This window comes from Palaemon carinicauda, chromosome 14, assembly GCF_036898095.1.
Source record: "Palaemon carinicauda isolate YSFRI2023 chromosome 14, ASM3689809v2, whole genome shotgun sequence".
Classification (NCBI taxonomy): Eukaryota; Metazoa; Arthropoda; class Malacostraca; order Decapoda; family Palaemonidae; genus Palaemon; species Palaemon carinicauda.
In genome coordinates this window covers 11,057,992-11,120,491 of record NC_090738.1, presented here as the reverse complement: position 1 = coordinate 11,120,491, position 62,500 = coordinate 11,057,992, and the positions used below count along the sequence as shown (strand labels likewise).

At 40.9% G+C, this 62,500-nt stretch overlaps 1 protein-coding gene and 2 long non-coding RNA genes across 3 annotated transcripts in view; all 3 read left to right on the top strand.

Moving 5' to 3' along the window:
• Window positions 1-2,034, top strand: part of LOC137653098 (uncharacterized) — a 3,142-nt gene extending 1,108 nt beyond the window's left edge. The window contains exons 2-3 of the long non-coding RNA XR_011046391.1: window positions 294-349; window positions 1,901-2,034. This is a non-coding gene — a long non-coding RNA (uncharacterized lncRNA). The remainder of the gene's footprint in view (window positions 1-293; window positions 350-1,900) is intronic.
• A 2,077-nt stretch (window positions 2,035-4,111) lies between these two features.
• Window positions 4,112-17,082, top strand: LOC137653097 (uncharacterized). The gene is made up of 3 exons (XR_011046390.1): window positions 4,112-4,224; window positions 16,445-16,645; window positions 16,906-17,082. It is a non-coding gene; the product is annotated as an uncharacterized lncRNA (long non-coding RNA).
• Window positions 17,083-21,775: 4,693 nt separating this feature from the next.
• LOC137652678 (uncharacterized) lies at window positions 21,776-58,083 on the top strand. The gene is made up of 11 exons (XM_068386082.1): window positions 21,776-21,849; window positions 22,221-22,341; window positions 26,359-26,556; window positions 26,683-26,865; window positions 27,239-27,430; window positions 30,247-30,429; window positions 45,023-45,085; window positions 56,003-56,381; window positions 56,494-56,641; window positions 57,292-57,422; window positions 57,736-58,083. The coding sequence occupies exons 2-11, from the start codon at window positions 22,299-22,301 to the stop codon at window positions 57,773-57,775; spliced, it is 1,560 nt and encodes a 519-aa protein (XP_068242183.1). The 5' UTR covers window positions 21,776-21,849; window positions 22,221-22,298; the 3' UTR covers window positions 57,776-58,083.
• The last annotated feature ends 4,417 nt before the right edge of the window (window positions 58,084-62,500 follow it).

Genomic DNA, 62,500 nt, shown 5'->3' with positions numbered 1-62,500 from the left:
ATATATATTTATATATATATATATATAATGTGTGAGTGTATATATATATATATATATATATATACATACTCATATAGATAGGCCCTATATATATATATATATATATATATATTCATGAATATAAAACCCCAGACATGGATAAGGACATAGCTGAGGCCTTTGTTCTGCAGTGGACCAGAAACGGCTATATTTGTTGTTGCTTACGCTAATATAAACACACTCATTTATTTTTTTATATCATTACCTACAACCTGGAGTTCTTTAAATAATGTTCTTATTTCTTTGCACTTCAGGAGCAGATAGGCGTGAGCCATGGTGAGCAACACGTAATAATCGGTTTACAGAACAGGTAAATCACCAAGCAATTTGTTTATTCAGTTGTTGTTTGCGGATGATACTGTACTGGTTGCAGACACAGAAGAGAAGCTTGGCCGATTAGTAACAGAATTTGGAAGAGTTTGTGAGAGAAGGAAGTTGAGCGTTAATGTTGGTAAGAGTAAGGTTATGAGATGTACGAGAAGGGAAGGTGGTGCAAGGTTGAATGTCATGTTGAATGGAGAGTTACTTGAGGAGGTGAATCAGTTTAAGTACTTGGGGTCTGTTGTTGCAGCAAATGGTGGAGTGGAAGCAGATGTACGTCAGAGAGTGAATGAAGTATGCAAAGTGTTGGGGGCAGTTAAGGGAGTAGTAAAAAATAGAGGGTTGGGCATGAATGTAAAGAGAGTTCTATATGAGAAAGTGATGGTACCAACTGTGATGTATGGATCGGAGTTGTGGAGAATGAAAGTGATGGAGAGACAGAAATTGAATGTGTTTGAGATGAAGTGTCTAAGGAGTATGGCTGTTGTATCTCGAGTAGATAGGGTTAGGAACGAAGTGGTGAGAGTGAGAACGGGTGTAAGAAATGAGTTAGCAGCTAGAGTGGATATGAATGTGTTGAGGTGGTTTGGCCATGTTGAGAGAATGGAAAATGGCTGTCTGCTAAAGAAGGTGATGAATGCAAGAGTTGATGGGAGAAGTACAAGAGGAAGGCCAAGATTTGGGTGGATGGATGGAGTGAAGGAAGCTCTGGGTGATCGGAGGATAGATGTGAGAGAGGCAAGAGAGCATGCTAGAAATAGGAATGAATGGCGAGCGATTGTGACGCAGTTCCGGTAGGCCCTGCTGCTTCCTCCGGTGCCTTAGATGACCGCGGAGGTAGCAGCAGTAGGGGATTCAGCATTATGAAGCTTCATCTGTGGTGGATAATGTGGGAGGGTGGGCTGTGGCACCCTAGCAGTACCAGCCGAACTCGGTTGAGTCCCTTGTTAGGCTGGGAGGAACGTAGAGAGTAGAGGTCCCCTTTTATGTTTTGTTTCATTTGTTGAAGTCGGTTACCCCCCAAAATTGGGGGAAGTGCCTTTGTATATGTATGTATGTATGTATTATTGAAACACCTTGAAGGAAGAGCTTAGAACGAGAAAGCTCACGTAGAATATGAATTCTTGAATGACCGAAAGAAGTGTTATTATTATTATTATTATTATTATTATTATTATTATTATTATTATTATTGTTATTAACTAATCTACAACGCCTGGTTGGAAAAGTAGGTCACAAGCCCAAGGGCACTTTTCAACGGAGCCCAGCGAGGAAAGGAAATAAGGCAATAGCAAATAAACTTATATAAGTAATGATTAAGAAATATAAGATATTTTTAGAGCAGTGACAACGTATAGGGTGTGTTCATAATTATATGTATTTGTTTGTTTGTATATAGAAATCAGAGTGAGAAAAATACATTATATATATATATATATATATGTATATATATATATATATATATATATATATATATATATATATATATATATATATATCTAAGTATAAATGGAGCATTTTCTTTTGTCGATTTTAACAGAAATGGGTCCTTTTCTGGTTTAAACGGATACGCCCCTGATGCAGACATCATAGCTCTGGCATCCATGGTCTCAAGCAGATGGCTGAAGTTGACCGTTGGAAACAACAGCGCGTTTTCTTTGACGGAATCGTCCTTTGCGGGTGGAATTGCCATGTATGCCGCTTGCCAGTACAATGGGCCACTAGGTGCGTTAATTTTCGACTCTCGAAAGAAACAGGCTATATATTGAGGAAGGCTGTTTTAGAAAGTGGCACTTCTCTCGTTCTTCTGTAACTATTATTATCTCAAATTCTAACTTCTTTTATTAAGCATTCTATATATATATATATATATATATATATATATATATATATATATATATATATATATATATATATATATATATATATATATATATATATACATACAGTTTATACATACCGAGTTCACATGAATATCTAGTATGGCAAAGATTTTCCTGGTTGAAAGCTCACTCATGAATGGCAGAGACAAGTGACAGGCACAGGACATATAATCAGCGCCTATGCCTGTGTGAAGAATTTTCTTCACTACTCTTCTTCTTCACAGTTTTTACTTAGACTTTGTTATTGTTCGTGACGTCACGACAGGGAAAAATGTGAGTGATGATTCTTTCTTAAGCGAGTGTCTCAAGATTAATACTTTTGTGTTTATTTTGTATTTATCATTTTACCTTAAGTATTTAGGTTCTTTAAATCTCTTAAATAAAACTCAAGTCTACTAGTCCAGGAGGTATGGTTGTCCACACACGTAAGCCTGACTTGCTAAATTACATTTTAGTTTCATTTTTGTTTTGTATGGCAGATGTTTAGAGTTAGGATTATCTTTGTCCCCTGGAGTTGCAAGATTTCTCTTTGTATTCTAAATAAGTTTATTGCTTAAAACTCACAAGTCACAAGTATTTCAAGCCTGTCCTAAATGAGAGGTGGCACCTCAAAACCATTGGCCTACGCATCGAGATACGCTTTTTCGGGGGGAAGGAAGGAGGACACGGGTGACCTGAACCCGACCTCACAGCCTGTTCTCCATCAAAATAAAACCAGAAAGGGGTAGGAAATGGCTGCTGATGACTCATCAGGTAGAATTATAGGCTCCTGTGTTCATAAGGATGATTAGGTAATAGACACTACTAGAAACTATAGAGCTTGAGGGGGGCTTGAACACCCATATAATAGATTGCTAGTCAGGGACGCAGGGATGTTTCCAATAGGCTACTACAACTCTATTTTGATATAAAGAATATCTAATAATTGATTGCCTTCACTGTCTTTCGTTCTAGAATGCCAAAGTGATCCTCCGGCAGCTACTATCACAAGGACTTCAAATTGGGATGGTGTCAGTCGAGCCCTAGGAACCCAGGTTACTTACACGTGAGTTTTAATAAATCACGAAAGATGTTTGAATGAAGAATAGCGGAAGTACATAGGCACTTTAATAAAGTCATAGATATCTAATAAGTAAATATAACCATCATCATCATCATTTCCTGCTACGCCTATTGACGCAAAGGGCCTCGGATAGATTTCGACAGTCATATCTATCTTGAGCTTTTAAATCAACACTTCTCCACTCATCATCTCCTACTTCACGCTTCATAGACCTCAGCCATGTAGCCAGGGACTTCCAGCTCTTTTATTGCCTTCTGGAGCCCAATTGTACTCTCTTGGAGAGTACAAAGAGCATGACCAAACCATCTCCATCTACCCCTCATCATTTCTAGTCCTGTCCTACCATTTCACTCCCAATATTTTTCTAGGGGCTTTTTTCTCAAATCTACAAAATCTGTTGGAGATTGTTTCATTGTCATACCACGACTCGTGCCATACAGTATCACAGACCTCACTAAACTGATATATAGCCTGATTTTTATATATAATTTCAGTCGATTTTATTTCGAATTTTTACTTAACCTTGCCATCGTTTGATTTGCTTTTATCAGTCTTTCATTAAATTCCACTTCAAAAGATCCTGTATTATAGATCATAGTTCCTAAGTATTTAAATGATTCCACCTGATTAATTCTTTCTCCTTCCAATGATAGTTCATCTTCCATTGCATACTCCTTTCTCTTCATCTCTGTCTTTCTTCTGTTTATCTTGAGCCCAGTCGCTTGTGATATTTCAAGTGAATATATCAACAGATAATATGCATAGCGGCAGTGCTACCATATGATGATCAGTGAATTTAACCCTCCAGGTGTGTAAACGAAACTTACGTGGGAAGCTATCCCCTAGTGGAGCAGGTCTCAACGTGCCTTACCCAGCTTAAAGAGTGGACTCCTGTTTTTGCCTGCGAATCTCTTATTGGTAAGTATAAATATATATATATATATGTATATATATATATATATATATATATATATATATATATATATATATATATACACACACACACACAGTATATAATTCCCTTTTTGGGCTCAAGTCATGTCGTCCTGATGGAAGGTTCCTTCAGTAGCTTCCTAGGGTATATTTAACTACAGTGGATATTCCCAGAGAATTACAGTAAACTAAAGGTTATCACAGAATTCTAACTTCTGGTGCGAATACCCTAAAGGTTTCCCTCTAGGATATCGTATATCAACAGGGGATGCATGTATTAACACGCCACATAGCTATCTGCACCCCATATAGAGTTAACACTTCGATATGGAAAGGTGGCTGAGTAACTGAGGAGCCGTTCCAAAGTTACTCTCATCCGTGGCTACTTTTGGTACTCGAGATGTAAACAAACGGGCGCCATTGCTAAATGACGTCACGTCCGTCTTCATCCTTTCGCCTGTAGCTTCTACGCTAAGTCGGATTTTTCCCAAGTGACTCTTTTATCTGCTTACATCGCCGTAATGTCGCAGCCTTCAGCCTCGCCTTCTTCTGGAAAGTTGAGTACCAGGTCCTAGTATTGTTTAAATAAGCTCTGGCCGTAAAGTAACTTCTAATTTTCTTAAAATATCGTGTTTTGTGGCGGAGCTGTGCCGATACCGGACGCGCCATGACGGCGTCGTTGTTCACGTTGCATGCCTTATTTAGTTAGCCAGAACAGCCTTCTCCGGTCCTTTAACTAATTAATATTATTAGTTATTTAGTCTTCATAGCTAGGAAATCATTATATCGTGTTTTAGCGCTCATTAGACTACGGTCGCTGTTCGACCCCATACTAGATCGCTAGCTTAGCCCCTAGGCTTGACAGCCTAGTGCTCTTTTTCATGCATGATATATATTAGTGTTCCTAAGTTAAGTTATGAAGATTTTGGCATTATTAAACATACTAGTTACTGTGATGTAAGTGTTTTCGCCTTCGGGGACCATACAAGGGACTGAGTTGGTTGTGTACCAACCCCCTCCTAACCTAATGTAGGAACCCTTGTATGCTCCCTATTCCCCTTGCCTGCGGGTAATTCCCTCTGGGTAAATGTCCTAGATCTAGAATTTGTGAATGAGGTGAATTATGTTAAAGAAATAATAGTGTATAACACGGGAATTTCAGACCACAATGTCATAGAATTGAAAGTTCATTCCAAAGCAAGTGATCACAGAATCAATAAAAGCACAAAACTTTGGGAAGGATATGGAAAATATAATTTTTACAGTAAGAATATAAAATGGTCAGAAATAAATGAAGAACTGAATAAAGAATGGAAAAATGTATTTGTAAGTGATAATATACAGGTAAATACGGACATACTGTACAAAATACTGGAGAAAATTGTTGAAAAATATGTACCGAAAAAAAACAATAAACAAAAGACGTGCATACCAAGAGACAGAAGGATCTTATTTTAGAAAATTAGAAATTGGAAGAAAAATCTTGCAAAAGAAAAAAATGTATGGAAAATGAGGGAAATAAAATGTAAGATAGAAAATGCAGAACAAAAGATTATACAGTCGAAAGAAAATGAAAAAAGGGACTTAGAAGAAAGGACACTTCAAAATATAAAAAGAAACCCCAAAGTACTTTACTCCTATGCAAAAAAGATGAATAAAGGGAGAATAGAAATAGGCCCTCTAAGAATTGAAGGACGGCTAACGAATGAAAAAAAAGGAAATATGCAACATATTAGCAGAAAAATATAAGAGTGAGTTCACGCCAAGAATTGCGAATGAGAATAATGAAACAGAAATGAGAGAAGAAAATGTTGAATATCTAACGGATATAGATATTAATGAAGCAGATATTGTCATGGCTATAAACGAAATTAAAAATGGCTCGGCAGCCGGACCAGATGGAGTTCCAGCGATTTTGTTAAAAAAAACTGCAAACACTATCGCGAAGCCGCTTGCAATACTGCTAAGACAGAGTGTAGATATGAGCGAGATATATGTTAAACATAAATTAGCCTATATAACCCCTATCTTCAAAAGTGGATCAAGACTAGAGGCAAGCAATTATAGACCTGTTAGCCTAACATCACATATTATGAAAGTGTATGAGAGGGTAATAAAAAAGAAAATAATGAACCATTTGGTCAAAAATAATTTGTTTAATATGGGTCAACACGGTTTCGTGCCTGGAAAAAGTACACAGACCCAACTGATAGCACACTATGAAAACATATACAAAAATATGATAAATGAAAAAGACACAGATGTGATCTATCTAGATTTTGCAAAAGCCTTTGACAAGGTAGACCATAACATATTGGAGAAAAAAATAAGAAAGCATAATATTGTGGGAAAGATAGGAAAATGGGTAAAAGAATTCCTGCAAAACAGAAAACAGATAGTGGTTGCAAATGACGAGAAATCAGATGAAGCCCAGGTAATATCGGGTGTGCCACAAGGTACGGTACTAGCTGCACTGCTGTTTGTTATTATGATCTCAGACATAGACTGTGATGTTGAAAACTCCGTAGTGAGAAGTTTCGCCGATGACACAAGAATAAGTAGAGAAATTACTTGTGATGAAGATAGGAACTCACTACAAAGAGATCTAAACAAAATATATGAATGGGCGGAGATAAATAGGATGGTATTTAACTCCGATAAATTCGAATCAATAAATTATGGAAACAGAGAAGGAATGGTGTATGCATGCATACAAGGGACCTAATAATGAGACAATCACAAACAAGGAAGCAATTAAAGACCTTGGTGTAATTTTAAATAGGAATATGTTATGCAACGACCAAATAGCAACACTGTTGGCTAAATGTAAAGCAAAAATGGGAATGTTATTCAGACACTTTAAAACAAGAAAAGCTGAACACATGATTATGCTTTACAAAACTTATGTACGTAGTACACTCGAGTACTGCAATGTGATATGGTACCCACACTACCAAAAGGATATTGCGCAAATAGAGAGTGTACAAAGGTCCTATACTGCTAGAATAGAAGAAGTTAAGGACCTCGACTACTGGGAAAGACTGCAATTTTTAAAACTATACAGTCTAGAAAGGAGAAGAGAACGCTACATGATAATACAAGCATGGAAGCAAATAGAAGGAATTACTGAAAACATCATGGAGCTTAAAATATCAGAAAGAGCAAGCCGAGGTAGATTAATAGTGCCAAAAAATATTCCAGGTAAACTGAGAAAGGTGCACAGGACATTAATCCACTACTCACCAGCATCGATAATGCAGCGACTATTTAATGTGCTGCCAGCTCATCTAAGAAACATATCAGGAGTGAGCGTAGATGTGTTTAAGAATAAGCTCGATAAATACCTAAGATGCATCCCAGACCATCCAAGACTGGAAGATGCAAAATACACCGGAAGATGCATTAGCAACTCTCTGGTGGATATACTAGGTGCCTCACACTGAGGGACCTGGGGGAACCCAAACAAAAATTAAGGTAAGGGAGATCTTGTCTACACCCAGAGTATATATCGCTTCTCTGCCTACCCTAAGGGAATGAACCCCCCTTAGGGTCGCGCCTGAGACATTAGGAAGGGCTCTGCCCTTCCCCATTTGCACTTGGTTGGGTTACCCTTCCTCCCTGCAACTAGCGATGTGTCTTTCAGACTTTCCTAGCCTAGGAGTTGATCCTCCTACTCTAGGTTAAGCTCTGGGGGCAGACTCTGTCTTATTATAGATTGGGACAGTACATTAGTACTGTACTTGATCTGGGCAACCTATCCTAGGTTAGGGAGCGTTCTCCCTTGCCTTGGTGGCCGCTCTCATACAGAGTCTACCCATTTAGAAAGACCCCTACTTCTCCCTCCCCACTCTATCCCTTTGGTGTAGGCCTGCCTACACACCCCTGTCCTCGGTCCTACAACTCCTCCCTTGGGTGGAGTGGTAGGGCTAGCCTTGTTCTCCTGCTGAGCTGGCCGCTCTGGTACACATACCCTTCATAGCGTTCTATAAGGGTGGTTGCCGGCGGCGGTCCTGCCGGCGGGGGATTCCCCTTCTTTGAGTGCTCTCTATCCCTCCCTTGGGTTACCTCAGGCTCCCGGCCGTCTGCCGGCCCACTGCCGCCGGATGTTAGGAGTATCTACTCCTATCATGAGTGCACTCTCTCCGGGGGGATGCCGGAGGGGTATAGGATATTACCCCCCCATCCCTCCTTACCTTTTGCTCTCTCTATCTTGGTGCCGGTCCCTTGCCGTCTCTACTGCCGGCGATAACCGCCACTACCTCAGGTGACCTTTATTCATAAGATACCTTCCCCCTCTAAGACGTCAGCCTACCGAGTGCCGGAGGCTGCCGCCTTCCGTCGACATACCGCCGACGTCCCACCCCTTATATTTACCTAGCGACAGCCGGCCGACTTTCGGAGTCTGCCGCCCACATGCCGGCATTGATCGCCGGCAGTCTAGGTATCCACCCTTATATATATATCTTATGAATTGAACTAAGGTTCACCATGCCGTCAGCCTCCGGCTGCCGGAGCCTGCCGCCTCTGCCGGCGATCCGCCGCCTCTGCCGGTGATCCGCCGCTGTGCCGGCGATCCGCCGCTGTGCCGGCGCTGTGCCGGCGATCCGCCGCTGTGGTATTGTCCATCTCGGTTGCTCTGTGTGTCTTCCTTGATGTTTTCCACCCTGCAGGACCGGCCTTCGGCGTGCCGTTGGTCTGCTGGAGCCCCCTCATGAGACGCTAAGGGACATGTACCCCTTCCCTGGCTGTCGGCAACATGCCGGCAGTCAATATGATGCAGCCAGATAGCCTGGCCACCTCCATATAGGTATTGTTATACCAACTAAAATAGTGGCTATGCGGTTTGATTGCACATTACAACATTTCCAGCATATTCTGTGTATCTCAGTGCAGTTGATTGCCGGAACCTACATTTACTAAGGGGTTTATCCTATTTTCCCCTCTCCCCCAAGGCTCTGAGTGGTCTCAGATCCTTGTACACTCTGCGGACAATTCCTTTTAAAAAGCCTAGCTTGGCTCATCCATACGGATTTCCCTCATTTGAGACCCTCGGGTCCAAAGGAATTGTCTACGGATAAGGTTACGGTAACCGGCTGGGCGGGATTCACAAATATGTGTCTATCTAATTCCTTTCCCGCTCATCAATCTTGAACATTAATATGCTATTATAGATTAAGATATTCTTAATTCTAGAGTAATGTAAGTCATTCTTATGCCTTCCATGTACTCATGATCTCTTTCTTTTACAGGAGGAGTATATGAAGTGCGAAAGCAACTTCTGTGGAGTGAAGCGCCCGGACTTCTACGGACACAAGGCGTGCCGGACCCACGCCCCCTACGCCGCCAAGAAAGGCGACCTTAAATTTTAGGACCCGCAGAACTGTTCAGTCTGCAAGAGTCTTCTTGACGAGGCGTTCAACGATCCTCCTACCACTGAGGTAAGGGACATCGCTAGAGAGAAGCTACGCAAATGTGTGCGTGGCTTCCAAAAGAACGTCACTGGACCGTATCTTCCCAATGAAGACTTGAGGGCTTTGCTTTTTCCAAAAGCATCCAAGGACTCGGTGGTCCCTCGAGAACAAATTCCCACCGTCCAAATTGTGGTCGAACCCGACATCGTCATGGCACAGTCCATGCGTGAGTGCCATCTTGATTCCGACAACGTGGAACGTATGTCGGAGGTGTCTGAAGAGACGGAGAAGAACCTCATGGGCGAGGAGCTCGACTATGAGGAAGATCAGGTGGAATACTCTGACTCGGAGAACGAGGTCGCTCCAGCTCCCCCAGCAACTCCAGCACCGTCCGAGGAACCTGTTCCTTTGACTTCTGCCACCCCGGACCCTCTTCCATCGGCCACTCAAGAGGTCTTCAGAATGCTTGAAGCCCTCATGGACAAGAAGCTGCGCGAGACCCAGGAACAATTCCGGACGACTCTTGTCGGCTTCAAACAACCGAAGAAGATTTCGGTTAAGGACCTCCCCACCTGCTCGGAAGCTAACCCTTGGAGATACGCCGAGCATATGCGAATCACTACTGGCAAGATCTACATTAGTGAAAGGGTTGGCTCTATTCTGTTGGAAGAAGTGGAGTTCTTCCCGAACTTTGAGGCTTATCCGGACTGTTACGTCCGGCTCAGGTCCGAACCAGCCTCAAAAGAAGAGACCGAACCAAAGGAAGTGATAGTGTTCGATCTCGCGAAGGCCTAAGCTATGCTAGCTCAGGCAGTGAAGAGCCGGGGTTTCACAAACTCCAAGATGCCAGCGCTGAGCAAGAAGCATCCAACCTTCGTTGCTCCAGCTACTGCGACCTTCCCCTTCATTGAAAAGGCCTTCCAAGCGGTCATGAAGGCTGTGGAGGAAGGGAAGCCTTGCCCTGCACTAGAGGAGTGCAGACCCTTCTCCCTTACTCTTCCCCCCGATGATAGGTACTGGAAAGACGTCCAGTTGACCTTCACGGTAGGAAAGCTAGAACCTGATGTGGCCGGTCGTCAATTCAACGAGGACCTCCCACGGCTGAATGATCATCTCCTTCGTAGGGAACAGGATACGAAGGAGAGACTCGCTGCTTCACTGTCCCATCAGGTACAGCTAGAACTCATGGCCGGGGACACCAGAGTCCCGGACTTTTACATGGTCCTTGCTAAGTCGCAGGTGGCGACCGTGACCAAGGACCTATACAGTTTCGCTAGGGCTCATAGAGCCTGTAGGGAATTCGTATTCGCCAGTGCAACGGTGAAACATGAACCCCGGAGACTGATTTCCTCCAATATCTGGGGCAAACATCTCTTCCCGTCTACCTTGGTGAAAGAGATAGTGGACAGAGCTGCTACGGAGAACAGGAACCTTCTCCATAAGTGAGGCATGTCCCGAAAGAGGAAGTCCTCTCAGGACAATGGCCCTCAGCCTAAGAGGAAATCCTCAAAACCCAGACCCCAGCAACGTCAACCAAGACGACAGTTTCCGGGTCCCGCTACTCCCCAAGTGGCTACGCAGCCACAACAGACCTTTCAATTGGTCCCCCCGCCGGTGGTGTCGCAGTTACCGGTCTTCACCCCTGCCTATGAGCAACACTCGACTACCTTTCGTCCCCAAGGTAGGGGCTCAGGCAGAGGCTCCGGCAGAGATTCTTCTCGCCGTCCCTCCAGAGGCAGAGGAGGAAGGGGAGCTAGCGGCCGAGGTGGCAAACCCTCGGGACACCAGAAGCAATGAAGTGCTTCCGGTGGGAGGAAGACTCCGCCAATTCCAGGATCGTTGGACCTTCGATCCTTGGGCACACAGCATCGTCAAGAAAGGACTGGGCTGGAGCTGGATTCAACCACCCCCATCCTTCCAGAAATTCTTCCAACAGTCAACCCCCCTCCTGGAAGAATATGTCCTGGAACTCTTGAACAAGAAGGTGATCAGGAGGGTAAAGTCAACCAGGTTCCAAGGGAGACTCTTTCGTGTTCCCAAGAAAGACTCAGACAAACTCAGAGTCATTCTAGACTTGTCCCCCCTCAACAAGTTCATTGCGAACAACAAATTCAAGATGCTGACTCTGCAACAAATAAGGACCCTTCTGCCTCACAGGGCCTACACGGTCTCCATAGACCTGGCGGATGCCTACTGGCACATTCCAATGAATCACTACGCTTCCTCCTACCTAGGATTTCGACTCCAAAGGAAAAGTTACGCCTTCAGGGCCATGCCCTTCGGGCTCAACGTGGCTCCACGGATCTTCACCAAGCTGGCAGACGCAATCGTCCAACAGCTACGTCTTCAGGGTGTCCAAGTGATGGCCTACCTAGACGACTGGCTAGTCTGGTCGACTTCGCCCGAAGATTGTCTGAGAGCCTGCAACAAAGTCACTCAGTTCCTAGAGCATCTGGCTTCAAGATAAACGCAGAAAAATCTCGCCTCTCTCCAGCCCAGAAGTTCCAATGGTTGGGAATCCATTGGGACCTTCAATCACACCGCCTTTCCATTCCACAGAAGAAAAGGAAGGAAATAGCAGAGTCTGTCAGAAGGCTTCTAAAATCCAAACGGATCTCAAGACGAGAACAGGAACAAGTTCTCGGCTCTCTACAGTTCGCCTCTGTGACAAACCCAGTGCTTCGAGCACAGCTAAAGGATGCCGCGGGAGTCTGGAGACGATTCGCATCCATCGCTCGAAGAGACCTCAAGAGACGGCTTCCGAACAGACTTCGCTTACTTTTAAAGCCGTGGTCAGAAGCAAAGGCCCTGAAAAGGTACATCCCTCTTCAACACCCGCCTCCATCGATTAACATCCACACGGACGCTTCACTGGAGGGTTGGGGAGGTCACTCCCACCAACAGCAGGTTCAAGGAACATGGTCTCCCCTATTCAAGACGTTTCACATCAACATCTTGGAGGCCATGGCGGTTCTTCTCACCCTGAAGAAACTCTCCCCGCCTCCCTCGATCCACATCCGTCTGACTCTGGACAGCTCGGTGATAGTCAGATGTCTCAATCGTCAGGGCTCGAGATCGCCCCAAATAAATCAGGTGCTTCTCCCGATCTTTCGTTTGGCAGAAAGGAAGAAATGGCACCTGTCTGCAGTTCACCTACAAGGATTCCGCAATGTGACGGCGGACGCTCTATCGAGGACAAGCCCAATAGAGTCGGAATGGTCTCTAGACGCAAGATCATTCTCCTTCATCTCTCACCAAGTCCCGGAACTTCAGATCGATCTCTTCGCGACGAGCCACAACAATCAACTTCCTCGATATGTGGCCCTGTACGAGGACCCCAAGGCAGAAGCAGTGGATGCCATGTCCCTGGATTGGAACAGATGGTCCAGGATATACCTGTTCCCTCCTCCCAACCTTCTGCTGAAAGTCCTATCCAAACTGAGAACCTTCAAAGGGACAGTGGCCCTAGTGGCTCCTAAGTGGCCCCGGAGCAATTGGTATCCCCTGATCCTGGAGCTGCAGCCCACGCTGATCCCCCTACTGGGCCCAGATCTCTCTCAACAAGTACAGAAGTCGACTGTCTTCGCTTCATCACTGAAAGTCAGGGACCTTCATCTCATGATTTTCTCTCCTTAGCCGCAAAGAAAAGGTTTGGGATCTCGAAGAAAAGCTTAGACTTCCTCGAGGAGTACAAGACTGAGTCTACCAGACGGCAGTACGAATCTTCCTGGAAAAAGTGGGTCTCCTTCGTCAGGGCAAAAAATCCTACGGAAATCACCATTGATTTTTGCATGTCCTTCATTCACCTTCATGGACAAGGTTTAGCGGCCAACACGATTTCCACTTGTAAATCGGCCTTGACTAGACCACTCCTATACGCCTTCCAGATTGATCTGTCCAGCGATATCTTCAGTAAACTGCCAAAGGCATGCGCTAGACTACGCCCAGCACCCCCACCAAAACCTATCTCCTGGTCCCTGGACAAGGTGCTCCATTTTGCTTCTAGCCTGGACAACGATTCGTGCCCTCTGAAAGACCTGACTCAAAAAGTTATCTTCCTTTTTGCTCTCGCCTCGGGAGCCCGAGTCAGTGAAATAGTGGCATTATCAAGAGAGAGGGTCATATCCTGTTCGCCGAGACAGGAGATCTTACCCTCTTCCCCGATCCGACGTTTCTCGCCAAGAATGAACTACCCACCAAGAGATGGGGCCCTTGGAGAATCTGCCCCCTGAAGGAAGATGTCTCTCTATGCCCAGTGGAGAGTCTTAAGGTCTATCTTCGAAGAACTTCAGACTTCGGTGGAGGACAACTCTTCAAAGGAGAAACATCAGGTAGCGACCTGCCCTGTCACTGAAACAACTAAGAGCGAAAATCACCTACTTCATTCGCAGAGCGGTTCCTGACAGTACACCCGCAGGTCACGATCCTAGAAAAGTCGCTTCTTCTCTGAACTTCTTCCAGAGTATGGATTTCGAAAGCCTCAAGAGCTTTACAGGCTGGAAATCATCGCGCATTTTCTTCAAGCACTACGCAAAACAAGTGCACGAAGTGAAGCATTTCGTGGTAGCTGCAGGTAGTTTTATGAAACCTGCTGCTTAAATCTGCATGGAACAGTGAGTTACTTGGGACTCTAGCTCTACGGGTGCCTGTGTTGACCCTATTGTGATACATAGTGATTTAATGGACACTTAGTGTTTCTAATAGACTGTTCTTTATCAAGGTGAAATGTCATAGACTTTACATGAGTGCCACATGCCCTAGGGCATGGAGTGTTTTCTTTGAATTTTAAAAGACTGGCATTCCTCTGGGAACTTGTGTTTCTAAAAAGCAAACTTTTCTTTTCAGGATCAAGATTACCGTCTTTCATTTCTATGTACATTATTTTTTATTATTGTAAATAAATTCTATAATCATTATTGTAATTACTTCCATAATGATCTGCAATCCTAAAAATAAAATGTCTATTTTATTTCCATGTGTGTCTCCTTTCGCTCCTATTCCTTATCAAGAAATATACAATTGTTATAGTTTCATTTACCGCTTGATCAAAAAGAATAATATAAGTAATTATGTTATATACTCACTTATGCCTTAATAATATTCATACTCGAATATTAACCTTTGTCCTGTCTCCGAGACCAGCATGATCTCTCCTCCAGGTGAGTAGTAATTATGTTATATACTTACTTATGCTTGATAATATTCCTTTTCGAATATTAACCTTTGTCTTGTCTCCGAGTCCAGCAGGATCTCTCCACCGGGTGAGTAGTTCTTCAATGATCGCTTCGAGATGTTCCTATTGTCCACCAGGACTTCCCTGCCAGGGGGGCAGGAAGCCAGTTCATCATAGAATCTCTGGTAAGGACATGTTCTATAATACTGTTCGAAGCCCTTGGCACTTGGATTAAAGGGGAAAAAATCCACGATACATTAATTCTCTGGTACACTTCCATCAGGACGACATGGCTTGAGCCCAAAAAACGGATTTTGAGCGAAGCGAAAAATCTATTTTTGGGTGAGATAGCCATGACGTCCTGATGGACCCTCCCGTCTATTCTAGTTCAGCCTTTCAGCCCCCTCCCTGACCTACTGTATCGCGGAGATTGGTAGAAGCTGAGCTCAGGATGAGGACGGACGTGACGTCATTTAGCAATGGCGCCCGTTTGTTTACGTCTCGAGTACCAAAAGTATCCACGGATGAGAGTAACTTTGGAACGGCTCCTTAGTTACTCAGCCACCTTTCCATATCGAAGTGTTAACTCTATATGGGGTGCAGATAGCTATGGCGTGTTGATACATGCGTCCCCTGTTGATATACGATATCCTAGAGGGAAACCTTTAGGGTACTCGCACCAGAAGTTAGAATTCTTTGATAACCTTTAGTTTAATTCTCTCGGAATATCTAATGTAGTTAAATATACCCTAGGAAGCTACTGAAGGAACCTTCCATCAGGACGACATGGCTATCTCACCCAAAAATAGATTTTTCGCTTCGCTCAAAATCCGTTTTTTTAGTTGGGATAATCTAACTTGGTGAAAAGATTTGTGAATGGCCATGATTGTCAGCAAAGCTGTATTAGTCAGGGCCACCGATACAAAGTTGATTTGCTGTGAGCAATCAGATAAAAATCTTCCACCATCACTAATCTGTAGTGGCCAGCGTGCTAATGAAAATGGCCAAACACCAGACATGAATAAGAATATGTCTGAGACCTTTATCCTGCAGTGGACTAAAAATGGCTGCATTATGTTGTTATTGTATATATATATATATATATATATATATATATATATATGTTAAGGTAGATATATATAAAAGTAAAACCGTTGGTAGATATTTTGCCTTTTTATCATGACATTTCTTTCCCTCAGTATTTAGTGTTAACAGCTAATCTATCTTAATCTCCGAAGGCATGAAGCTATTTAGTTATTTAATCACGTAGCTAGTTTTACCTTCTAAATTTAGCCTTTACAGAGTTTACTGATGATGTTAGTATTTTTTCCAAATCAGGAACTCGTTTTTATAATTAACAAGATATTGTTGGGTGTGGAAGGTGAAGAAAAGAAGTTACTGCCACATTCAACCTCTATAGGCTCAAGTAAAATGAGAATTTACGGATTCAATTATTTTTTATAGAACTGTTAGAACCAGAAATCTTAACCCCAAATCATCCCAGAATTGAATAAAACGAAGGGAAATAAAAGCATCGGTCTAATTCAAAAGCAGATCATTGAAGAGAGAATGATACAGCCAAAGAAAAAGAATGTGTAAAAGGAAATGTTTTCTTCCGTAGTATGCACGTCGTTACCTTTGGCACCACCCAATGTTACAATGATGTGGAATAATACGTCGCAAATGCTGAACGGCACTGTCCAGTATGACTGCCTGCCCTGGATGAAGACTGTTGACAATCAAACTACGCAGATAGTGGAATGCCTTGAGGAGTCTCCTGATGTTTACGCGTTCCATCCTGGCTTCGTCTTGCCATGCAACGGTAGTATCTTTCTCTCTCTTTTTCTCTCAAAAACAAAGAAACATAGCTATGTTTGTTAATAATGAATTAGAATATAGACAGCTACTTCTTATCCTTTTGTATTATATAATCACTAATGTTGATAATTATCTTTGGAATTGGTAATTTTACTGTGTGTATATATATATATATATATATATATATATATATATATATATATATATATATATATATATATATTTGGTATTGTAAGTGAACAAGAAATCTCACTCTCCCAAAAGCTTGTGCAGAGGCAGTCAACATATCTTTCGTAACAACGAATTGGCACTCATCAGACATCTGGCAGATAGGTGAGCTAGTAGAGGCCTACTGTTCAGAGGGCTATCGAGTTGCTCTGGGTGACTCGAACTTTACAGTGGAGTGTACGGACGAAGGGTGGAATCCTTCACAGTCATGCTATGAAGGTAAGATATACACGTGAATATAGAAATAGTTATATGAGATTGCAGATATTTAGAGAAATGTTAGGATTAATGCTGTAGTGAATGACAAAGCATTAGAGGAAATTGAGGCTTGCAGTGAACATTTCACAGGTTTGTATGTGGTTTAAGAGATAAGAAAGGAGACACATGTGACAGGGTTAATGTACGTTTGAAGATGCTTGAGGATATGATTGTTAATGATGGACTATAGAAGAATGAAAACGTTCCATGAGTTGTGATTACAAGGGGCATGCTGTAGTATGGTAGCAAAATGGTAAGTTTTATTTGCTGACCAGGGCTTGTAAGGTATGTTTGGATAGGGAAATGGTATTAAAGTGAGGCATTAAGATGAATTTTTTCCTTTATATAATGAAAATATAACATAATTGTAAGATTTTTTTTAGCTACGTAACATTATTTGATACACTGTTAAAAATACCGTAATTTTAATCGGAAATTCTCTGGAAAATTATACTATTCTCAACCGTATTTCAGTAAAATACAAGCGACCGTAAATTTACCCTACTTTGTTATTATCTTAAACAGGTTGGTGACCGTAATGTCACTCGTTTACGTCAATATATCCGTTTTTAAAACGGTAAAAATTATGCAATAAATGTTGCCAGACATTTACCGTTTTTTTAATGCAAATTTTTAACAGTGTATACTTTCTAATGTTCATGATAGAAGCCTTAAGTGATAGAGGTAAGCATATATAGCATAGAGAATGAAAATACATGAACAGACTTCATTTAGACAAGAAACATTCTTTGTGGATAATCTGTTTTTATTTGTGTAAGGATATACAAGAAACGTGGATGTAAAATGAAAGAATTGATGTAGATGAAATGTAGATTGTTGAAGAATACATGTAACATATAATATCTCTTGAACGTTTAGAGGACTTTATGATAACTATCGTATCTTTTTCAGAAATATGAATAATGTGGAAGTCCGTTAGGATAAAAGTGGATATCTTATAAAAAATTTTCTGTCTTCATATTTGCTTAATTATTATTATTATTATTATTATTATTATTATTATTGTTGTTGTTGTTGTTGTTGTTGTTGCTATTATTATTATTATTATTATTATTATTATTATTATTATTATTAGCTAAGCTACAACCCTAGTTGGAAAAGCAGGTTGCTATAAGCCCAAGGGCTCCAACAGGAAAAAATAACCCAGTAAAGAAGGGAAATAAATAAACTGAATAAACTATGATATTGTTATGGGGTGAAAGATATTAGGAAATGGAGTGAAGGTAGAAGAGACGAAATATATTAGGGCGTATAGATGTCGATTAAATATTTTTATGGGTTGATTCAAGGTAGAAGATGCGTGGAGGGAGTTTTGGAGTTGCAAATTCAATCCATTTATATTCACCTAGTGCTTCTCTAATTCTCCAAAACCTCTTATGTTCTCTTCCAGCCTGCACAGACGCTCCTCCGGATCTTGGACCAAATGTAGTGATAGAAGGTTTTCCTTCGGATGCCCTCGGTGGTACGATAAACTACGCTTGTAATCCAGGGTTTTACCTTCCTCAGAAAACGGTGAGGAATAGCATTCTCCAAGGTTGGGATTATCTTTGTGGTTTTTGATATGTCAACATTTTGAGTTTCTCTCTCTCTCTCTCTCTCTCTCTCTCTCTCTCTCTCTCTCTCTCTCTCTCTCTCTCTCTCTCTCATAAAAGATAGTTGAGAGAAGAAACGATTTTTTAATCTATTACATTCTGTATTTGATGTTACCCATATTTTAGAGTAGCCCAATTCTCTCTCTCTCTCTCTCTCTCTCTCTCTCTCTCTCTCTCTCTCTCTCTCTCTCTCTCTCTCTCTCTCAGACGGAAATAACCTGTTATTTATTCCATCACCTGGAATAATTTAATAAGATTTTGAGCCTCACCTGAACTTTCTGACTAATCTTATGAATGGTTCCAGAGAAATACACGACCAAAGTCCCTTATTGCATCTCGGGAGAAAGCTCTGTACAGAAAACTTCCATATATTTTTTTTTCTTCTATTAACATAATGATGATGGACTTGTCAATGGTACATAAACCACCCGTAACATACTGCACCAGTTTCCTATGCAGTACAATGAATCTATTACAACTTTTTCCAAAGATTCCATTTCAATGCCTTTTCGAGCTTATTTAGCCAACCCTATATCAGTCTCACGTTTTCCCTCCAGCTAGTTTTAAGTTTTATAAAAACTTTCTATCAGTCTTTTCTTGTTTTGATTATGCTCATAACCAAGTCTAAAAAACAATTGATCTCTTCCTGTTTTCTCTCGTATTAAGCATCCACGTTTCACTTCATAAAGAAGACTACCCTTTTCTTCACCTTTTCTATGACTTGCCTCTTCTTTCCACTCTCCATTACCATTATTATTATACTTGCTAAGCTACAACCCTAGTTGGGAAAGTAGGATGCTATAAGCACAAGGGCTTCAGCAAGGAAAATAACCCAGTTAGGTAAGGAAATAAACTACAAGAGAAGTTCAAGAACAATAATATTAAAATAAATATTTTGTATACAAAATATAAAAACTTCAAAATAACTAGAGGAAGAGAAACAAGATAAAATAGTGTACCCTCAAGCAAGAGAACTCTACCCCAAGACAGTATAAGGCCATGGTACAGAGGCTATGGCACTACCTAAGACTAGAGAACAATGGTTTGATTTTGGCGTGTCCTCCTAGAAGAGCTGTTTACCATAGCCAAAGAGTCTTCAACCTCGATTCAGAATTCAGAGAGAGAGAGAGAGAGAGAGAGAGAGAGAGAGAGAGAGAGAGAGAGAGATTTCGCAAGTCACAGCCATCTCTTTCTTGAAAGCGCTGATACTAACTGAATGATTTCTTGTATGAAATGGACTTCTAGAAGATCTGCTTACCATAGCCAAAGTCTCTCTTCTACCCTTAGAAGAGGAAAGTAGTCACTGAACAATTACAGGACAGTAATTGACCTCTCGAGAGAAGAAAAATTGTTTGGTAATTGAAAGTTGTCATGTGTATGAGGAAAGACGAGAATATGTAAAGAATAGGCCAGTCTATTCTGTGCATGCGTCGGCAAAGATGAAATGAGCCAGTCAAAGGCCCAATATCTCTCTAGAGGTACTATCTCAACGGTGGCTGGTGCCTTGGCCAACCTACGACCAATTATATTAGCTTATTAGCAACTAAACTATCCTAATACTGTCCGTTTTTTCTTTTCCCGTTTGTTACTAATTATCCTTGGTTTATATCTTTCCTATTAGCCGCACCTTAAAAACTCTGGAAATATTTCTAAAGTATCATCTGCAATGTACAGTCACACCATGCTCAATTTATAACACGTTTCTTATACAAACTTGCACTTACATCCAATGTCCTTCCTCTGATTTCCCGTCCAATCTATCAATATTATCATTACTAAGCCATGAATGCTTAATTACCCACTTTAACACAAATTAGTCTCTCTACCATCTACGCATTTTGTTACTATTATTATTATTATTATTACTATACAGTATATATATTTATATTTATAATAATAATAATGATAATAATATACATATATATGTATATATATAAATATATATATATATATATATATATATATATATATATATGTGTGTGTATATATTATATATATATGTATATATATAATTTTAAAAGCACTTAATCTCATAGCATATTATGTCCTACTTATTTCTATTTTTCTGTCCAATATCTCTACTTTCAACTTCTTAGTGCTCTGAGGAGACCTGGATAATGAATGGTCTCCCTGGTCAACCTAAAGATCACCTTCCGTCTCATGGTTGTGGGGGCTTATTGAAACATCCCTGCCTAGCGATGTGTTTGACTGGGGTTCGAATTTCACTCAGGCTTGATGATATCTTGCATTGCTTGCAACCTTACTGGTTTTGTGAGCTAAGGATGGGTGGTGTGTCTACCTGCTGAGTCATCAGCAGCCATTGCCTGGCTCTCCTTGGTCCTATCTTAGGTAGAGAGAGGGCTTGGTTGCCGATCATATGTATATATGGTTAGTCTCTAGAGCATTGTCTTGCTAACTAGAGCGGCCAGTAGAATAGAATTGTATCTATCAATTGTGTCATCATTTTTTTTCTAGATTTATGTAATATTTTTAGTTCTTTGTGAGAAGGAAAGTCTTTCAAGAAGATCTATTAATTAAGTAATTCTTTATTTCCCTTCCAGGACGATCTTAGCTTAAGGAATGCGACTTCAGTCACCTGTCTGAAAGACCCAACGATGGCAACGACCCGGAATCTGTGGGTCTCCTCGGAAGGACCCATAATCAACTGCCTAATGAGTAATGTGATATGAAATCTCTTCTTAAGTAATAGAGGATTTAAACACGCTTAGGAGATAGTTGTATTTTTTTCAAATATTTTACTTTAATGTCAGTTTTAAATGGCTTCTTTTCCTAAAGTTCTTTGATCTTCCATGCTGTAAAAGCTGGATTTATGATGAACGAAAGAGATGATTCTAGGATAATTCCTCAAACTATAATTAAAAAATGATAAAGTTGATAGAATTGCCATTTCTTGCTATAATTTAAAAGTTCACCCGTTCCAGTCTGCTCCACCGTGAAATTGAGCTCTCTCTCTCTCTCTCTCTCTCTCTCTCTCTCTCTCTCTCTCTCTCTCTCTCTCTCTCTCTCAGTGTGCCTTGATGACCCACCAAGCGTCGCTGGTCTAATTACAACTACCTGGGATGGTGTTAACCGCACTCCAGGGACACAGGTAACACCTATTTGAACTTTGTATGGGTTTTTTTTTCTTTTTGACCAATATCAATACTGATTATATTTCGAAGATTTACAGGTGCTTTGTTTAAGATATACATTATATATTGTAACATCCAAGATGTATTATCGTACATTTACTTATATGTATTATAATTTTGTTTCTGTGTTAAATATAAAAGGTATATTGGACAGCTTATTATGGAAGTACAGAGAGATCAAAGAATTCCCCATTGATGATATTCATTAGATGATAAGGTCTCAGACTATAACAAAACACCTACTTGTTTTATAAGGCTCATATGTGTCTATAAAAATGAAAAATTTATCTTTCAAATATCAATTAAATAAAAGTATTTTTATTCATAGGTTACCTACAATTGCCCAGATGGACTACTCTTTGGAGATCTGAACTCGTCGTGGGTAATAAATTGTACGGAAAATGGGATGTGGACTCCAATTGACCCGAGTTTATTCACCTGCACAAGACGTAAATAAGCAATTCGTTGTTGTTCTTCTTTTAACTACCTCTACTACGAATATTGCCTCCGCCAACGAAGTTGGAAGGAGGTTATGTTTTACCCCCTGTTTGTGTGTGTTTGGTTGTTTGTGAACAGCTTCCCGGTCACAATTTTTGTCGTAGAGTAATGAAACTTCCAGGGGATTAACTGTTATGTAAAAGGCTGAAAATGATTAAATTTTGGAAGGTCATGGTCAAAGGCCAAGGTCACGGGCGAGCAAAAGGTCGAGACATAAAGTTCCGCGGCAGAGGTCTGCGTTCTACCGAGTGCCCCTCTTGTTTTTACTTTTTTTACGATTTTTCTTCTTCTTACTACTATTTTTGTTAATGTTGCTCCTTGTGTTATTGTGGTTGGTAGTAGAGAAAGTTGGTCGGACTGACAAGTCAATTAGATTACCTGGCGTCTGTTGAGAAAGTAGAAAAGGTTGCTTGCATGCATTCATCGATTATTGATACAGTTGTTAGTAGCAGTAGTTTAGAAAGATACTTGCAATGCTAAAGCAATAGTAGTTTCATTACAGACTGAGTTTGTTTACACAATCATCTCTTATCCTAGGCTGGGATGTGCCTGTACTTTTTAATTAATCATACTATTGAATATAAAGCAATTAAAGACAATCATGAAACTCGAGATATTTTGTGAATTCGTTTCAACCACCGCCGTGAAAATGAAGAAGCCTGAAAGTTTGTTAATAAGACCAGACATCCAAGAAGTAGTAGGAAGTAAGTTGGCCAGGGCACCAGCCACCCATTGAGATACTACCGCTAGAGAGTTATGGGGTCTTTTGACTGGTCAGACAGTACTACTGTACATTGGATCTTTCTCTCTGGTTGCGGTTTATTTTCCCTTTGCCTACACACACTCGCTGAATAGTCTGGCCTATTCTATACATATTCTCCTCTGTCCGCATATACCTGACAACACAGATTACCAAACAATTCTTCTTCATTCAAGGGGTTACTGCACTGTAACTGTTCAGTTGCAATTTTCCTCTTGTTAAGGGTAGAAGAGACACTTTAGCTATGGTAAGCATCTCATCTAGGAGAAGGACACTCCAAAATCAAACCATTGTTCTCTAGCCTTGAGTAGTGCCATAGCCTCTATACCATGGTCTTCCACTGTCTGGGGTTAGAGTTCTCTTGCATGAGGGTACACTCGGGCACACTTTTCTATCTAATTTCTTTTCATCTGGTTTTGTTAAAGTTTTTTTATACCATATAGGAGATATTTATTTGAATGTTGTTACTGTTCTGAAAATATATATTTCCTTGGTTCCTTTCCTCACAGGGCTATTTTCCTTGCTGGAGCCCCTGGTCTTATAGCATTCTGCTTTTCCAACTAGGGTTGTAGCTTAGTAAGTAAGTAATATTAATAATAATAATAACAATAATAATAATAATTTAGTTATCCTTTGTTATAGGTGGAATTCGTTTTCTTTAAATACTATGTGGAATTTGTTTTGTTTTCTTTAAAGACTATCAATCAAACATTGAGGTAAACTAATATAAATTAGTTGCTGAACACTCGGTTAGACTACAAAATATTAATCATGAACTTTATATATATATATTTATATATATATATATATATAGATAGATAGATAGATAGATAGATAGATAGGTATACACAGTATATACTACTGCTACTGGCTAGACCTAGATATTATTATTATTATTATTATTATTATTATTATTATTATTATTATTATTATTATTATTATTATTATTATTATTACTAGCCAAGCAACAACCCCAGTTAGAAAAGCTAGATGCTATAAGCACAAGGGGTCCAACAGGGAAAAATATACCATTCAGGAAAGGAAATAAAAAACAATATTAGAAAAAAATTACAATAAAATACTTTTAAAACGGTAACATCAAGACAGAAATGTCAAATAAACTATAAAAAGACTTATGACAGCCTGTTCAACATAAAAATATTTGCTGCAAGTTTGAATGTAAAGGATGGTCAGAATTATGAAAATTCTTATGCAGCATGCATAATGAACTAACTGAATGACGGAGCCAAAGATTAATAAATAGATCTGGAGTAAGAAATTTAATAGACCGTAAGTTTCTGTCCAACAAATTAAGATGATAATCAGCAGCTGAACACCAGACAGGAGAACAATACTCAAAACAAGGCAGAATGAAAGAATTAAAACACTTCTTCAGAATAGATTGATCACCGAAAATCTTAAAAGACTCAATAATTCATTTTTTTTTTTTTTTTTTGCAATTGAAGAAGACACAGAGCTTATGTGTTTCTCAAAATAAAATTTACTGTTGAGAATAACACCTAAAATTTTTAAGAGTTATACAAAGTTAAAAAAACATTATCATTGCTAATATCCGGATGTTGATGAGCCACCGTCCTTGACCTACTTACAATGATACTTTGAGTTTTGTTAGGATTCAACCTCATACCCCATAATTTGCACCATGCACTAATTTTAAGTAGATCTCTATTAAGGGATTTAGCAACCCCAGATCTACATTCAGGAGATGGAATTGATGCAAAGAGAGTAGCATCATCTGCATACTGTATGCAACAAACTGGTTTTCTAGGCTAAACCACATGTCATGTGTACAATATATAGTATGAAAAGTAATGGGCCAAGAACACGACCCTGTGGAACATCAGATATCACATTCCTATGCTGTCCATGGTGCCCATCAACAACAACTCTTTAAGATCTATTATTTAAAAATTCAATAATAATGCTAAGATACATGTCTGAGGCCTTTGTCCTGTATTGGATTAGAAACCTAGAAACCCATGCATTTGTTGTTGTTATTATTATATATATATATATATATATATATATATATATATATATATATATATATATATATATATTTATATATATATATTTACTGTATGTATTATATCCACTTAAGGAAAAGTTGAAAAAGACTTCATTGAAATTAGTACCTTCGTCTTTCGTGGCTACAATACATAGATTATACTCCATAACGTTTCAGCTTTCATGATTTCCACACATGTACATATGTATATACACACACACACACACACACACACATATATATATATATATATATATATATATATATATATATATATATATATATATATATATATATATATATATAGGCTAAATTAATAAACATAGAACCTATTTCAACCCAATTGTGGTCTTGGTTAACAATTCTAGTTTCTGGTGTGGTAGTTGAAGTTGTAAAGAATTAAAGACAGAATAAGTTACTCCCTCTTGATAGAAAACGTATATAAGAACCCAAAATATTGCTTTTTTAGCATTCTATTAACAGTTTAGTAAGATACTGTACGTAGCATTTTATTTTAGTAGCTGACAAAGGCAATTTTTTTTTATTTTAATTTGCAATTTTTACCTGTGAGAAAATGGGTATTGAATAGCCTCCCAGGCTTCAGCGACGGGTCATATGGTCCAAATTAATGAATGCAATCCTTTAAGAAAAGTTATGTACTTTTTCATTTATCATTCTTATTTACTTTCGGCATCATTTATTATCGTGATATAATTGAGGCTTACAACCGATGAACTTTATAACAAAATATGTACTCATAAAAACATATACTTCATCATCATCATCCTCAGCCGTTGCTAGTCCACTACAGTTCAGAGACCTCAGACATATCTTTCCACTTGCATCTGTTTATGGTCTTTCTATGCCAGTCTATACCCGCAAATCTTCTAGTTCGTCAATCCGTCATCTTCTCTTCCTTCCTCTGGTTCTTTGGTAATCGTTAGGGACCCATTCTGTTATTCTTAATGTTCATCTATTATCTGCCATTCTCATTATTGTCCTATACTTAGTAATAGTCAAAGTGCTCCTTGTTTATTTTTGAATGTCTTTTTCATTCTGAAAAGACATTAAAACGACCAAAATAGCCTCTGATACGGATAGGCAATTGTGTCAATAGAATAATATTTTGCTTAGATTGCATATAACCCTGATTATTAACTTTCTCCTCTTTACCTACAGCCGCTCCTTCTCCCCCTCCCTTGCCACCCTTCCAATCCATCATGGAGACTTCGGAGGAACTCTTCTGGGTTGGCTCCTCCGTCAACTACACCTGCAGGGACGACCAGATGACCCCCTTGGGAGTACGCTACTTCACCCTCACCTGCACCGCTTCGGGATGGATTCCACCACTGGACCCAGAGTTCACTTGTCTAAATAGTATGTTGTTTTGGACCTCGACTATGAACTTCTATATGTTAAGGCGCATTACTGCCATGAGTCTTTTTATCGTATCATTTCTATCCATTTGTTTCGTTAATATCTTTCATTCTATTCATTCAACAGTTTGTACAACTGGAGTACCAGACGTAGAATTCACAACTAATAACAAAACTGAGTATGCATACTGGGGGACAGTGATTCAGTTCGTAGCTGATGATGGCTTCTTGTTCCCCGATTATACGACCGTGAAATGGACGGAATGTCTTAATGGAAATTGGACTTTGCCCCAGATACCTTCTGCCAGAGGTAATTCTTACATGTTATTTTCTTTTGTGGTTAGATTGCAGCTTACCGTACTCTACCGTATATCTATTTATCAAGGTTAACTATTTATGTTGGCAAGAATAAGCAAAGTTTTGATAACTTTTCTTTCATGTTTTCTTGTTCATTGAAGGATAGTTTGGATGGAATGTTGAGTTAGTACTGACAACAAAATTTAGTAGGAAATAATTTTGTCCCAATAAATACAAAATACATAAAGCTTAAATAATAATTGAGGGAAAAATAACAAAAACGTCATTATATACTGAGAAGTCATGTGAAAACTAATGCACGAGTGATTTTTTTTTCATGAAATTGGTAATTAAATCTAAAACTAATCAATATTTTTTCCTTCAAGACGACTTACCAGCCCTGCCCCCAGCACCTGCGGGCAGCAACATCACGACACCGCCTCCGTTCTTCATAGGATCGACTGTTAACTACACCTGTCAAGGTGACATGCGTTTCCCCAACGGTGAAGTCTACACCACTTCCACGCTCACGGAAACTGGCTGGACGCAATTAGATCCTACATTCGTTTGTTTGAATGGTAAGATTGACTTCTCGAAGGAGGAACCCTTGGTAATGCAGTATACTGTATTTAGAAACTAGTGTACGAGATCCGTCAAAAATGACGGTTAAATATTTTGATAGATATGTACACGCACCCACTCTCACCACCATGGTATGACAAATCCCTCTCCCCCTTACCCAAGGGACGGGGATGAACCGAGTGTATATATGAAAATTTTATATATATATATATATATATATATATATATATATATATATATATTTATATATATGTGTGTGTATATATACATATACATATATATACACTATATATATACATATATATATATATATATATATATATATATATATATATATATATATATAAACCCAGACACTTGCTCTTTATTATAAAGGGGAGATAATAGGATGAAGACCTTGAGGAAGGTTTAAAAAAATCATAGAAAAATGGGGATAGATGAAGGTACTGATATGGAATTTTAGTAAAGAAGAGAGAGAGAGAGAGAGAGAGAGAGAGAGAGAGAGAGAGAGAGAGAGAGAGAGAGAGAGAGAGAGAGAGGGGCCATTTAATGTTTATAAACTCTTAAAGGTTTAAAGGCCGCTCATGAATGGCAGAGGCAAGGGACAGTGACATTGCCTTATTAAGCAGGACTAGAGACTGACCATGTATACATATAATCTGCGCCCAACCCTCCTCTCCACCCAAGCTAGGACCAAGGAAGGCCAGGCAATGGCTGCTGATTACTCAGCGATAGACCTATAGGATACCCTATAGCCCCCTTTTTAGCTCACAAGGAGGGTGAAGTTGCAGCGACCAAACGAAATAACGAATTTGAGCGGGACTCTAACCTGAGTTTGGCGTTCATCAGTCAGGGACGTTATAGCATCGGCCACCACAACCCTAAAGGAGAAAAATTTACATTCAAAACGTTGATGATGATAATGGTGACAATAGAGGAATACATAATTTTATCAGGGTTTCCTGGTTAATATATACGTTAGCAAGATAAGGAGAAGAAATGGAAATGAAAGTGCAAAAATTTTTGGTTCATTATAAGACATATTCATGTAAATCCAGAAACCCACAAAATTTCGGCTTGGAAAATCTCGGATGCATTACAAACAATTTTGTTAACTTTTTTATTCATTTTCATTCCCCTTAATCTTTAGGGTTGTTTGGCTGGTGTGGTAACGTCCCTAACTGGTGATTGCCAGACTGGGGTTCGAGTCCTGCTCAAACTCGTCAGTTCCTTTGGTCGCTGCAATCTCACCATCCTTGTGAGGTAAGGATGGGGGCTTTGGGGTCGCCTATAAGCCTATCTACTGAGTCATCAGCAGCCATTGCCTGACCCTCCTTGGTCCGAACTTGGGCGGAGACGGGGCTTGGGCGCTGATCATATGTAAATACATATGATCAGCGCCCAAGCCCCGTCTCCGCCCAAGTTCGGACCAAGGAGGGTCAGGCAATGGCTGCTGATGACTCAGTAGATAGGCTTATAGGCGACCCCAAAGCCCCCATCCTTACCTCACAAGGATGGTGAGATTGCAGCGACCAAAGGAACTGACGAGTTTGAGCAGGACTCGAACCCCAGTCTGGCAATCACCAGTTAGGGTCGTTACCTTTGTCATTCATGAGCCGACTTTAAACCTTTAAATACTAAGTAAAATTGTCATTTTCATCTGTCCATAATGATATTTTATAAAAAGGAACAACTAAACTTATTAAGATTATTGTTGTTATTGTTTTAGTAGACTAGAACGAGAATGACGACCAAAATAGGTCACACCCAAATCTTAAATAGACATCTCCCTTATTATTATTATTATTATTATTATTATTATTATTATTATTATTATTATTATTATTATTATTATTATTAGTTGAAAAGGCAGGATGCCATAAGCCCAAGGACTCCAACAGGGAAAAATATCATCGCTGAGGAAAGGTAATAAGGAAATAAATAAACTACAAGAGAAGTAATGAGCAACTAATATAACATATTTTAACCGAAGCAACATTAAAATTGATCTTTCATTTATTAACTATAAAAAGAGACTTATGTCAGCCTGTTTAGCATAAAACATTTGCTCCAACTTTGAACTTTTGAAGTTCTACCGATTCAACTACCCAATTAGGAAGATCATTCCACAACTTAGTCACAGCTTGAATAAAACTTCTAGAATACTGTGTAGTATTAAGTCTTATGATGGAGAAGGCCTGACGATTAGAATTAACTGCATATCTAGTATTACGAACAGGATGGTGCTCTCCGGGAAGATCTAGATATAAAGGATGGTCAGAATTATTAAAATTTTAATGGGTGCAGCATTGATTATAGCAAGGTAATTATTGCCGTTGTTATTGTAACTAATATCGTTGAAAGAATTATCCATATTGTTGTTCTCTTACTTGAAGGTACACTATCTTATTTCTCTTCTTGATTTTTTTAAGTTTCTATAGTTTATAAATGAAATATCTGTTTTAATGTTCTTACTGCTCTTAAAATATGTTATTTTAATTTTTCATTACTTCTTTTGTAGTTTATTCATTTCCTTGTTTCCTTTCTTCAGTGAGCTCTTTTCCCTTGTTGGAGCCCTTTGGGGTCATAGCATCTTGCTTTTCCAACTAGGATTGTAGGTTAGGTAATAATAATAATAATAATAATAATAATTAGTATTATTATTAATGTTGATAATTATGAAAATAATAATAATAATAATGATAATAATTAGTATTATTATTAATATTCATAATTATGAAAATAATAATAATAATAATAATAATAATAATAATAATAATAATAATAATAATAATAAGGATTATTGTCCTAGTGTGCTTGGAAGAACCGCACTACATCTACGGGGCCATCACCTACAATTACACCGGGGTGTCCGTGTGGGGATCGGCCATCGAATACCGCTGCAACGGGATGTTTCACGGAGGCAATTCCACTCTCCTCAACTACTGCTTGCCTGGAGGCAATTGGAGCCTCTTCTATGTTCCTTATTGTATCGGTAGGTACTGTCTTGATTTTTTTTTATTTTCTTTGAGGTTGAAATGCCTATATTCAGGAAAATGTTTCTGTATTATTATTATTATTATTATTATTATTATTATTATTATTATTATTATTATTAGCCAAGCTACAACCCTAGTTTGAAAAGCAAGATGCTATAAGTCCAAGGGTTGCAACAGGGAAAAATAGCTCAGTGAGGAAAGGAAATAAGGAAATAAATAAATGATGAGAATAAATTAACAATAAATAATTCTAAAAAAAGTGACAACGTCAAAACAGATATATCATATATAAACCATAAAAAGACTTATGTCAGCCTGTTCAACATAAAAACATTTGCTGCAACTTTGAACTTTTGAAGTTTTACTGATTCAACTACCCGATTAGGAAAATCATTAAAAAGGTGTTTGCATACTGATAAATTTAATATTATCTCATTTCTTCGATGTCGAAATATCTTTATACAGGAAATGGTTCTGTACATTGAAAACGTGGTTGTATACTAATAACTGGATATTTTTTCTTTTCTTTGAGGATGAAATGTCTATTTACAGAAAATGTTTATGTATATTGAAAAAGTGTCCGCATTCTAATACACTGAATATATACTGAAAAAGTCTATGCGTTGAAAAAATATGAAAACTGATTTCATATTTCGATAGTAGTAGGTAGTAGATTGGCCAGGGCACCAGCCACCCGTTGAGATACTATCGCTAGGAAATTATGGGTTCTTTTGACTGGCCAGACAGTACTTCAGTGGATCCCTCTCTCTGGTTACGGTTCATTTTCCTTTTGCCTACACACACTGAATAGTCTGCCCTATTCTTTACATATTCTCCTCTGTCCTCATACACCTGACAACACAGATTACCAAACAATTCTTCTTCACTCAAGGGGTTACTGCATTGTAATTGTTCAGTGGCCACTTTCTTCTTGGTAAGGGTAGAAGAGACTCTTTAGCTATGGTAGGCAGCTCTTCTAGGAGAAGGATACTCCAAAATCAAACCATTGTTTTCTAGTCTTGGGTAGTGCCACAACCTCTGTACCATGGTCTTCCACTGCCTTGGGTTAGAGTTCTCATGCTTGAGGGTACACTCGAGCACACTTTCCTATCTTATTTCTCTTCCTCTTGTTTTGTTAAAGTCTTTATAGTTTATATAGGAGATATTTTTGTTGTTACTCTTCTTATAAAAATTATTTTCCTTTTTCCCTTTCCTCACTGAGCTATTTTCCATGTTGGAGCCCCTGGGCTTATAGCATCCTATTTTTCCAACTAGGGTTGTAACTTAGCAAGTAATAATAATAATAATAATAATAATAATCTAGGCTTACCGTCCTAAATTCTACAAATTGTAATGTAAACTATGGTATAAAATCAGCTATCTATCGATGCACATTCATATTTGTATGTTGTGAGTCTACGCATTGAAAAAGAAAATTAAAATAGATTTCATATTTCAATACTCCAGGGTTACCGTCTTAAATTCTATAAATTGTAATGTAAAATATGGTATAAAATCAGCTATCTTTCGATGCTCATTCAGATTTGTATGTTGTAGCTAAATAGTTAATACTCGCATACACGTAAGTAAAAATGACTTGGTAATTCATTTTTAAAATACTGTATCGATCAAGGGACGTTCTTTTAAGGAAATAACAAATATATAAAAACATATTTCGTTCTATTACCTCAAAACGTTTATCATGAAAAGTCTATCACCAGACATTTGTATTTAGGTGCAGCTACTCTTATTTCTAAAAAAAAAGATATTATATATATATATATATATATATATATATATATATATATGTATATATGTGTGTGTGTATATATATATATATATATATATATATATATATATATATATATATGATTTAAAATTTTAACATAAGAATTATTTTTTTTTTCCGTATAATAATACTTTCTTTCCCTTCAGAGTCGTCAGTTGTACTTACAAACTATAAAAGATGAAATGTAGGTATAAAATTGTAAGGTTGGTCTGGTTATTGGCTGAAAAAAAAAGTTGCGTGTGTTTGTTTGTTGCTGTCTGTATGTGTGTGAGCACGCGCGTTTTTATATAAGTATAATTTTTTTATCGTTTTGTAAATAAAAGTTCATGTGTCTTGTGTATTTTGCCCTACAACAATAGTGACCTTTTTCAGATGCAAGTTGTTAGATACAGTAGATATTCTAACATTACAGTAATGCAAACCATTTTAACCATTATATGTAAATATATATATATATATATATATATATATATATAGATAGATAGATAGATAGATAGATATATATATATATCTATATATAGATCTATATAGATGTATATGTATATTTATTTATTCATTTATATATATATATGTATATATATATATATATATATATATATATATATATATATATAGATAGATAGATAGATAGATAGATAGATAGATATGTTCAATCTATCAACACAATAAGAATATTATCGATACAGTAGTAATAACAATAGCTCTCAACTGAGATGCATGTTGTTGGTTAGATATTTTAACATAACGATAATGCAAACCATATTATATAAACTATATAGTAAATTAGTTCAATTTATCACCCCAATAACAGTATTACAAATACAGTACTAACGATACTAGGAATGTTCCAGCTCTTTACAGTAAATATACCCGGGTCCTAATGAATCACTTGACCCAGATAAATCAAAGTGGTTTGACCCTTTGGATTCGAGTGAAGCGTTTTCAAAGGAAGGTTTATGAGTGTGGCGTCACGCGTTCTTGACACCGAGTGAGATGCGTTATGAGAAAATAATTGATAATCATTGGTTTGAAAAATCCATTGTGGAGTAGACAGTGCAATATTATGAAGACTTGAAGCAAGATTTGTCCTATTTTTGTATGTGTATATATATATCAAAAATTTTAAATAATTTTTATTTTTCCTAACATACTTACCGAGAACTACTTTCTTATAGGAGATCACTGGTTATCTCTCTCTCTACGACCAGATTTGAATATATACCCCCCCCGTTCCGCGCTCTCAGTAGCTTTTACCCCCGGCATCCAGGAATGTGCCCCGAGGGTAGGATTAACGGTAGGTCGCCCGTTGGCCAGGTCACGTTCGTCATTAAGTTCTATTGCATTAGCATCATGCTAGTAAGGGAAGAAGGCACTCGGGGAAGGTAGGGAGGGCCATTACCCGAAAGTAGTTCTCGGTAAGTATGTTAGGAAAAATAAAAATTATTTAAAATTTTTGATTTGTTCCAACACGAATACTTACCTTCGAACTACTTTCTTATAGGAGACTTACACTTTAGGAGGCGGGAGCGCCAGCCTGACCCACTGACTTGGTCGTGGAGGCCAACAGGCCTCAGTATAACAAGACCTACCAGAGAGCGGAAGCGAGGGTAAATATTCAAACAATTCACGTTAGTGTCTAGGAACTCACCTTTAGAAAATCTTCTTTCGACGTTTCTTCTCGACGTGTAGTCGTGAAGAATGATTGATTCCTGGGAACAGACGGTACCCCCCGAAGAGGCAAGTAAGCAACTGGGTAGGAGGTAGGAGAACCGCACTTGTGCCTACCGGTCGCTAGTCTTGAGTGTGCCTGGGGAATACCGTTATACCGCTTGGAGGGCGGAGATGACTGTTCCAATGGAGTACCCGTCCAAGGATTTCCTTGAGTAATCCTTGAGGTAGTGGGCAGTAAAGGTTGACTGGCTCGACCACGTACCTGCTCGCAGGATTTGTCCTACTGCCATGTTTTTCTCAAAGGCTAAGGAGGTGCTCAGGCCCCTGATGTCATGAGGTGTGGGAGTGCCTGGCACTGCTATGCCAGCTTCCTTGTAGGATCTGGCGATCACCTGCCTCAACCAGAAGGAGATGGTGTTTTTGGAAACTTGTTTCTTATTAATACCCGTGTAAACGAAGAGGCTCTTGACCTCCGGTCGGAGATGCGCTGTCCTTTCCAGGTATTTTCTAATTGTTCGCACTGGGCACAATTTTAAGTCTTCTGCATTACCTGTCTTAGGGATAGCAGGAATCGAGAAACCTTCGAACCTCGGGTCCCAGACTGCTGGGTTCTGAGTTTTGGCCACAAAAGAAGGTACGAACTTGAAGGATACTTCTTTCCACCCCTTTGAGTGAGAGACGTCGTATGACAAACCATGAATCTCTCCCACCCTCTTGGCTGACGCCAAGGCCAGCAAGAAGACGGCCTTGAGGGAAAGGTCTTTGTCCATGATATCTTTCAAGGGCTCAAAGGGAGGACGACACAGCATCTTCAGAACCAGGGCTAAGTCCCACTGGGGCACTCTCCTCGCCTGAGGGGGGCAAGACTGCTCGAAGCTTTTGATAAGCATCGCTATGTGTCTCGAGGCCCCCAGGTCGATGCCCTTCAGGAGGAAGACTTGGCCTAAGGCAGCCCGAACTCCTTTTATGGCTGGGATTGACATCCCTACTTTGTCTCTGAGGAACACCAGAAACTCTGCTATATCTGGGACCGAGGCCTTAAGAGGTCTAATGTGTCTCTCAGCGCACCACTTTGTGAAGGAGGCCCATTTTGCTTGGTATATTGCCACTGACGACTTCCTCAGGTATAGCGACATTCTCTTAGCTGTGGAGTGAGAATAACCTTCCTTCTTCAGGAGCCGCTGGATAGTCTCCAGGCGTGAAGGCGAAGGGAGAGTGGGTTGTCGTGGAACTTGAGGAAGTGAGGCTGTTGTAGAAGGTCTGACCTGGCGGGTAGAGGCCACGGCGGGTGACTCGTTAGGTCTTTTAGTTCTGCGAACCACTCCCTCTCCGGCCACCAGGGCGCTACCAAAGTCATCTTTAGGTTTCGGGCGGCCCTTACTCTGTTGAGCACTTGCCTTATCAACGTGAAGGGGGGAAAAGCGTAAACATCCAGGTTGTCCCACTTGTGCTGAAAAGCGTCTTCCAGGGCTGCTTTCGGGTCTGGCACCGGGGAGCAGTAGACTGGGAGTTGGGCATTGAGTCTCGTTGCAAAGAGGTCCATCACCGGGGAACCCCAACGCTGAATGATGAGCCTGGCTACTTCCGGGAGGAGGGACCACTCTGTCCCTACTATCTGGCCCATTCTGCTGAGGCCGTCGGCCAGAACGTTTCTCTTCCCGGGAATGAACCTTGCTAATAAGACTACTTGATTTTCTTCTGCCCAATTCAGAATCTCTATGGTGAGATCGCACAACTCCCTCGATTTTAAGCCCCCCTGCTTCTTTATGTACGCTACTACCGTGGCGTTGTCGCACATCAACGCCACGGTGTTTCCTTTTAGCAGACTTGCGAAGTGTAAGCATGCCTTCTGGACTGCTTTCAACTCCAGGACATTGATGTGGAGTTGCTTTTCCCCTTCCAACCAGGTGCCTCGTGCCGTCCCGTCAAGGAGGTGGGCTCCCCACCCTTGGTTGGAGGCGTCTGTGAACAGGAGCAATTCTGGAGGGCTGGTCCCGAAGGGCATCCCCTTGAGGGAGTTCGACTGGCAGTACCACCATTCCAGGGAGGGTCTTGTGTCTGGAAGGACCCGAACTAGCACTTGTTGTGAGTGTGTCTGGCACCAGAGGCTCTTGAGATTCCATTGGATGGATCTGAGCTTTATCCTCCCCTGTGGGACTAGTTTCTCCAACGAGACCAGGTGGCCTATCATCCTCTGCCAGTCTTTCGCTCTCCTTGGCTGTTCCGATAGGAAGGGCTTGATGATGTGCCTGAGGTTCTTGATCCTGTCCTCCGAAGGGAAAACTTTCCCTTGAATGGTGTCCAATGTCATCCCCAAGTAGTTCATTCTGTTGGACGGAGATAGATTGGACTTCTTTGGGTTGATGACGATACCCAGATCTCTGCAAAACTGAAGGAGACTTCTCCCTTGTTCTTCCAAGAGGACCTTTGAGGCGGAAAGGAGCAACCAGTCGTCCAGGTATCTGATAAGGCGGATGCCCCGTTCGTGAGCCCACACTGATACAGTCACGAAGACTCTCGTGAATACCTGGGGCGCTGTTGACAGACCGAAGCAAAGAGTCCTGAATTGCAGGATCTGGGAACCCCATTTCACCCGGAGGAACTTCCGACTCGATGGGTGGATTGGAATTTGGAAGTATGCATCCTTGAGGTCGACGGTCATCATAAAATCTTTCTCCCTCAAGGAAAGCAGAACTGACTTTGGAGTGTCCATCTTGAAGTCCGTCTTCTTGACGAACTTGTTGAGAGCCGACAGATCTATAACTGGCCTCCACCCCCCCGTCGCTTTCTCTACCAGGAACAGGCGACTGTAGAAACCAGGTCCTGGGAGAGAAACTTCTTCCATGGCGCCCTTCTCCAACATGGAGGACACCTCCTCTTGAAGGGCGGTCCTCTTTACTGGATCTTTGGGCGCTAGCCATTCCGTCCGGTTGGCCGGAATAAGAGGGGGTGGATTCGCCAGGAATGGGAGTCTGTAGCCCTCCTTTAGGACGGACACTGTCCAAGGTTCTGCTCCTTGGGCCTTCCATGCTTGCCAATGTAGTCTGAGGCATCCCCCAACCCGAGGCTTGGGCGGGGATAGGGGGCCTCCCACTCTACCTTCTTCTAGAGGAACGGCCTGATCTGCCTCTCCTAGAGGCGGAGTAACCTGACCTGAAGGAGCCTGAGGGTGCTGAAGTACCTCTGCGGGAGGGTTGAGGAGTTGAGGACCAGGAGGAAGAGGGGGCTTCTCTCCTCGTAGTGCTGGAAGAGGCTTGGGGTGTTGCGGCGCTGTCCGAGACGGACCTCTTGTATGGAGGTCTCCTTGACGCTGCCGGTTTGGTGACGTTGCTCTCCTTCCTCTTTGAGGCTTTTTCCATCAAGGCCTCTAACTCTTTCACTGGAAAAAGAGACTCTCCCCACAGGGGGAGGCTGCGCATTGCTCGCGCCTCCCTGTCCGGTACTTTCCGGGACACTTTGGCGAGAACCGTGTCTCTCTTACGGAGAACCCAGTTGGCTGTAAGGGCGAGAGACTGGTACGAGAGGAATTTTAGGGTTTTACCCCCGGAGGTAATGAGGTCCCTCATCAGGCTTTGCTGGTCAGGGTCTTCGGGGTCGTAGGAGGCTTGCACACCCACCAACGTGGAAGCCCACCAGTCTAGCCAAGAGGAGACGTTAATTAGGTCTCACGACATCTCCTCCATCATGAAGGCCTCTGCAGGTGAGAAACAGACTGGGGCCGAAGAAGCTCTGTCGTCAGAAACTTCTTGGCTCAGAATGTCTACGGCCGGGGCCACTTTACAAGGTCCTGGGCGACGTCCCTCGGGCAAATAGACCTTCCCTTGGTTCTTGAGGCCCTGGAGTAATTTAGAGGCACTTTGGGACTTGGGAGCCTCGGCATTGCCGGCTACCACATTGTCAATAAACTCTTGCCCCAGAACTAGGTCTTGGGCCAGAGGGAGTGCCAGGGAGGACTTAGGCTGGGAGGGAGTCTGCATAATCCTCAGGAGACTTGACCTCCAGGAATCCCCACCTGTCGCTGTAGGTTCTGCTATTCCATGGTGCCTCCTTATCAAGCTAACCACTCTCCTATAGGCGGAGTCTTCCGTCGGGGAGCCCTCTCCTCCGTCAGCCGAGGCCTCGGCCTGGGGCGGGGAAGCCGGGTTACCAGGCACGCCGACCGGACGTCTGACCCTGGGGGCCAGGGGCGCCGTCCTGCCAAGGTACTGGACCTCATCTGCCGGTAAGACCGGACCAGGGGCTCGGGATCGTGTAGGTACCGCTGGAACAGCGGGGTCTCTCGTTCGCCCGAAGGCTCTGGGTGCTGAGGGTGCGGTTCCCGGGGGCTGACCCGACAGCGGGAACCGTTCCTTCCGACCTGAAGGCCGCACCAGCTGGGCTGGTTCGGCCTGGCTGCCTGTAAAGAAGCGCGTTTCCCCCCGCTGGGCGGGGTGAACCGGAGGCCTCGAGGACTTATGCCTAACAGAGAGGTCTTTCCTGCGAGCCAGGTTGCGAGGGTCAAGGCCGTGCTTGGAGGGCGGCCGCCTTGGGGACTGCTCATTGGACCGGTGGTCCGGGGACCGAAGCGCCTTCGATTCTCGCGACGAAACGTAGACCCAGGCTCCCCCAGGAGATACACTCCTCCTATACTTACGGCTCGGGGAGCGGGATTGTTTCTTGCTGTAGCTAGAGCGCGACCTTGACCTGGAACGTTCGGTCCCGGACCGCTCCCTCCGACGGCGGTGTTTCACCTTGACCTCTTCCTCTGACGAGGAATAGATGTCCGAAAAACCAGATGACACTGCGTCCACCACGTGTCGGCTGGAAGCGGGGACTGTGGGAGACTTCTTCGGACGTTGAATGCCAGAGGTCGAGGGCTGGAGGAAGTCATCGGGAACTTCCGTGGGAAGGGTCGGTAACGAATCCAATCGTTCCATGTCCGGGAGCCAGGGATCCAGGTCCACGTCCATCCTCAGGGGAGACCTACCCGGCGTCTTCGGGAGCCTCCAACCGTAGACATCATGACTTGCAGGTTGGATTTTACTCCGGCTATCTCCCCCTAAAGAGGAGCCGGAAGCACAAGCCCACGAGGGCGGCGGTGACACTGAAACTGCGTTATTACCCCACACGGGGTCATCGGAGGAAGCGTGCCCCCCGAACACGAGGGCCGACTCTCCGGACGCACTACTAGGACCTTCACTAGCCCTAGAGGGGCCTGCCACTGGCTCCGCACTAACACTGGGCTCCTGGGATAGGACGCCTTGTTCATCCCCTACGCTAGACTTACCTCGTCCCCTACTTTGTGTAGGTGACAGCGAAACCGAGACTCCGTCGGAACGCTCACTGGGCGACGGAATCGGCGAGGAAACACTAACTTTCCTGGGGGAACGTTTCGCTGATTTCCTTTTCTTAGTACCATAACGTACCCGCTGAATATCGCTCCAGTCCACGCATTCGGGGCACGTGTCTGCTGACGAGCACACTTTACCTCTACAGGAGGAACAAAGGGAGTGAGGATCCCCTTCGGGCTTGGAGAGGAACGCTCCACACGATTTCCCGGCTCTAGGCCCAGGACAACGGCGAACTAGCTCCATAACGCACACAACGCACGACACAAGCACTTAAGGAAATGAATGAAACACTGGGTAAGCACACGGTTGAAAAGTGAACGCACAGGAACACTTGGGAAAGCACACTTTAAAAACGCAAGTTGCCACGCTGGGAACACGTGGGTCGCAGGACGCACACAAAGGATCGGTAGAGATAAAGATACTAGGGAGAGAGATGTTCACCTCTCTCGACCAGAGAACTTAATGACGAACGTGACCTGGCCAACGGGCGACCTACCGTTAATCCTACCCTCGGGGCACATTCCTGGATGCCGGGGGTAAAAGCTACTGAGAGCGCGGAACGGGGGGGGGGTATATATTCAAATCTGGTCGTAGAGAGAGAGATAATCAGTGATCTCCTATAAGAAAGTAGTTTGAAGGTAAGTATTCGTGTTGGAACAAATATATATATATATATATATATATATATATATATATATATATATATATATATTTATATATACACAGTATATATTCATTACACAAGTAACTGGTTATCTTAAAAAAGGAAAACCTGGAAACTGTTTAAAACTAGCAATTAAGCTTTGTAGTAACCAAAGGTAAGCGTATGATATCGCCGCAGACGAAAGTTAAAGAACTTTCCGTCTTCAGACCTACTTTTACTTTTGATGTTTTGATAAGAGAGAGAAATCAACGCCTCTTTGGCTATGCATTTGGAAGATTTCTTCGATTTTCTTTCTATACACTATGTGAGAATCTCTCTCTCTCTCTCTCTCTCTCTCTCTCTCTCTCTCTCTAGTAGCTGGAATGAAGGCTGCATACAGAATCTCAAAATGTGCTTGTTGATAAGCAAAAATATTCACCTAATAAATCGTCTATTCAAGCAAATTTGGAAATTTGAAAAATTCGGAAAAAAAAAACTACCAGAAACGAAATAATCATTAGATGTATTCTAGTGAGGTTGACATCGAGGGTACCGGGTAGCTTACAGTATTATTTTTAGACAGTGGGAGAAAATTAATTGAAAAGAATAGAATTCATTAAATGTGTATACATATCCATGGAATATGCAAATATAGCGCGCACACAGACGCACGTATACATATATATATATATATATATATATATATATATATATATATATATATATATATATATATATATATATATATACACGTTTATGTCTCTTGGGATTACAAAAGAAAAAGGGTAAGGGAGAGAAGGCCATGGATTGATGAACTAAGAAACTTTGTGCGTGTGTACTCTCATAGAATGACCATAGACAGACGCCTGTGGAATGACGTGTCTGAGGCCTTTGATTTACATATATATATATATATATATATATATATATATATGTATATATATGTATATATATATATATATATACATATATATATATATATATATATATATATATATATATAAAAGATGGAAATGGTTTGGGCATGCCCTTCGCACTCCCCAAGAGAGATTAGTTCATCAAAATTTTAACTGGGTTCCACAAAGCAATAGAAGAGTTGGAAGACCCAGGCCTACAGGGCTGAGGACTATGAAGTGTGACGTGGGAGATGATGAATGGAGAGGTATTGATTTAAAAGCTTAAGATAAAGACGGCCTTATGCGTCAATAGGTGTAGGAGATTATATATATATATATATATATATATATATATATATATATATATATATATATATATCATATTCTCCTATGCCTATTGATGCAAAGGGCATCGGTTAGATTTCGCCAGCCATCTATATCTTGATCTTTTAATTCAATATTTCTTCAGTCATCATCTCCTACTTCGCGCTTCATAGTCCTCAGCCATGTATGTCTGGATCTTCCAAGTCTTCTAGTGCCTTATGGAGCCCAGCTGAACGTTTGGTGGACTAATCTCTCATCGGGAGTGCGAAGAGTATTCCCAAACCATCTCCACTACCCCAATCATGATCTCATCCACATATGGCACTCGAGTAATTTCTGTTATAGTTTTATTTCTAATCCTGTCCTGCCATTCAACTCCCAATATCCTTCTGAGGGCTTTGTTCTAAAAAATCTACTAAATCTATTGGAGTTTGTTTCATTGTCACACCATGACTCATGTCCATAGAGTAACACTGATCTCACTAAACTGATATATAGTCTGATTTTTACATGTAATTTCCGGCGATTTGATTTCCAAATTTTACTTAACCTAGCCATTGTCTGATTTGCTTTTTCAATCTTTCATTAAACTCTAATTCTAAAGACCCTGTATTGGAGAGCATAGTTCCTAAATACTTAAAATGATTCTACCTCATTAATCCTTTCTCCTTCCAATGATATTTCATCTTCCATGTCATACTCTGTTCTCATCACCTGTCTTTCTTCTATTTAGCTTCAGCCCAACCTCGTGTGATATTTAATGCATTCTGGTAAGCAAGCATTGCAAATCATGTGGTCTTCTGCTAACAAGGACAGCATCATCAGTATACTCTAGTTCTGCTAAATTACTATCACCAATTCAGTCCAATTCTTCTCCACCATCTCCAACTGTTCTACGCATTACAAAATCCATGAGAAGGATAAACAACATAGGTGACAGCACATTCCCTTTGAGTACTCCATTGTTCACTATATATATACATATATATATATATATATATATATATATATATATATATATATATATATATATATATATATATATTTATATATATATATATATATATATATATATATCTATATATGTGTGTGTGTATAATATATATATAAATATTATATATATAAATATATACATATATATTAAACACACACATATATATATTGTAAGGTCTGACTAGCTTTTTGTGTCCTATTCATGCAAATCTGTACTTGGAATATTTTGAAACGGCCCCAATAACCCCCTTGAAACCTACTGGTAATTGCTGATATTGGAATATATGGGAAAAATTCTACATACCTGAGTAAATTTTTTACGTATGTCCTAATTCCCTATTTCCCTAAATTCAAATGTCGATTTAGATAATGTGATTATTTCTCCTTTCTGGATATACTTAGTAATATTACTACTGTAAAAGCTTTGACAATGTCTTTGTAGCGAACAATGAGTGGATTAACTATAAATAGGGCCGGTTTGTACTCACTTTAGGGTAGTGAACAATATTTAATTGGAATTTCATGAAGATTGGCATACAGTATGACAGCAGCTTACGCGTCTAAGATCACAGATATGCAATAGAAATGGCCATGAGCAAATATGAAAAGAAAATAGAAATAGAATTCAACAATCCCGTGAATAAAAAGTCCTTAAAGCGTCCGAAATCTTGGCTAAAGTAATCCATTTGTCTGTTTATAGCCTCAATCTTCCGTAAGGGGATAGTGCAATCGGTGGACCTCAATCGGTGCACTGTAGGCATTTCATATAGGTATTTGCAACGTCCTTTCGGCCCCTAATTCCAGTCGCTTGATAGCTTTCGACCATACCTCCGTTCTTGCTTCTCTTTTTCTTTCTTGATGTTCAAATTCTCAACTTTTACTTCATATTGTAACTGGATTTATCCCCTAATTGCAAATGAATGGACTCCCTGGCCCTGTGGTCCAAATTCGTAAATTCAGTCCACAGGCCACTCCATCTATAGTAGACACTAGAATAAAAGAATAACGCCTAGATACATTCAGCGTCCCAAGTTAAAAATACGACAATGTTTGGTTTTCTATGGACAAATGTGTGTTTAGAAGAGTGATTTGATATGGCTAAGAAAATTATGTTGTTCTTCAACATGTGGAAAATGGTGATGAGGACACTGTGATGCGTAAGGAGCACTGAACGTAATTTCTTTCTGATATTAATCATGTCATCTTCCTCTCATATTCATTACTGTTTCTCTCATTTCCTCTACTATTTACGTGTATTAGGTTGGCCAGGGCATCAGCCACCCGTTGAGATACTACCGCTAGAGAGTTATAGGGTACTTTGACTGGCTACCGTTTTTACCCGGAAGACTTCTCTCCCCGATGTGCAGAAGCTCCTGTCCTTCAAAGAGAAAACTTCGCGAGACTAGAGTCCCAAAACAAAACTAGAATGACCTTGATATGGCAGGCTTTTGATATATGGGGTGTTTTATTAAAACTTATAGAATCCTGTCTAAAATCATTATTCCCCCAGTTATGTTCCAAGTTAATGGAGGTTTTGTTTTAGTGCTCCATATATTTCTAAACTTGTACTTAGAATACGCATTTAGAAATTTAAAGAGGAAGGTATTTGCATTTAAGCAAACAATCTTTAACCTCAGAACACTCATATTACTAACCTTCGACCTACGAAACTTTGGTTTTAAGTGGGGAACAACAATATTTTAATAATACAACCTCATAAATCAAGAGATTGCCAATTTTTATTCTCACACTGCACCTGCCGAAACGAGGTAAAAACCAAATAAAATAAATAACCCTCCTCTAAATCTAATTTCATAAGTCAAATGATTTGCAGAAATGCTGTAAAAAAGAAAGCAAAACGGGCTTTCAAAAAGAATAATGTTCCCGCGGGTTTCAGCGATCCCTTTCAACTTTCAACCAGACGCTCTCGATTTTACACTGCTGAGCAAATTTCTTTGACTGTTTATAAAGACCTCGGACGCCGTATCTGGACGTTCACTTCATCTTCTGCTTCAGGTAGGTAAACAAGTTCAGGAGAACCTATACCCCGTCAAGAGGAATCAAGTCTTCTGAAGGATCGGATTCTTGAGCATATAGGACTATCCAGCTATTTTAGAATCGTTTATCAGACACTTTGGCTTACACGTAAGTAGTGTTAAAGCGTTTTAAAATTAAGTTGCCATTGCATAACATGCGGTTTAAAAATTTAGTAATATTGTACACTTTTGCCTATCGTTGTAAATATGAGAAAAACGGCTATGGTTATAATTGTTCATATGACTAAAATCCCTTAAATGAAATCAACCATAATTTATAAACCTCTATATGGAAAGAGTCTTTACAGTCTCCCTTCATTCCCCCAGCTGCAATAACTTTGACATATTACTGTACCTCCAATTTGTTGTGCAACCTCAAGGGTTTTCACACAAGGGATATTATATATATATATATATATATATATATATATATATATATATATATATATATATATATATATATATATATATATATATATGTGTGTGTGTGCGTGCACGCACGCGTCCATATCCCGATGTACAAGTGAATGAATCTTGTCATTTAAAATTTTCACCATAGTGCAATACCTAGTTTCTTGGATAATCTGAAGGAAACCATCGATTAGATAAACTAACCTCTATCCATATGGTATTTCAATGTCACCAGGATATAATTTGATTTACCTTTAAATGAAGTTGGACGCGGTCTCCCACGCAGTGGCTTTTGTGGCGTCGTCCACTTCAGCAGTGTCGTGGGAGGAGTCTTCAGCAACGAGACAAAGGTCCAATTTCAGGGTGGAGAGAGACCATAGTTCGGGAGGAGGCGGAGGTAAAAGGCGTGTTTGATTTTTTTTTCTAAAAAGTTTGATCAATATAAACGAAAACTAATTGATCGATTAATTAATTTATTTATCTATTTATCTTTCAGCTTTTGGGGGAAATGGCCTCAGCAGTTATAGTGGGACAGGTAGCTGGGGAGGAAGATATGCAGGTAAGATAATGATTATATTATGCACCAGCCACCCGTTGACATCAAAGACTATATACTGAAGGAAGATAGGAAGGCTCAGGCTTTTAACACACAAATGAGTGTGCTAGGAAAAGATGCCAGATACTCCCATGCGAAACGAATGGCTCCATCTGTTGAGCGAGCAACCAAACATTAAGATCGGTAATGCTTAAGGGTATGTAGGATGGAATGCGATTGTAAATTTTGCGACATATTTGTTCATAATTTGCATTTTTGGGCTCAAGCCATGGCGTCCTGATGGAAGGTTCCTGTTTGGTAGCTTCCTTGGGTATAAGACTACTAAGATATTCCCAGAGAATTTAACCACAGGTTATCACAGAATTCTAACTTCTGGAGCGAGTATCTCAAAGGTTTCCCTTTAAGACATCGTAATACAACAGGGGACACGCATGTCTGAACGTGCCACATAGCTATCTCCACCCCGAACAGAGTTAATGCTTCGGTGCGTAAGGACTGAGAATAGCTGGGAGCCGTTCCACAGCTAATCTCGCTCGTGGCTACTACTGATACTCGAGACGTAAACAAACGGACGCCATTGCTCTAATGACGTCACGCGCGTCTTTATCCTTTGTTTAGTAGCTGCCCTACTTAGACGGATTTTCCCTTGTGTTAACTTTATCGCTTTGCATCTTCGCTATGTCGTTACCTTCAGCCTCGCCTTCTTCTGGAAAGTTGAGTACAAGGTTCCAGTATTGTTTAATTAAGCTCTGGCCGTAAAGTAAATATTATTTCGCGAAATAATTGATGTTTTGTGGCAGAGCTGTGCCTCTACCGGACCCGCCATTTTATGGCGTCGTTGTTGTTTTGCATGTCTTATTTAGTTAGCCACAACAACGCTTCCGGCATTATATACTAATCGAATACATTAGTTTATTTAGTCTTCATAGCTAGGAACTTTTATATCGTGTTTAAACGCTCGCTATCGGTCATCGATTGACCTCATACCAGTCGGCTACTATAGCCCCCAGGCCAGGAGCCTACATACAAGTGTTCATGCATGATTTATTAGTGATCCTAGACTAAGTTATGAAGATAGTGGCATTATTATTTTACAATACTTTTGACTAGTGATGCAAATGTTTTCGCCTTCAGGGACCATATAGGGGATAGGCTAGTCAGTGATTCTTTCTAGCCTAACCTAACCTTAGGACCCCTATATGCTTCCTTCATCCCCTGCCTTGGCATTCCCTCTATTTAGCCTTGATCCCTTTTCTGAGTAAAGGGATTAATTGTCTAATAGAGTATATATATCGCCTCTCAGTCCTCCCTAAAGGAATGAACCCCCTTTAGGATTGCGTCTGAGAGTGAGGTTAGGCTAGCCTACCTCTATGGCTAGGATAGTCTATGACTTTCCTGCGATAGCGATACGTCTTCTTCCTTGCCTAGTTCAGGACTTTTAGCCCTGCTCTAGGTCGGGTTAGGAAGGTTTCTCTGTTCCATGCTGAAACTGTACTCTTGCACCGTTTTAGCCGATCAGCCTAATCTTAGGTTAGGGAGTGTCCTCCCTTCCCTTAGTGGCCGCTCTGGTACAGAAACCCTTCCTGGGAAGACCTCTCTCTTCTCCCTCCCCACCTATCTCTTGTATAGCCTAGCCTATGCTTAGGTTAGTTTATACTCATCTGTCCCCTGTCCTACAAATCCTCCTTAGGGTGGATGAGTAGGGCTACCCGAGCTTCCCTGTGCTGTCCGCTCTGGTACATATACCTTCATAGTGTCCTATAAGGTTAGTTACTAGTGTAGTTCTGCATAGGGGAGTCTCCCCCCCCCCCTCTTGGGTGTTCCCTAGTCCTCCCTTGGGCTACCTGCTCCCGGTCCCTAGTGACCCCTGCTTATGGATGCTAGAGCCTGTCTCTATCATGGGTACACCCCCTCAGGGAGGGGGAGGGATGTCTGGAACCCTGACGGTACTTCCTGCATCCTTTCCCCCCTCCCCCTGTCTCTCTATCTATCCGGGTGCCGGTCTCTTGCCGCCTCTACTGTCGGCAATACCTGCCTCCCTCTTGGTGACTTCCCTACCCTTGCCGCCAGCCCCCCGTGTACCGAGGGACTGCCGGCTGCCGCCGGCTACTACCGGCGGCTCTCCTACTCCTATCTAATCGTCCGCTTGCCGGTCGATCTCCGGAGTGCCGGCATATACTACCGGCAACCCGATACTACCTGTACCATCCTTACCCCAGTCACCAACCTGGCATCCTCCGGCTGCCGGAGCCGCCGCTCCCTGCCGGCGTGTCGCCGTTGTGCCGGCGGCCGCCATCCTGGTATCTAACTGACTTTGAAAATTGTCTGTTCTAGTGCCAGAATCTATGCTGGAGCGAGCTCCGGCATGCCGGCGGCTTGCCGGATGCCCCGGAGGCGTCAAGAATACTTGCACCCCCTCACTGTAGCTATCATAAGACTAAGATAGCCCTACATTGCAAATAGATAAGCTGCTTTGCTTTTAAGATCAGTACCTAGTACTGCTCTATTAGTGATCATGCTGTCTCTTTGCATTCTTCTAATTCCAGCATGCTATGTGCATCTTAGCACGGCTGGTTGCCAGAGGCAGTTACCCTTAATGAGGCCTTCTGGCTCTTAACTGGGAACCGAATGAATTCGATCCCAACCTTGTCCTTGGCTTTCCATGGAGTTCCAATATAATGGGAATCCTAGGAAACTATATCCAATGATCTCGGTCATTTGGATTATCCCAGGACCAAGCTTATGGTAACCAGCCGGGCGAGATGCATGGAGCGTGTTCTCCTTTACTGTTTCATTCTCTATGCATCACACCTTCTTTAAGTTAAAATTAATGATTAATATTAACTTAGTTTAAGAGCCATTCCTATGACTCCCCCATACTCATTTTCTCTTTCTTCCACAGGAGGAGCAGATGAAGTGTGACTTCGCCTTCTGCGCTGTGAAACGCCCGCAGTTTTACGGGCATACGGCGTGCAGGACTCACGCCCCTTGTGCAGACAAGAAAGGGGATTTGAAGTTCTGGAATCCACTGGATTGTACGGTCTGCCAGGCCTACCTAGTTGAGGCCTTCCATAACCCTCCCTCAGCGGAGGTTAGAGACATTGCTCGTGAAAAGCTGCGCAAGTGGGTGCGTGGTTTTCAGAGAAATGCTACTGGACCGTACCTGGCCACCGAAGAACTGAGGTCCCTGTTGTTCCCTAAGGCCTCCCCTGACTCAGTGGTTCCAAAAGAAGCAATCCCCACTGTCCAAATTACGGTGGAACCTGATGTGGTCATGGCTCAGTCCATGCACGAGTGTCGTTTAGATTCCGAGGATGATGAACAGATCTCAGACGTCTCGGAAGACACGGAGAAGACGCTTATGGCTCAAGGAGCCGAAGAGGACGAAGACAAGGTGGAATACACCGAGTCGGAGCTTGGAGCTACTCCCTCGTCCATCCCTCCGCCTACTCCTACACCGACGGAAATGTCCATTCCGTCTACCTCCTCGACCCCGGATCCTTCCTCTTCTACCCAAGAACTGATCCGACTGATTAGAGCTGTCATGGACGACAGACTGAAGGAGAACCAGGAGTCCATCAGGTCAATGATTGGATCCAGAGACCCGAAGAAGATTTCGGTCAAGGATCTCCCAGCTTGCTCTCATGCCAACCCGTGGAGGTATGCAGAGCATATGGTTATTGCGACCGGCAGGATCTTTGTTAGTGACAAGATCGGCACGGTCCCGTTGGAAGATGTGGAGTTCTTCCCAAGCTTCGAGGCCTACCCGGACTGTTACGTCCGGCTTCGTTCCGAACCTGCCTCGAAGGAGGAGACCGAACCTAAAGAAGAGATAGTGTTCGATCTCGCAAAGGCCCAGGCTATGCTAGCCTCCGCATTTAAGAGCAGGGGCTTTACCTGCTCTAAGCTTCCTGCCTTGAGCAAGAAGCATCCTACATATGTCGCACCTGACACTGCGATTCTTCCTTTCTTGGAAAAGGCCTTAGCTGCATGCCTTAAAGCGGCGGAAGAAGGAAAACCCTGCCCTGCACTGGAGGAGTGCAGACCCTTCTCCATCGTGACACCCCCTGACACTAGACAATGGAAAGATGTTCAACATACTTTCGTCGTGGGTAGGCTCGATCCTGACGTCGCCGGACGTCAGTTTAATGAAGACCTCCCTAAGCTCAATGATCACCTCCTTCGCCGGGAACAAGACACGAAGGAGAGGCTTGCGGCATCTCTTTCTCATCAAGTCCAACTTGAAGTTATGGCCTGTGACACAAGAGTACCTGATCACTACATGGTACTGGCCAAATCCCACTTACTTACAGTAATGAAGGACTTGTACCATTTCATAAAGGCTCGTAGAGCCTGTCGTGAATTCGTGTTTGTCGGTGCCACCGTGAAACACGAACCCCGGAGGCTGATTTCCTCCAACATCTGGGGAAAGCACCTGTTTCCTTCTGACCTTGTCAAGGAAATAACTGACAGAGCCGCCACGGAGAATAGGAACCTTCTCCACAAGTGGGGCATGTCCAGAAAAAGGAAAACCTCTCAGGACGATGGACCTCAGCCTAAGAGGAAACCTCAGAAGCCAAAACCCCAGCAACGTCAACAACGACGTCAGTTTCCGGGACCCGCTACCTCCCAAGTGGTTGCCCAACCACAACAGACCTTTCAATTGGTCCCCCAACCGGTGTTGTCACAGTCACCGGTCTTCACCCCTGCCTTTGAGCAGCCATCCACTACCTTTCATGCCAGAGGTAGAGGCTCGTCCAGGGGTGCAAGCAGAGACGCCTCTCGTCGTCCCTCCAGAGGTAGAGGAGGAAAGGGAGCTAGCGGCCGAGGCAACAAGTCCTCGGGACACCAGAAGCAATGAAGTGCTTCCGGTGGGAGGAAGACTCCGCCAATTCCAGGATCGTTGGACCTTCGATCCCTGGGCACACAGCATCATCAAGAACGGTCTAGGCTGGAGTTGGGTGCAACCACCCCCAATCTTCCAGCGGTTCTTTCAACAATCGACCCCCATTCTGGAAGAATATGTTCTAGACCTCTTGAACAAGAAGGTGATAAGGAAGGTAAAGTCCACCAGGTTCCAAGGGAGACTGTTTTGCGTTCCCAAGAAGGACTCAGACAAGCTCAGAGTCATTCTGGACTTATCCCCCCTCAACAAGTTCATAGAGAACAACAAATTCAAGATGCTGACGCTTCAACAAATAAGGACCCTTCTGCCTCAAGGTTCCTACACGGTCTCTATAGACCTGGCGGATGCCTATTGGCACATTCCAATGAACCATCATGCTTCCTCCTACCTAGGATTTCGACTCCAAAGAAAAAGCTACGCCTTCCGGGCCATGCCATTCGGCCTCAATGTGGCCCCTCGGATCTTCACAAAGCTGGCGGATGCCATAGTACAACAGCTCCGCCTAAGAAACGTCCAGGTGATGGCCTACCTCGACGACTGGCTAGTCTGGGCTCCATCGCCCGAAGAGTGTACAAAGTCTTGCGACGAAGTTACCCAGTACCTAGAACACCTGGGATTCAAGATCAACGAGAAGAAATCTCGCCTCTCTCCAGCTCAGAAGTTTCAGTGGCTGGGAATCCACTGGAATCTTCAGTCACACCGCCTTTCCATCCCCCAGAAGAAAAGGAAGGAAATAGCAGGGTCTGTCAAGCGACTACTGAAATCCAAACGCATTTCAAGACGACAGCAGGAACGAGTTCTAGGCTCTCTACAATTCGCCTCAGTGACAAACCCAGTGCTTCGTGCACAGCTAAAGGATGCCGCGGGAGTCTGGAGACGATCGGCATCCATCGCTCGAAGAGACCTCAAGAGACGGCTTCCAAACAGACTTCGACGCCTCCTAAAGCCGTGGTCGGAAGCAAAGGCCCTGATAAGGTCCATTCCTCTCCAACACCCTCCTCCATCACTCAACATCCACACGGATGCCTCACTGGAGGGCTGGGGAGGTCACTCCCACCTGAAACAAGCTCAAGGGACCTGGTCTCCACTATTCAAGACGTTCCACATAAACATCTTGGAGGCCATGGCGGTCCTTCTTACTCTGAAGAAGTTATCCCCGCCGCCCTCGATCCACATCCGTCTAACCCTAGACAACTCGGTGGTAGTTCGTTGTCTCAATCGCCAAGGCTCAAGATCGCCCCAGATAAATCAGGTGCTTCTCCCAATCTTCCGTCTGGCGGAGAAGAAGAAGTGGCACCTGTCTGCAGTTCACCTACAAGGATTCCGCAACGTGACAGCGGATGCTCTATCTCGGACAAACCCGATAGAGTCGGAATGGTCTCTAGACGCAAGATCATTCTCCTTCATCTCTCATCAAGTCCCAGAACTTCAGATAGATCTCTTTGCAACGAGCGACAACAATCAACTTCCTCTGTACGTAGCCCCGTACGAGGACCCCAAAGCAGAAGCGGTGGACGCCATGTCACTGGACTGGAACAGATGGTCAAAGATATACCTGTTCCCTCCCACCAACCTTCTGTTGAAAGTCCTCTCCAAACTGAGAACCTTCAAAGGGACAGCGGCCCTAGTGGCTCCCAAGTGGCCCCGGAGCAACTGGTACCCCCTGGTCCTGGAGCTGCAGCCCAAGCTGATCCCTCTCCCGGGCCCAGTTCTCTCTCAACAAGTACAGAAGTCGACTGTCTTCGCTTCATCATCGAAAATCAAGGACCTTCATCTCATGATTTTCTCTCCCTTGCCGCAAAGAAGAGGTTTGGGATCTCGAAGAAAAGTCTAGACTTCCTAGAGGAATACAAGACCGAATCCACGAGACGGCAATATGAATCATCCTGGAGGAAATGGGTCTCCTTTGTTAAAGCAAAAAATCCTAAAGAAATCACCATTGATTTCTGTATGTCCTTCTTCATTCACCTTCATGGACAAGGATTAGCAGCCAATACGATTTCAACCTGCAAATCGGCTTTGACTAGACCAATTCTATATGCTTTCCAAATTGATCTGTCCAACGACATCTTTAACAAACTGCCGAAAGCATGTGCTCGCCTACGCCCAGCACCCCCTCCGAAACCGATCTCCTGGTCACTAGACAAGGTGCTCCATTTCGCCTCCAACTTGGACAATGATTCATGCCCCCTCAAGGATCTGACTCAGAAAGTTATATTTTTATTTGCTCTCGCCTCGGGAGCTCGAGTCAGCGAAATAGTGGCATTATCAAGAGAAGAGGGACACATCCTGTTTGCTGATTCAGGAGAAGTGACCCTCTCCCCTGATCCGACGTTTCTCGCCAAAAATGAATTACCCACCAAAAGATGGGGCCCTTGGAGAATATGCCCCCTGAAGGAGGATGTCTCTCTATGTCCAGTAGAGAGTCTCAAGGTCTATCTTCGCAGAACTTCGAACTTTGGTGGAGGCCAACTCTTCAAAGGAGAAACATCGGGCAGCGACCTGTCACTGAAACAATTAAGAGCGAAAATCACCTACTTCATTCGCAGAGCGGATCCGAACAGTACACCCGCTGGTCATGATCCTAGAAAAGTGGCATCTTCTCTGAACTTCTTTCAGAGCATGGACTTTGAGAGCCTTAAAAACTTTACGGGCTGGAAGTCCTCGCGAGTTTTCTTTAAACATTATGCGAAACAAGTGCACGAAATCAAACATTTTGTGGTAGCCGCAGGTAGTGTTATGAAACCTGCACCTAACTCTGCGTAGAACAGTGAGTTACTTGGGACTCTAACTCTTCGGGTGCCTATGTTGACCCTCGAGTGATTCATAGTGATGTCTAAAAACACTTAGTGCTTTTATAACTGTTCTTATCCCAGGTGAAATGTCATAGTGTCACACAAGTGCCGCATGCCTTGAGCATGATGTGTTGTTTAAAGACTTGCGTTCCTCGAGAACGAGTACCTACTAATCCTGAAATTCCTTTTCAGATTCAAGAGCAAGCCTTTATTTCTATGTACATTATTATTACTGTAAATGAACTTTACTTTTGCTGTAAATTATTTAATTTCTGCATTGTGAAATAAAATTTCTATTTTATTACTTATGCGTCTCTTTCAGCTCCTACTTACTATGAAATACATACTGTCATAGTTTTATTTATTCCTCCTTTCTTATGGTCATGAAGAATTTAAGATGTCTAATCCTAAATTATATTCACCTTGCCTCAGTAAGGTTCCTACACGAATACTTACTTCTGATAATCAGGAGATGAACTCTATACACAGTGCCCAACCACCACTGGCCTACTTCAGAATGTTCCTATACAAATATCAAACATTCCGCTTCATCTCTAAGTTCTTAAAAGTTCTTCTGTCAAGATGAATAGCCCTTCAATACCACTTTGACGTCGGCATAGCCCATGGGAACTTCCTACCAATGGGGGGCAGGATACTTCGTTCCTATGGTTCTTACCTAAGATTACTTTGCTGTTTTGTCAATGCCTAGGCACTTAACTCTGGGGGAAAATCTACCACGATACATTGATTCTCTGGTACTCTTCCATCAGGACGCCATGGCTTGAGCCCAAAAAACGGATTTTGAGCGAAGCGAAAAATCTATTTTTGGGTGAGATAGCCATGGCGTCCTGATGGACCCTCCCTACTACTTCGTTCAGTTTGTTCCCACCCTACACAATTGTATCATGGTGATGGGCAGCAACTGGCGCCAGGATAAAGACGCGCGTGACGTCATTAGAGCAATGGCGTCCGTTTGTTTACGTCTCGAGTATCAGTAGTAGCCACGAGCGAGATTAGCTGTGGAACGGCTCCCAGCTATTCTCAGTCCTTACGCACCGAAGCATTAACTCTGTTCGGGGTGGAGATAGCTATGTGGCACGTTCAGACATGCGTGTCCCCTGTTGTATTACGATGTCTTAAAGGGAAACCTTTGAGATACTCGCTCCAGAAGTTAGAATTCTGTGATAACCTGTGGTTAAATTCTCTGGGAATATCTTAGTAGTCTTATACCCAAGGAAGCTACCAAACAGGAACCTTCCATCAGGACGCCATGGCTATCTCACCCAAAAATAGATTTTTCGCTTCGCTCAAAATCCGTTTACTATGTCAGTATATTTTACTCATATATTCATGATATTCTTAAATTTTAGGTAACTAAATTGCAAATTATGTTTCTCAGTCTATTTTTTAGAAATTCAATAGCTATATCTCTTATGATTTAGTTAATTTTCTTGCAAATTTAAGTATTTTACAGTATATTACAACCATTTTTAAATGTTCTATACAATACCACATTCGAATAGATTAAAACATACTGTATATCTGATTTGTTAAACTTAGCCACAAATGCATATGTGTAGGCATACATTTAATTGCAGTATAGGCCACTGTAAGATGGAGAGATATTAGGTGTATAAAAACACAATTGTATTTTATTTTTTATTGAAATGGAAAAGCATGATGCACTCATGTATAGTTTAGTATTATAAACTAATAAATGTACAATCAAAAGGATCAAAATAACACAAAATTGTATCACACACAAAAATAATCAAAAGGGGGTTGGAAATAACAATAAGGTAGCATACAAGCCAACAAAAATTTAAAAACAAGAGAGATTTACTGTGGATGCCTTGCCTTAATCTTACATCCAATATCAGTGGGGCTTACTCATTAGCAGCACATACTGCATGTATTATACTGTTTGGACTCACCGTTCTTTGTCCTTAGGGAACCTGTGAAATACCAAATGAGTATCGGTTTCTTTTTGTTTATGGCACACAACACACTTGTGTGACTTCTTTACTGTCGGCGCCATTTTTTCGTTTGAGTCAACTATCAAATTCTGAATATAAACAAACAGACGACAAACGATGTATACCTACAACGCCATCTGAAATCGGAGCAACCAACTATTATGTTCACTTTGGAATTGCCAACTAGCGTATTAACATTCTATTTTGAGCCTTCCTATCTTCCTTCAGTATATAGTCTTTGGTTGACATACTACCGCTAGAGAGGTATGGGGTCTTTTGACTGGCCAGACAGTACTACATTGGAGCCTTCTCTCTGGTTACGGTTCATTTTCCTTCTGCCTACACACACACACACACACACACACACTGAATAGTCTTGCCTATTCTTTACATATTCTCCTTTGTCCTCATACACCTGACGACACAGATTACCAAACAATTCTTCTTCACCAAAGGGGTTAACTATTGCACTGTAATTGTTCAGTGGCCACTTTCCTCTTTATAAGGGTAGAAGAGACTCTTTAGCTAGGGTAAGCAGCTCTTCTAAGAGAAGGACTCCGTAATCAAACCATTATTCTCTAGTCTTGGGTAGTGCCATAGCCTCTGTACCATGGTCTTCCACTGTCTTGGGTTAGAGTTCTATTGCTTGAGGGTACACTCGGGCACACTGTTCTATCTTATTTATCTTCGCCTTGTTTTGATTAAGTTTTTATAGTTTATATAAGATATTTATTTCAATGTTGTTACTCTTCTTAAAATATTTTATTTTGCATTTTTCCTTTCCTCAGTGGGGTATTTTCCCTGTTGGAGCCCCCGGGGCTTTTAGCATCCTGCGTTTCCAACTAGGGTTGTAGCTTAACAAATAGGAATAATAATAATAATAATAATAATAATAATAATAATAGTAATAATAATAATAATAATAATCACATTATGATAATAAAAACCAATTACGCGCAAACTGTGCTGAGTTAATCTTAGTCTGTATTGATGTAAAGAAATTAAAAATTGTCATTTTTCGCAATTCTATAATTCAACAACAATCTCAACAACCATTACCCGTTCTCGTTCTGAAATTGCAGTTATCACGCTTTTCTTTCATTACATAAGCCAAAAGAAAAAAAGAAACAAAACAAAAATTTATATTTAACTTGATAGCCCAAAATAACAGGATGGAAAAGGAAACTATCATATTAACAGAGACAAAGAAAAAAAAATTGTCATATTTCCCTTGGCTACGCAGTGTCCATGTCTGGTGGCGACAGTGGTATTGGAGGAGGTGGATACGGCAGTATTGGCAACAGTGCTTCAGGCTACGGCGGAAGTGGCTATGGTAGTGTAGGAGGCAGCAGTGGAGGCCATCCTTTCGTTATTGTGCACCAGAAGAAGGGTGGTGGTGGCGGAGGATACGGCAGTGGTGAGAGTGACTACGATGGTAGAGGATACGGCAATGGTGGGCGTGGTGGTGGTGGTGGAGGATACGGCATTGGTGGGGGTGACTACGGCGGTGGAGGATACGGCAACGGCATTAGAGAAAGAAAGGCAGCAGCCCTTTGTAAAGCCTGTTCCATCTTGGCTCCTATCGCACTGCTGTGGTCCTTGCTACCTCTGTTGGGCTTTGGGTAAGTGCAAGAATTTGCATTTGAAATCTTTCTCTCCTTATTGTTGATTAGTGATTATGATTAAAATAATGACAATGATAAATAATTAACTTATTTTTTTGGATGTCCACAGTTTTGTGACGGTGATGGCAACCACGACAGGAGGCAAACGCAGAAGAAGAGACGTTAGTGCCGATGTAGTGGACGAAAAACTCAAGGAATTTTCTCATGTGCAGGAGTACGTTCAGAACCTCGACCTTGAAACTGATATCAATTTGCAAGTAAGTTTATTTTTATCAACATTGGCATATGTGTATGTATGCAGACACGGAAGACAATACATTACTTGTTTATTTGCAAATATGCTTCAATGAAGATTTAAAATTATTTGTTAGATTAAATATTGGTAATAATTAAATAAAAAGATAAATACCTTTAATTATGTATTAGATAAATACAGCTACAACGGCCTAATGTCAAATTTATTAGAGAATACTTTCGGATTACAACATGTTGAAAAGATTTTTCCGAATTGATGACACCGCAAATGATTAATTGATCATGTGTTATGAGGAAGATCATGTGTTATGCGAAAGTTAATTGATCGATTTAAAGTTTTCTGGCATCCTGACATCTAAGGTCATTGACGCCGATATGTGGAAGTTATAAAAAAACAAGATGTTTTATAAGGCTTTTCCTTCACATTAGTCATTACCGTCAAGTTTACCATAACATTGAACTTCTCAAGAAAGTAAAACTGAGTAAGGGCTGATGTAAATGTCATCTAAAGTAACCGGTGAGAATAACAGTTACAAGAACAGGCTTAAACCTTATTACTAGATTTAAGCATTTGAATACCTCGAGTGTGTATAGCTTTTTTTCCTGTCCTTGAAACTTGTGTTTTACATTTCGCTTTTGTTTTCTTCGGGAGGACATAGTTTCCAAGTCCCTGAGTTGTTCTGGCATGATGAATGACGGAAACCACTGCCTGGAACATCTCTCTTGTTCTTTCGGTGACGTAACGTACAAACACGTTCCTAGAGAGAGGGCCGCTATTGGCGTGTGAGTAAAAATGAATTTCATCACTTATTATTTGAAATAAATTTTCTTGTTCCATGCTGACTCTTTGGAAGGAATTTCTATTTTCATTTAAAGGCTACCTGTGATATCCCAAAAGTCAACACATGAAAACTAGACTCGCAGATAAGAAACAGATACTTAGTGTAGGGGTGAAGTGATATATGCGTAATTCAATCCTCATGAAATTTAGAATTTAAGTTAAAAACACTGACATCAGCAACTATAACAATAGTAGAAATTTATGTAATAAAATAAAGAGAAATCTTCAAGTACCTGCTGTCTTTAAATACCACAGGATCATGCAAACCATCATGGAGAACAAGCGGCATAGATAACAGGATCAAAGAACGTCTCCGAGCGGCCTCCCAAGTAGGCCTCCACAATCCTGGCACCTGTCAGCGATACCCCTGTGACACCCAGGCCCTGTCTTCCTCGTATTCCAATCCACTGCAGGTACAATTCATCCCCACGAATTCTCCATCTCAGTCCCACTTGCACGATAATGGTACCCACATCTCCTTCAATGTCAATGGGCATGGAAAGGTACCCACAAATGACAACCATCATCAGACTCATCATAACAGTCATCCTCATCTTCATAATCATGTAAAGGGAAGCGAAGACGTCGCTCGTTACAACGTTGCTAAACACGATAGCTATTTCGACTCCTTCAGGAGTGCTACGCCCGTCAAGTACAGGCTGAAGACCTCGGTGAGAAAGGGCGGATTGCATAACACGATTAAGTAAATTATGAACTAACATTGTTATTGTTTTTTTTTTTTTTTTTTTTTTTTTTTTTTTTCTTTTTTATAAATTGTTTGTGTTTATGTTATCCTGGCAAAGCCTTTGTTTGTTATACTTATATACATGATAATATGCGTATTTGTTAAGTGATTTCTTAGCCAAAGAATTAACATAGGATATTTTAGGTATCTGTGATACTGATTTAGTGAAGTGTTATTATTGTTACTTTACGTTCAATGGTCACTTTTTTTATCAACAGAGAAGGTGATCTTATCGATTCTCTCTTCCAATTGATGACCTTCGTTCACATATTGATAAATAAATAGCCCCTCCTTGCGAGATCCATACGTGATTATATTTTGTTTCCTTTTTGGGTGGAAAATGGATTCCCGTCGGTGCGTTTGTCGGTAGGGATGTGTTCCTGCGCAAAATCCTTTAAGAATATTCAAGTATCACATTAGAACCAACATGTTATTTCCCTGGCATATACTGTATATCTAAAGTACCTGAAACAACGAACAATAAGCATCAAATTCAATGAAATTAAGAACTTAATTTCATGAACATGATATTTGTCCTTAAGTTTAAGTCTTGACATGGCAAGGAAAGGGTGTCCTTTCACAAGAAATCTAGAATAAATAGAATCATGTAAATCAGTAATGGAATTTAATTTGAGAGGAGTAATAGAAAAAAACCGACTTCACTTGGTTTTTATTATTTAACTTTTCTCTTCCAAGATCTATGAAATGAAATTTAGAGGAAACTAGTACTCGTTTATGATACTCCACCTCTCCCTCTCTCTCTCTCTCTCTCTCTCTCTCTCTCTCTCTCTCTCTCTCTCTCTCTCTCTCTCTCTCTATAGAGGGTAGTGCCGTCAGTACCCCTCACATGGTGTATCGTAAGCATCACTGGCGAGTCTTTACAGTGTTCTATCAGCCACCAGTTCCACTTACTTTAAATCCTTCTTCTTTACCTCCTTTCCTTTTTTCCCTTCCATCTTGCTGTCCAACCTCTTTTAACCTTTGCTTCGTAGTGTAACGGCGGGAGTGTTCCCCATCTGCACTTGGCACCTGCATCCCCCTGCGTCGGGTTGTATAGTCCAAATTCGTATCCACTCCTATCTCCTTAGTGCAAATATGTGTTTTTTTTTTTAAATCTCCAACTTGAAATACATATAAGATTATTGCAAGGTACAAACTTTGGAGGATGACAAACTTTTACAAAGATCATAGTATAATGTTATTAAGTACACGCTGTACCTTTCACTACATGAAGCCCCTTAAAGTTTCTGGAGGTATTCTCAATTGTAAATTCCCCAGTTAACATTCGGGCCAACTTTTCAACTGCACAAAAAAGGCGTTTTTTTTTTTCTTGAGGAATTTTTATGATTCTATTATTCGTCATGTTTTGAAATTGATTCTCATCCGTTCATCCGTAGTCATGAGCTGATACATACATATATATATATATATATATATATATATATATATATATATATATATATATATATATATATGTATATGTATATATATATGTATATATATATATATATATATATATATATATATATATATATATATATATATATATATATATATGTACTGTACATATATATTAGATTACAGGACAGAAACTTGAGGTTTTTCAGATTCCTTTATAAGATTTCCTTGCCTTTCATTAATTTCATGGACCAATAGAACCTATATCTCCCAGTAATGAATAAAAACTATAATTATATCTTAAGAAATAAAATAACAATCCATCAACTTTTTACAAAGATATCGCCGAGGACCCTGATGCGAATTATTTATTAAGAGTGATTAAAAGGATTTTTCCCTCTCCGTTCATATTATCGACAATCTTTTGAGTCATTCTCCTAATTTCTGTTTGTTTTAGACTTCGGTCTTCTGTAAGTGTCGTTTTAATGCGTCCCTAACCTGAGCCTTCAGTCAAATCAAATTCAAACTTATACACACACGCGTGCGCGCATGCGTATATATATATATATATATATATATATATATATATATTATATATATATATATATATATATATATATATCGTATATATATATATTATATATATATATATATATATATATATATATATATATATATATATATTATATATACAGAGAGAGAGAGAGAGAGAGAGAGAGAGAGAGAGAGAGAGAGAGAGAGAGAGAGAGAGAGAGAGAGAGAGGGGGGGGGCGTAAATTCCAGATGTAGAGGCCGAGGAAACAGAAAACCGTCTTCGTCCATAAAGAACTATTTGAAGAGTTTCGGACGCTTACCATTCTCGTTCCTAGGCTCTTTGAGATTGTTGTTTGGGAAATTTCATCAGGGGCGTAGGAGCTGGGGTGCGGGGGGGGGGGGGAGGGGGTGTTATAGCGGCGCCCCCCCCCCCTCCCACTTTTTTTTTTGCTGAAAATATGCTTTTAATCATTCAGATTTACATTTTGTAAAGGCAATTCAGCTTTGGTAACAGCTCTTGTACAGTCTCATCCTCCCACCCCACCCCCGCCACGTAAGTATCATGTTAGTACCCAGTATCATAGTTTCACAGTCCCGTCACTCGTCACTCGCTTAGTTTTACAGAGAGCAGCCCCCATATTGGGAATCAAGCCACTTATAATGTTTGACCCCCAGTGCATACCGTGCAAACATATGTTAATCTATCCACCATTACCAAACACTATTATAGTAACAAACTACATCATTGATACGCAGTAATAAATTGAAAACATGACACACACGAACACATGTAGTTGATGAATATCGCACATATAAACATATGCATGAATGTATATATATATATATATATATATATATATATATAATTTCTTCATAATTCTTTTGAAATATAATTCCAGAGCTTATGAAGTATTAATTATAAATTATTCATACACTTTGAATATGTATACAGTATTTTCTGGCATGACTTTCAAATATGTATGTTTATATTAGAAATATGCTTGTTCTTAATTTTGCTTACTTACAATTATTCTATATATATATATATATATATATATATATATATATATATATATATATATATATATATAAAACTAAATTCAGTTATTTTAATATATGTACAACACAACAGCCATATTGGAAAGCAAGTTGAAACTTGTAGAACGATTTGATTTACCTATTGTTTTCATTTATCTAGATTCACGAAGTAAACAAATGAAAGAATCAAATTTACTGTATTCTCTTCTCACAAGGTCTGATGCTTCATGTTATTATTCATTGAGTAATATGAATTGCTTTGTTATAGTTTTGACGTCGTCATATTTACGTTCACTATGATCGTGATGACCACTTTGAGTCATCAACATTTGTTAAAAAATAATGATGTTTTATTGATTGTACCAAGCAGGTTATGAAAATAAACTCACTGAAATGAAACAATGTATAAACCATTGTTTGTATAAAATATACAATTAGTTGGTGAGAATAAAATTAATCATGAACCATTGTTGTTTTTAACGGAGAGTTCACTAGGTCTATGTGCCGTGTTTGAGGATACGCAATCTTATTCATAAAACTGCTATTTTTTTTTATATAAAGACTACCTTTCACACATAAATTTCACCATATTATGGTCAATTTTAGATATACACTAATCATACATTGATTCCCAAGACACATGAGAGTGTTTCTGACTTTTGTCAGTGACATTAACTTAAAACAGTACATGATGGTAAATATATCAAATTTGTTGCGGAATATTACGTCGCCCGTAGTGAAACAATGGAAAATATTTAGACTTAATATTACGTCGCCCGCTGCGAATCAGTTAACTACAAATGTAATTTATCACCACAGTTAGTCACCACTGAGCAAGTGTGTCTGTGAGACTTGGGGTGTGTTTATTAAAGGCCTTGGTGACCATATATTGACTCTTCTTACTGAAGTGACTAAGGTTGTTAAGCTGTTGCTTGTTATGCCAGCATCAAACGCACAGAGCGAACGCGTTTTTTAAAGCGGGGTTTACACGGCCGAGCAGCTCGTCGAGCCCGGTTGTCGAACCTACTTGTAGAACGGCTCGAAGAGCTTTCAGACAGTACATCGAGCCTCAGTGTGCCTCGTGCTAAAACAACGTCAACATGTCTCTCGACCAGGACGATTTGATAGCCATTGCTTTAGCAGTGGCACTAAGAAGGAAAAAAAACAAGATCAAAAGAAAGAAATTTTCATATACCAACTTGCTTGTTGCTTTAAAATTAGAGCCTGATGACTGGCGCAATTATTTGCGTATGGATGAAGACACGTACATTGATCTACCGAATCGTGTCAGCCCTTTCATTACTA

Bases quoted from the DNA above. Each gene is read 5' to 3' on its own strand.
- LOC137652678 (XM_068386082.1), top strand. From the start codon at position 22,299: ATGTGGACTCCAATTGACCCGAGTTTATTCACCTGCACAAGAC. The intron at 26,557-26,682 runs GTATGTTGTTTT...TTCATTCAACAG, and splicing joins AGAGTTCACTTGTCTAAATA to TTTGTACAACTGGAGTACCA. The intron at 45,086-56,002 runs GTAAGATAATGA...TTGGCTACGCAG, and splicing joins CTGGGGAGGAAGATATGCAG to TGTCCATGTCTGGTGGCGAC.